Source organism: Gossypium raimondii, chromosome 13, assembly GCF_025698545.1.
Source record: "Gossypium raimondii isolate GPD5lz chromosome 13, ASM2569854v1, whole genome shotgun sequence".
Classification (NCBI taxonomy): domain Eukaryota; kingdom Viridiplantae; phylum Streptophyta; class Magnoliopsida; order Malvales; family Malvaceae; genus Gossypium; species Gossypium raimondii.
In genome coordinates this window covers 49996026-50067777 of record NC_068577.1, presented here as the reverse complement: position 1 = coordinate 50067777, position 71752 = coordinate 49996026, and the positions used below count along the sequence as shown (strand labels likewise).

Genomic DNA, 71752 nt, shown 5'->3' with positions numbered 1-71752 from the left:
TGACCTACCATAGGCATTCACATTATTCACTTCATTTTCTCTTTTCCTCGGGGCTGCCCTTCTATTATTCTCTCATCCATCTATTTTTCCACTTTTAATGGCATGCTCAATCATTTCACCATTCATGATTATATCCGAGAAATCTTTTGAAGCGCTTCCCAATATGTGAGTGATGAACGGAGCTTTCAATGTATTAATAAAAAGCGTCGTCATCTCTTTTTCCAAAAGCGGTGGTTACACCTGAACCGCCACCTCTCGCCACCTCTGCGCATACTGTCTAAAGCTTTCGTTCGATTTCTTCTCTAAATTCTGCAGAGTTATCCTGTCAGGCATCATTTCTGAGACGTGATTGTATTGTCTCAGGAAAGCCTGTGCTAAATCCTTCCAAGCAGCAATTTTGTCTCGGCTCAGCTGATTGTACCACTTTGACGCCGCTCCCGTAAGACTTTCCTGAAAGCAATGTATTAATAATGGATCATTATTAATATACCCCATCATTCTTCTGCAAAACATAGTAATATGGGATCCTGGGCAACTGGTCCCGTTGTATTTCTCGAATTCCGGCATCTTAAATTTGTAAGGGAGTACCAAGTCCTAACCAAGCTCAGATCTTTGCATCTATTCCATGATAGCTTTCAATGCTTTCTATTGCCCTAAACTTCTCTTCTATCCATTTCCATTTCTCCTCAAATTATTTTGGAAATTCCTCCTTCGCCTTGTCCTTTTCAACCACCTCATCAAGATCTGGGACAGCAATATTATTCGGGCTATCATCGGATTAGAACCCGCTCCGGTTGAAAATTCATTGGGATTGAAGCATCGCTTGGAACTGCTGGGGCCTAACCGACATTGAAGGTTTCATGGATGCGGCTCGTGGTGAACTTAACGTAAGTGAGGCGTGAAACCTGGAGGATAAAGTGGTTCACCATTGTTTTCTTCTTCATTAATAATCACAGGCCCTTTCCCCTTATCTACTCCCTTCAATAATTGTGTCATTTTAATTATCAGATCATTTTGAGAGTCCTCCATCTTTTGCACCATGTCACGCTGAATCTTTTCTATTTGCTCTTTCATTTTCGCCTGCAACTGGTCTTGCACTTCCTTTTGAAGTCGCTCTAGCTTCTCCAACTTTTGATCCATAATTTTTGATTGAGCACGGCTACCGTAACAATGTTCGTTGGTAAGTTTTGTTGATTCGGGATAACCGCCATAATTTTAATTAATTAGGGCTCTTTTTTCGAAACTTTAATGCATATGATGAAATGTAATGAGGATGAATGGATGCAAAAAAAAAAGCATTGATTCTAATTCAATTTCATTAGATAAAATCCAAATAGGAAACAAATTTCTTTTACATGAAGTGGATTACATATACGGCTTTGCCTTTATGCCCAAAGCCTTAACTCCCCTAAGGAGCCAAGCTAACTCTCGACCCCGACTTGATTCAGATTCATATTTCAAACTCAATATATCAGCCTGAACTGCTAAGGATTGCAAATGATCAGCTACTTCCCGAATTTGAGTTATGGCTTCACTCATAATGTGATCCCTATCTCTGATCTGATTTTGAGAATGATGGATTTGCTCCTGGCATTGTTCGTTACGCCTCTCCAGAAGTTCCACTCGTAGTTCAGAGTTTTGCAGTGTGTCTTCAAGCTCTTCTATCCTTTCCTTCATCTCTTCAATCTTACTTAAACTTGCTTTTAGCTCAATCACCGAGTTGCGACTACGGCATAAGTGAAGCGACCTTTCTAACTCCGCTACCCGATCTTTCAATCTTGCTTCCTCGTTTTGGCATTCTGATAGACTTTGCTCCAAGACGCTCTCTCGAGCTTGAGCATCTTGAAATTTCTTTTCCCACTGTTCAACTTTGGTCTTTTCTTCCTTGATCTCCTGTCTCCATTGTTTCGATGTTTTCCCCAAACATGCGGTTCGCATTGACAAGCGCAACTTCTTATAATCCGTTTTTAAACTATCTAAATCCTTTTCCGCCTTATTCTTCCCTTTTCTTAACTTTTCTGCTTCCAACCTGTGGATATCAACGTCTAGTCCCAAACGCATCTTTTCCTCTTCTAGCTGTTCTATCCTCTTTCCAAACTCTAAACTTCTTTTTTCAAAGTCTTGTTTGATGATCTCTAATTCTGAAGGGACTAATCGTAAATGCTCTTCTATAGAATAACCACATTTTTCTCTGGGCCTTGGGATGTTATCATTGATCCTATTACTCCGCCACCCGTGATACTCAGGAGTTGTTGTTGCTCCTACGGTAATTCTTCTCATCCGGTGAATTTGTTTCCAAGCGTTCCACATTTCTCGAATTTTCCCCCTGTAGTTGTTACCTTTATAAGAAAACTCACACTCGGCTAGTCTTGACATATATTGTCTTAACACGAGCAGAGGGGCATATCCGACAGCTCCCCAAATTCCAAGCAGAGGGACCCAGTCAAAGTCCCCACATCGGTACAAAATCTCATCGGGCACCATCCAAGAAGCTCTCCATTCGACATCTTCATCTCGTAGATTTTACAGGATCGTCATCCACTTTTCCTCTGTGATGTCATCGCGTCTTGGTGTCGCTGCTAATTCCTTCAAAGGCGAATAATTTTCTGAGAAAATTTCATAAGAAAATTTATCCACCTTCCAGAAATGGCTATGAAACCAAACTAACAGGAGTTGTGCACAACCAATGAATCTTCCCTCCCCCGTTCTTCGACAGGCACTCAAAGATCTGAACGTTTGGCTAAAATTGCTGGAACGGGTGTGACCCTCCTATCAAGTTGATCAAACAAATCAGTAACGGCTTCATCTATATGCCCCAATGCTTTAGGAAAAATAACCAGCCCGTACATACTCAAAGCAAAAACATCGATCTCGCAAACTTCTCCAAGTGATACATCTGTTTTCCCCCTTTTGCTTGATTCGTGCGGTGACCCATTGCTCACTCATTCCGGTAATTCTTGTTAACTTCTTTGTAAAAGTCAAAACATTAGCAGCTCTACAGTAAATTTTATCCACTTGGACTCTTGGACAATGAAGCAAAGTTGTATACTCCTCCACAGTGGGCACCAAGTCCACCTCCCCAAATGTGAAGCAGCTATAAGCGGAATTCCAAAATTGGGCCAGAGCTCGAAATAGATGCTCATCTACACTGATATCAAGCAAGAAGGGTAAATCACCATAATTACAGTAAAACAATTGTTTGACTTCATCATCCCACTGAGCCCAAATTTCTCTCAACTCCTGAAGGTTGTTCTGAGTCACATTGATGCTAGTGTAATGAAATGCCATGTAGACAAAAATGCCATGCAGTCAAAACAAAATAATAAGTCAGCACCAAAATTAAAATCTGATACAAGCAAGGAATAATAGAGCATATATTTGGATATCTACCAGGGGTTTGACGTAGTTCTATCTAGAGTGGGTTCCTAGGGTTCACTACATATGGTTTGGTTCTAAAGTAAAGGTACCCGAACCAGCAGATTCCTCGATCTTCACCCATTATAGGCTTATATAGATCGAGTTCGGTTCAGGGGAATACATTTCTCTATGGCTGCACGGAGATGAAAATCTCACGAAGACATAGGTACGGATGTATTCCGAAAGCGATCCACTATCCTGCACGGAGGTGAAAACCTCACGAAGGAGTAGCTTCTCACTCCCACTTAAAAGGTGTGACCAACAGTCATGCAATGTAATGCAGAAAGATGTATAAAAATTTAAAATACAAAACATGATAAAAACTATAACTCAAAACAAATGAAATGCAATGAGAGGATCGTATATTTAAATCAAATTTTCAATTTTCGACAAAAAGACAAAAAGTAATCAACTCGTGGCTCGACTCACTTATTTTGGTATCCCCAGCGGAGTCGCCAAGCTGTTGACACCATGTTTTTGAAAAAACGGGGTCGACTTGGGTTTTGACGAAAACAAAAAAAAAGGAGTCGCCACCAATCCTTTTTAATGAGGTGTGATTGGATCACCTCGAAAACTGGTTGTTTTTAATAAACGATTTGATTTTATTAAAACAAGAAGTTAGGTCTACGAAATTCAGAAAAACGGGTTCGGGAGTCAGTTATGCACGAGGAAGGATTAGCACCCTCGATACGCCCAAAATTGGTACCTAGTTGATTTCTTAATGTCTTAGTGTCGAAAAACTAAAAACTTTAAAGAGATTTAAAATATGATCCTTAAAAAAAACTCGAATGGCATGGATTAAAATTCAAGAGGATATTTGGCCATTTGGTTAAACGAGAAATCGATACCCAGCACCTTAGGGCATGTTCCTCGAATTTCCAAACGCAAAACATTGCCTTATTTTGTAATTTTTTGGAAAGGATATTAAGCCATTTGGTTGAACGAGAAAATCGACACTCAAAGACCTTAGGGCATGTTTTCTCAATTTCCAAACGCAAAACATTGCCTTATTTTAAAAATTTAAAAGGATATTAAGGTATTTGGTTAAACGAGAAAAATCGACACCCAAAGACCTTAGGGCACGTTTTCTCAATTTCCAAACGCAAAACATTGCCTCAATTAGAAACATTTTCCTTTTGAAATATGGTATTTATATGCATAATGGAATAATGAATAAAATGATGTGACTAAAATAATATGAGCAAAAACAAATAATAAATAAATAAATAAACCTAATTCATCATGTATATACAATAACAAATAAATAAATAAATAAACTAAAACATAAAATGGGCATATAAATAAATAAATAAGTGAACAATAAATAAAACAAACAATAATAATAAAGTACATATATATATTAGTTATAAAAATATGTACACGTATCTCCATAGATATATATATTATAAAATGTATATAACGTATATATATAAATTATAAAGTACATAAAGTATAGAAGTATGCATGTATATAAATCAAAAATATGTATGTATATATATAATTAAATCTAAATTAAAATGTATAAATGAGCAAATAATAAATACGTAAACAATAATAATACAATAATAATAGCAATATGAAAAATAATAATAATAGTGAAAGTAAAGGCAATATTATTAAAATTAATTAGTTTAATAGCAACAATAACAAAAAAGACTAATTTAAACTTAACACAGAAATCTGGTGGCAAATTCGCAAATAAATAAAAGAAAAGGACCCCATCGAGTACACGAATAACATGGAGGGACTAAACGAGGAAATATCCCCACCCTCTCCAAAACGCGCAGCTTCATTAAGGACCAAATCGTAAGAAAGGTAAAATCTTGTGGCAAAAATAAAGAAGAAAGACCCGATTGCAAAAAGCCTCAAACGCGGAAGGACTGAAGGCGTAAATAGCCCATTTTATCCAAAAACGCGCGGATCCTGGGCTTACAGGTTGGGTCGGACTCGGGTCATGCAGAACGGCGCCGTTTTGGCCTGAAAGGCTTGCCCCAAAACGACGCCGTTTTGAGGGCCTATAAAAGCCTAGTTTTCCAGAAAAAAAATCATTTGGCCCTCTTGTTTAAAAAAAAGGTTTGAGAATTCTCTTCCTCCCTCTTTAGCCCAGCTCGGCTAATCATCCGCCAATCATCGCTGCGTTTGCCGCCGCCATCGGCGTACGGTGCCGTAGCCAGCGTGATCGGCCGATCAAAGGAAAAGTCAGGGTTTTTCTATCCCGTTTCAAAGGCCATTCGAAGATCGGGCTTTCACGGCCCTAAGGCTGAGAGAAGAAGCCCCAAACGTCACCTTCCTCGTCCATTTTCGATGACTCGAAGGACTCCGGCGACGTTACAAACACGGCGACTCCGGTATGTTTTCTCCTCTTTATCTTATTTATTTATGTAAAAAGTAAAAGAAAAGAAAAATAAACAGAGAAGAAAAGAAAATCCTCTAAATGCTAAAAGAATCACCTTTAAACTGTTTTTTATTTCTTGAAACTGTTTTTTGTGTTCTTTTCAGTAAAAAACGTTACATTTTGCTTCGCTTTTATAGCCGAATGTATCACTATTCTCTACTACTGTTGTTGTTGTCCTTTTTTGATTGCTTGTAGGTGTTTGATGGCGGCTACAAAGGCGAGAGGCATGGGCGGATGGGACGCGATTTAATGATGGAGGCGTAAGGGTCTAGGATGTGGGGTACACCGGTGATGAAGGCCGAGGTCTAAAGACCATAGATGCGCGCTTAGGGCTTGATTTGAAACCCTAGGTCGCTTTTGGTTTCAATTGGGCCTCGTTTTGGGATTAGGCCGGTTGGGCCTCATTTTGGGCTCCGGGCTTGGGTTTAATAGGGTTTTGGGCTAATTTTTAGTTTGGGTTTGGGTTGTAATTGGGCCTGGGCAAAGTTTTTAGTTTGGGTTTGGGTTGTAATTGGGCCTGGGCAAAATGGCCTACAACAATGCGCATATAGTATCCCCGTTTTACTTGAAACCCATGAAACCTTCGTTCCCAAAATGGTATGATGCGAATGCTCACTGCGAGTACCATGATAGAATAACGGGACACTCAATTAAGAACTGCACTGCATTTAAAAACTTGATTGAAAGGTTCATCAAGATGGGGATTGTAAGGTTCGATGATCCATTGAGACCTAATGTGGCAAGAAATTTGTTACTCAGTTATTCAGACCAAGGGGTAAACGCGATAATTGAGAGTGGGGAAAAGAAGATCAAAACTGATGTTGTGGTAGTAGATCCCCCTTAAAATGGGTCTAGCAAGAAATGATAAACATGTGATTAATCGTTCAAGATTCAGAGGAGATACCCAAAGGAGTGAAGAGTTATTGTGAGTTCCACGCTGAAGAGGGTCATGGGATCCAAGAGTGCATTGAATTCAGAACTTTGGTGCAAAGTCTGATAGATAACAAGAAGTTGCAATTCTTTGAAAATGTTAAAGGCTCAGAAGGAGAAGACATCTGTGCATTATAGGAGGTCCACACGGTCAACCACCTAGTGTTGATTATTTCATGGCTGAAAAATAATGAAGCAAGAACACAAGTTGTACTGAGAGTCATAATTCAGACACCTGTGACTTTTCCTTATAAGGATAGGAAAAAGGTTCTATGGAATTATGATTGCAACATGATGATCCAAGAAGAGGAAAACTCGGTTGACACTTAAAAAGAGGGCCAAGATATTGATTTTTACACGCGCAATGGGAGGCGCTATGACCCTGCAAGTGCAAAAATCGAGCCCGCTAAACGAAAACCCAGACAGTTGAGCAAAAGAAAGAAAAACTGTTCTACTTGCATCACATGTTAACAAGCTAGTAATTGAGAACGAGGCTAAATAATTCTTGAAATTCTTGAAGTATAGCGAGTATAATGTTATGGAACAGCTACGCAAACAACCAGCTCACATATCAGTACTAGCTTTGCTCTTGAGCTAAGAGACACATCGCAGCGCGTTGATGAAAGTCTTGAATGAAACTTAAGTCGCTAATGATATCTTTGTGAACAAGCTAGACCGCCTGGTTAACAATATAAGTACCGACAATTTCATCTTTTTCAATGATGATGAAATACCTCCAAGGGGCATGTGATCTACGAAAGCCCTACATATCACTACCCGTTGCAAAGGTTATACATTGCCAGGGGTGTTAATTGACAATTGATCTGCTCTGAATGTCTTGCCTCTATCCACACTAAACATATTACCAGTAGATAGCTCTCACATGAAGACGTGTCAAAATATAGTGAGAGCATTTGATGGTACAGAAATGAGAGTGATGGGAAGGATTGAAATACCTCTCCTAATTGGTTCGAACACATATGAGATAGAATTTTTTGTGATGGATTCCAAGCCCTCTTATAATTGCTTGTTGGGTAGACCTTAGATTCATTTGGCTGGGGCAGTGTCATCATCACTACACCAAAAATTTAAGTTGGTAACGGAGGGTCAACTTGTGACAATAAACGCTAAAGAGGATATCATCGTATCCGTAACTAGTAACGCACCATACATATGAACGGATGAAGAGGCAATAGAATTTTTCTTTCGATCTTTGGAATTTGTTAATGCAACTTTCATTGTCGAAGGAAACAAGAATCTAGTACCAAAAATATCCAAAACCACGAAGATGGGCCTATAGTTAACGGTTGGAAAATGAGCCTTACCTAGAAAATGACTGGAAAAATACCTACAAGGAAGCGTTAAGGCACCAATGCTGATAGACAAATGAGAATATTTTGACTTAGGATACAAGCCAGATGCAAGGCAAAAGAAAAAGGAGATGGAGAAAAAAAAAATAAGAGAGCGACTGAGTGGGGGAGAGGTCAAATGGGAACCGATGACCTTTCCACATATATCCAAAACATTTATGTCAAGAGAAATCATTTATCCTGAACAAAGAATGGAAAAAAAAAGAGAGCCCAGAAGGAATGTTGGGAAACATGAGCATCAATGTTATATCCGAAGAAGAAATTGGGGAAAACCTATCAGACATTTGTCCTTATATCCTCGGAAGTGTTCTGAACAATTAGACTTCAGAAGAGATCCTTGTCATTTTTAGAACTAATTCAGAGTAATGTTCAAAACACACTTATTGCTCTAAGCCTAGGAGCAATAAGAATCATTTTGTGAAAAAGGCATATATTCATGATCTTTATTTAAATGAAATGCAACTTTGTGTCTCATTTTGGCAAATACTCTTCTATTCTTTCATTTCATTCAAACTTATACCACACAGATAATTATTCTTAGATTCATTTATTCTTTGGGTCTTCATTCGTTCCTATAACAGGTCTCTAGATACCAATGATATGAGCGACGCTGCTACTAACTCAGAATCTCTTTTTGAGCAAGATATGTGTTTAGAGAAACCTCAGGACTTTGAAGATGACCGAGATTGTAATCTATCTCCTGATTTGTTAAGGATTGTAGAACAAGAGGAGAAACAGATTCTATCTCAAAAACAGTCAGTAGAAATTGTGAACTTAGGAGACGGACAAAAAAAGAAAGAGGTGAGGATCGGAGCTTGCATCATCGCAAAAATAAAACGAGACCTCATTGATTTACTATAAGAATTCAAAGATGCCTTCGAATGATCATTTCAATTCATGCCTGGTCTAAGTATTGATATCGTGGTACATCGGCTTCCCATAAAAGAAGAATGCAAGCCGGTTCAACAAAAACTTCGAAGGATGAAGCTCGACGTCCTGTTAAAAATAAAAGAAGAGGTCAAGAAACAATTTGACGCTGATTTCCTACAAGTGGTTAAATACTCGGAGTGGGTAGCCAATCTAGTCCCCGTCCCTAAAAAAGATGAGAAAGTACGAATGTGTGTAGACTACAGGGATTTAAACAAGGCTAGCCCGAAAGATAATTTCCCGCTGCCTCACATTAACACCTTAGTGGAAAACACGGCATGTTATTCACTGTTTTCCTTCATGGATGGCTTCTCCGGATACAACAAGATTCAGATGCATCCTGACGATATGGAAAAGACCATATTCATAACTATGTGGGGAACATTATGATATAAAGTAATGCCATTCGGATTGAAAAATGCGAAAGCGACGTATTAAAGAGCCATGGTAACTTTTTTTCATGATATGATGCACAAATAAATTGAGGTTTATGTCGACGATATGATTGCAAAATCCCGAACAGAAAAGGAGCACGTATAAGTCCTGGAAATTGTTCTTGAGGTTGAGAAAATTTCACCTAAAGCTCAATCCAGCAAAATGTACCTTCAGGGATAAGTCGGGAAAATTGCTAAGTTTTGTAGTTAGCAAAAAGGGGATCGAAATTGACCTAGACAAAGTCAAGGCTATATAGGAGTTGCCTCCGTTGCGCACTTAAAATGAGGTTTGGGGTTTCTTAGGGAGATTAAATTACATCGCCCAGTTCATTTCACAATTAATTGAGAAATGTGACCCCATATTCCGTCTCCTTAAGAAACATAATCCAAGTGTATGGGATGAGGAATGCCAAAAGACTTTCGACAATGTCAAACATTATTTGTCCAATGCCCCAGTACTGATACCACCTAGTCCAATTAAGCCACTGATATTGTATTTGACAATATTTGAGAATTCTATGGGATGTGTGCTTAGCCAACACGATGGGTCAAGAAGGAAAGAAAGAGCGATATACTACCTTAGTAATAAGTTCACTGAATGTGAGACAAGATACTCGCTAATTGAGAAGTTGTGTTGCGCCTTAATCTGGACAACCTGAAGACTGAGACAATACATGTTTTACCACACCACTTGGCTCATCTAAAAAATGGACCCCCTAAAGTATATGATGGAGTCGACTGCTTTAAATAGAAGAATGGTCCGATGGCATATTCTGCTTTCTAACTTTGATATAATTTACGTGAACCGGAAGACATTAAAAAGGGAGTGCAATAGCAGATTTTTTAGCCAGTAGAGCTCTAGAAGATTACGAGCCTCTAAAATTTGATTTCCCAAACGAAGATCTGATTTATGTTGCGACTACTGAAGAAAGTGCTCAAGGAGAAAATTCTTGAAAACTAAATTTTGATGGGGCTTTAAACACTGTAGGTAACAAATTTGAGGTAGTTCTGGTATCCCCGAATGGAGATTATTATCTATTTACTAGTAAATTGGATTTTGATTGCACGAACAATATGGTAGAATACGAAGCATGTATCATGGGCATTCGTGCAGCCATAGAACGCAAGATCAAAGTACTAGAGGTATATAGGGATTTTGCACTAGTAATCTATCAACTCAAAGGTGAATGGGAGACAAGAGATCCTAAGTTGATTAGAAGGTTGGTCCTAGAGTTAATTAAAGAGTTTGATGACATCACCTTCACTACTTTTCGCGAGATAAAAATCAGATGGCTGATGCCCTAACTACTTTAGCCACCATAGTCAAAATGAACAAACAATAGGAGGTAAAACCTATCCAGATGAGTATTTATAAGGCTCCAACTCATTGTTACAACATCGAGGAAGAAAAGGATGATCACCCTTGGTACCATGATATACTGCGATACGTAAAGAATCGTGAATACCTTGATCAGGTGACCAAGAATGATAAAAAGATGGTGAAGAGACTGACCAGTGACTACGTCTTAGATGGGGAGATCCTATACAACATAAGAAAAGATCAGGTGCTACTAAGATATGTGGACGCTGTTGAGGCTAAAAAAATCTTAGAAGAAGTCCATTAGGGTGTCTACGAAACACATGCTAATGGTTTTACAATGGCCAGACAAATCATGAGATTAGGGTATTATTAGTCCATCATGGAAGGAGATTGTATCAGTTATGCCAAGAGACGCCATAAGTGCAAAATTTATGGAGACAAAACTCATGTGCCTCATTCACCTCTTCATGTTATGGCTTCTCCATGACCTTTTTCTATGTGGGACATGATGTCATTGGGCTAATCCCGCCAAAAACTTCCAATAGGCATCGATTCATCTTTATGGTTATTGATTACTTTACCAAGTGGGTAGAGGTCACTTCTTACACCAATTTCACGAAGTCGGCAGTTAACAAATTCTTAAAGAAAGAGATCATATATCAGTATGGGATGCCAAAAAGGATTATATCTGACAATGCACTGAATCTAAATAATAGTATGATAGCGGAAGCCTGTAGTCAATTCAAGATCAAACATCACAACTCATCACCATATCGCCCAAGAATGAATGGTGCGGTGGAGGCAGTCAATAAGAACATTTAGAATATTGTAGGGAAAATGATTAAGACTTATAAGGATTGGCATAAGAAGTTACCATTTGCCCTCTATGATTATCAAACGTCTGTCAGAACCTCTACCGGGGCAACGACTTTCTCATTGGTTTATGGAATAGAGGTGGTTTTGCCCATTGAAATCTTGATTTCTTCTCTCCGAGTTTTGTTAGAGTTGAATTTAGATGAAGCAAAATGGATCCAATCCCAATATGATCAGCTAATTTAATTGAAGATAAGAGGTTGAAAGCTATCCGTCATGGTCAGATGTACCAAAAACGAATGATACGAGCTTATGACAAAAAGGGTTCGCCCTAGAGAATTCCATGAGGGGGACCTGGTATTGAAAAAGATCTTTTCCATACAAAAGGACTTTAGAGGAAAATGGATGCCAAACTGGGAATGACCTTATGTGGTAAAGAATATCTTTTCTAGAGGAGCGCTGATTTTGACCAAGATGCATAGCAAAAACCTGTCTAATCTTGTGAATTAATATTTAGTTAAGAAATACTTCCCCTAAAAAAAGAAGAAGAAGGAAGAGGCCAATGTGAGAACTTGCAAAGAGCGCTTTGAGACCAAAAGGGTTTTTGAGTTGAAAACCCAAGAAAAGGGCAACTCAAATTTAGATTGAACATGTGATGGTCGGGTCTTCTTAGAAGTTGCATCTTAGGGCATCAACAAAGTACTCTAGATCTCTTAAACACATATCAAGCTTGAAAAAAAAGGGTCTTCAAGAAGTTAGTACGAAAAAGTTCATGCTGCGATAAATTTCAACCTTATCCATTGTTACAATCTTTTTTAATCATTTTTCATTGAAATAACGATTAATGGACTAATAATATTCAAATAAAAGGATTTATGTATATTGCTCTGAAATATTTTCTAAATAGTAAAAGGACGTAAAATAGGACCAATAGTCAGAACTTACCAAATCTAAGAGTTGGAAATGTTTGGGAACAAATAGTTTGAATTGTGATTATTTCTGTGGATTTTTGTTAAAGATACCAAATCAGAACAAAAAGGTATGGTAATACATCAGTGATAGAATCTTAACGAACGACGAGTAATGTCAACCTAAGCATTAAAAGGGGATCATTCTCGAAAAAAATGACATTCTGCATCCATGCAAATATCATTCATACACATCTAGTTAGGATCATTTGATCATAACATCTTAATCACTTGGCATAAATATAGGCTCATGAATAGATTCTACATGTCATGCTCTACGGAGAACAGTGTAACAAGATCAGTGAAGCCACAAAATCCTATACCCCTGAAGTTGCAGTGGGATGGATTAAAGTCAGCATGGCGAATCTTATCTTTCTGAAGTTGCAGTAGAGCAAGTTTAAGCCACAAATCTTATCTCCCTGAAGTTGCATTGAAGTAGTTTGAAGATAGCAAATCTTATCTCCCTGAAGTTGCAGCGGAGCAGACTGAAGATAGTAAATCTTATCTCCCTGAAGTTGTAGTGGAGCAGATTGAAGATAGCAAATCTTATTTCCCTGAAGTGGCAGTGGAGCAGATTGAAGATAATAAATCTTATCTCCCTGAAGTTGTAGTGGAGTGAATTGAAGATAGCAAATCTTATCTCCCTGAAGTAGCAGTGGAGCAGATTAAAGCTACAAGTCTAATCTCCCTAAAGTTAGAGTGAAGTAGATTGAAGCAATAAATCCTATACCTCTGAAGTTGTAGTGGGTTAGTATAAAGCTACTTGAAAAAGATGAGCACTAAAGAGATCAAGATTCGGTGAGACCAGACGAAATTTGTCTTCCTTAAAAGTCTTTGCTCCATTCTCATTACACGACAACGAGTAAAGAGGGGCAGCTATGAGAGCCGAATTTTGCCCAGGCCTAATAATAAAACAAAAAAAATAAAGTTCAATTACAAATAGCCCAAAATAAAATAAAAAAACCAAATGGCCCAGTGGCCCACAACCTAAACTAAGTTTTCAGAAAAGAAAAAAGACAAAAAAAACCCTAGCCGTCGTCGCTCCTAGCGCCTGCCACCAACTGCTCTGTCAACCACACCTACAAAAATCAGCAACACACGCAATAAACAGTGGCAAGAACAGTGAAAAAAAAATATAAAAATTGTATGAAAAACTATAAAAGCCATTTGGACAAATTTCTAATGGGTTTTTTTTTTTGAAAAAAGAAATTGAATACAGAAAAAATGCAAAAAAAAACCCATTAAAAGACAGAGATCAAATCCTAACTTTAATCAAGAAGGTGATTTTATTTCTTTTCTGTTTATTTTTTCCGAAAGTAAAAAAATAATAAACATATATATAAAAAAAGCAAACAAAAAAGAAAAAAGATCGAAGTTGTTTTTTTTTGTTTTGTTTTTTTTTTACCTCTCAAGGCTTTTAGCCTTTAGATCCGGACTTTAGGAGCCAAATGATTAAAAAAAGGGGGTCTTTTTATTTTTTAGGAGGCTGTCTCGGTGGAGCACGGCGGCTCCCTTAGCCGGACTTAGGGACACTTCAGAGAGAAAAAGAAAGGGCTGGGAATGTTTTTTTTCTTTGAAATGGATAAAATGAAAAAAAAATTTCTAAACTTTTTAACTTATATAGCCCTTCAAAACGACGTCGTTTTGAGCTTAAGTCACAGACGCCAAAACGGCGTTGTTTTGAAGACTGACCCGATTACTGACCCGACCGCCTCAGGATCCGCGTGTTTTCTTAAAGGGGGATATTTGCGCCTTTGGTCTTTCCGCTTTTTAAGCATTTTTCAAAATAGTTCTATTTCTGTTTTTTCTTTTTAAAAATTATCCCATTTAATTTTGATTTTTTTATTTTGGTCCTTTTAAACGATGAGCACAGGATGTTTGGGATATTTTCTTGCTCGGTCCCTGTCCTTTTTAGCGTGTTGTATTTTAGTCCTTATTAGTCTATTTATTTTTTTAATTTATACCCTTCATTTCATTTAAATTTCAGTTTAGTCCTTTATTTTTAAATCTTTATTAAACATTTTTCTTTTATATTTATCTACTATTTATTTATTATTTCTTTATTCTTTCTCATATATTTAAAAAATTATTGTTTATATTCCTTTTATTTGTGTATATTGTCATCATTATTTTTATTTTTATATTTCTCATATACTTAAATTTAATATTACTTATTTTATTTATTTATTTATTCTTTTACTTTTTAAATACTTAAATTTAATATTATTTGTTTAGCCTATTTATTTTTTTATTTTATTTAAATTGATATTACTTATACTTCCCTTTCATTTTATTTTTTATTTTTATTTCAAAGTTACTTTATTTATTTTGTTATTAATGCCATGAATTAATATTCTTATTATTGCTATATTTATATTATTATTACTATAGTATTTATCCATTTATTTGTTATTTATCATTCTAATATAAATATTCTACCCACATGGCCATATTATATTATTTTGCTATCACCATATCATACATTAAGGGTCTGTTTGATTGCCGTAAAATATTTTCCGTAAAATGATTTCGGAAAATGTTTTACTTTTTGTAAAATGATTTATTGGAAAATATTTTCTTGTGTTTGATTGAATCATGTAAAATATTTTCTGCTTTGCAGATTTTTGAAAATATTTTTCGAAAATTTGTTTTTACATATATTAATATATATTAATAAATTTTATATTTTAAATTATTTTTACATATATTGCAATGATTTATTTATAATAATACTCAATTATTAAGCTACAATATTAATCATTATAAATTGAAAAAAACTAATATCAAATAAATTATTTGTAATTGTGTTAAAAAAACAAGTATTGAATAATTAAAAAAACAAGTTACTGGAAAATCGATAAACAAAAGCAGTTTTCTACCGAAAATGAAGGAAGGAATGAAGGAGGCGATAGAGAGGAGAGCACGGAAAATGTCTTACGGAAATTGAAAGGGTAAGACATTTCCCCTAAAATGTAACCCATTTTCCCTTGTTTTGGAGTTCATTTTCCAAATGGAAAATGTTTTCGCCAATCAAACGCTGGAAAAGTTGGAAATGATTTTCCGGAAAATCAATTCCGTTAATCAAAGAGACCCTAAGTTTAGGCATTTATCCATGTGTATATTATGTTCGAATAAGTAAAATGCATATCGTTTTAAGTATTATGTTTGTTTTTTCACGATGCATAAAAAAGGTAAATTTTTTTAATCGTGGCAATGTTCATTATTTTTGGAATTAGAAAAGTCGCGTCCCTAACTTACGGAGTATGGCTTCATTCTAAAACCAAAATAGTCGAATATCCATTTCAAAATTATAAAAATGAGATTTAAGTAATAATTTAAACGACGATTATTCTGATTTTCGAAAACTAAAGGTGTCATGTCCTAACTCACGGGGCAAGATCCTTCTTCTCGACTAATTCGGAATAAAGTCTTTTCTATTAAAATATCTTAATACAAAGGGATCACATTTTAAATTCTCTCCAAATTTTCAATTTTCCACATTAAGACATCAAGTAATCAATTAGGTACCAATTTCGGGCGTAACGAGGGTACTAATCCTTCCTCGTGCGTAACCGATTCACGAGCCCATTTCTTGAATTTCGTAGACCAATAATAATAATAATAATAATAATAAAATTATTATTTTAGTAAATCAAATATTTTATTAAAGTGATCAAATTACGAGGTGATCCGATCACCCCTCATAAAAAAAATTGGTGGCGACTTCCATCGTCTTTTTTTCTTAAAATAAAAAGTCGATTTCGAAAAGGTTTCGACAGTGTATTTATCTTGAATGGATTACCTCAATGCTATCTTGTTTGCTTGGATGCTTATGAATTCATCAATGCCGATGGTTGTCTCCCTGAACTAGGTAGGTTTATATAGGCAATGGAAAGTGGTACTTTTTCTTCTTGCATTTAAAGACCCCATTATCATGATGCCTTAAGCATGAATTAAAAGCATTCGTCTTTCCTGAGAACAGTAGTTTACTTCAAGTAATATTCTCAAAATTGATTGGTTGAAGTTTTTTAATGGTATTACTTTTTTAAAAGATAATAAAACATTAATTATTATCATATTTAATTATAAATATTTAAAATTTAAATTAAATTTTAATTTAATATTAACTTTCACGTGAAAATATTTATTGAAAATAATTAGTCTGGAGATACAAGAAAATAACTTTGCTAAGCGTTTGTTGTAACGGTAGTTAGAATGAAAATAAACGGCGGCAGAAAAAATAAGAATAGAAGAAAAGCAACACAATTAATTTTTGTTTACGTAGTTCAAACACAACGATCCTACGTTTGTGGAGCCTTGCTTACAATAAGTCTTTATTCAATCGCCAAATACTTCAAGAATATATTTCTTTTCCCTATCAGCTAAAGCTCACAACTCCTACTCAAGCAAGTATATGTAGCCCCAATAAAAGAACAAATGATCTCACACCACATGTTAATCAATGAAATGATTAAACATTCTAAGATGTCATTATTGGAATTTACATACAATTGTATTATTTGGAGACTATGGGTTGAGCCTAATTAGGAATACCAAGGTAAGCGGGTCTTGAAAAACTAAGCTTTACACTTACACTTTTTATATTCTTTCTTATATATATTAAGGTTAGGATTTGGAATACCAATAGTATATTTTTTATTCCATAAACAATCTTAAAAGTTTGTGATTTATTTTTTAATATTTTATTATACCTTTATAGAATATTTGTCAACTCTTAATCCTATTTGTAAAGTCTAAAAACTTAACTAGTAATATACCAAATATTTTCCTATTTTTATAACCTCTTATTAGATTTTGATAAGTTACATATGATACTTTATAATTATCATATTAGATATGATTTTGCTAATATATAATATAACATAGTAATTTTATTATTTTGCTGTAAGTCGAGCCATCAAGAATCTACTCCTACTTCCTTGGATGGCTAGGATTGAACATATCTTTAGAGAGAGTAATAAGGTTATTGATGGTTTGACTTCAATAACGTTCTCAAATCGTTGGGTAGATATATTTTCATGCAATCGCCGAATGAAATGTTCAAATTAATACATGATAATTATTCTGAAATGGCTTAACCCTCGCTTAATGTAGTTGTGATTTATTCCTTCTTCTAATAAAAAAATCATATTAATTAATGAAATGATTAAACATTTAAAGGTGTTATCGATGGAAGTTACATGTATTATTTGGAGAGTATATTAATTGAGCTTCATTTATCCGCTATAATTAAGAAGGCTAAGGTAAGCCTATTAAAGAATGGGTCTTGAAAATTATGCTCATCCTTTAAACATAGGTTTAATAATAAATTTGGCTACTAATGTTTGTATATTTTGTTAATTTGAGTTTTTTTTTGTTATAAACCTTTGTTCCTTTTTTCAATCTGCTTTTCTAATGATTTAAAGAAAGTATCGTTACAAAAGTTAGCGGATTGTGGAATTTCATATGTGAAATATTTTTAATGAGGTGTATAATTTATTATTTAGATAACCCAATAAAATAATTACATTTGGAAAATAATAAAATGAATAATACTAAATTAAAAAATAAATCTTAATTTAAAGAAAATAAACGTAATTATCTAAAAAAATTAACTCAAGAGAAAACTTCCTAGTAAACAAACATATGAAAGATTGAAACCTTTTGAAAGAAAATAAAATTTGAAACTTTGAATATATTCATTAAATCTATTAGAAAAAAGCACGTTGAAAAAAAGAACAAAGGTTGATGGCTAAAACCGTCTAAAAAATACAATTAAAGTCATTTTGACAAAACATGCAAACATTAGTGGCCAAATTTATTATTAAGCCTTTAAACAAACTGAATAACTTCACTTAGAGAAAACCAAAATTTTTATTCTTTTATATTTTTATAACCTTTTATTAGATTTTGATATGTTACATATATTTTTTATCATATTAAATATGGTTTGATTAATGTTTAATATAACTTTAGTAATTTCAATATAGTTTCAATAAATATATAATATAATATTTGAGAATTTCTCATATAGTTTTTAATAGCCTTTAATATATTTTTATTAAGCTTTTCTTATAAGTTTGGTAAATCTTTGATAGAGATGATAAAATCTGAAATTCTTCATACATTTCGATTTGATCCGCTTTGAATGAAATGAATTTTTTTTTTTGAAAAGTGAATGTAAGGCGGAGCACGATAGAATTTTTTTGGATAGTGGGTGTGGAACAATTATGGTAATTGATTGTCTTGCCCAGCTTCATTCTATGAAATTACCATTTTATATTTAAAATTATTAAAAAGGTAAAAATGTAATATTATGTTATAGAAATATTCATATGTTTTATATTTAAATATGTTAAATAATTTTGTTTAAATATTTATTTACCTTTAAAAAGATTGAAAATATTAAAAATAAGTGGGGAAAATTAAATTGAAGTAGAGTAGGGTGAGGCAAGGATGAATGCATCCAACATCTATAAAGGTAATAGTGATTTTCAAAATTATACATCCATAGTGGAGCAAGACTGGTAGTGAAGTAGAGCATGCCAACTATGAATCGGTGGTGGATTTAGCAATGTTTAGGAACGAAGCTAGAAATTTTTTTTAGGGGGGCGAAATTAAATTGTAATGTTTATGATAGTAAAAATGTAATTTTTTTTAAAAGAATAAATCAAAATTTTATCCTTTTTAGGGGACCAAAGTACAATTTTATCTTTATTAAATTAAAATTTTAAAAATTTTAAGAGCTTTGCCATCCCCTTAGATTCATTCCTGACAACGTTGGTTTCCGCTCTACTCCATTGCCATTTCTAACCTTTAGTATTCTTTTTATGAACCTTTGGAATAATTTTAATGACCTTCGCTATATTTTTGGTAGCCTTTTACATTATTTTGATAATATTTGATATTTTAGAAATTTCGAAAATCAACATGAATAAATTAACCCAACCACAACAACATGATAGATTAACAATCAAATGTATGACAATAACAACAAGAGCTTAGGTTGTCGTGGTACAAATGCAGCGAAACTAAGTCTTGGTTTTGGTGTCACAAATGCAGCTAAACTAAGTCTTGGTTTTGGTGTCTAAAGCCAAGAAGGCGTTGAGATTCATGGGATTCATGTAATTTGTTGAACCATTTAAGATCATGTCAACGATAATTCCATTTGCTCTTTCGGATGGGTGGAACGAATCCCAAAACACATACTCGTTTCGGTTTGAACACAAATTTGATAATTGATTGCATAATCCCAAACCATTATAAGGTCCTTGGCCGCAACAAGCTATCTTTGATGTAGTAAACCCTGAAAAAATACAACATTTAAACATTTAGACCTTACAAGCAAAATCAAGAAATAAAATCTGAAAAAGAAAATTTATAATAAAATTCAATTGCACGGAATTCAATTCAATTAATTTATACAAATATTCTTTAGAAGTGGTATCCGACAATTGAAATAAGGATTTACTTACCATAGGCTCCAGGATTACTGATGAAATCACTGGTTTGTTGCTGTGTGTTAGCAGCAATGAAAATATTTGCACCCAGTTGGCTATTCAGTCCATTGACCATTTCCACCAGTTGTGGGTTATATAATGCGGCCGCTTGTTGCAGCTCCGTTGCACATTGACCACTTGGGCTTCTCATTGCTAGTTCAGCCGGAACACACCCTAACGGTCCAGTCCCCGTCACAAGAACCTTTCGGGCTCCTAGATCATACAGTCTCTGCAACATAGTTTGTTTCATCAGGTTATGACAAACACGATGTGATCGAAATTTAAATAATTGAATGTGACAAATTTAAAACAAAGGGAATAAATGTTACCATTAGAAGTTTTCTGTACTCGGAGATGAGATATCTAACATAATCTGGAAGGTTGAATTGGCGAGATCTTGCTGAAAAAGGCACTAAGAAGTAGTTGTTGACGAAATCATTGCCGCCGACAGTGATGAGGACAAGTGCTTCGCTTACAATCCTTTGTGCTTCATCTTTTCCCACAAGGTCAGCCAACTTGTTTTGGTATTCTTCAAAGTATAGGAATTGTTTGAACATTCTTATAATGTTCATCTGCCATTGTTATCATTTATTTCAAGACAGAATTAGTCAAGGTGAATCTCTGTTGCTCAACTCTATTTATTTATTTTATAAATATATATACATACATGGATATGACACGGACATGTCGGATACATACCGACACTCAGAAAGTAGTATAGACATAAACTGTAAAAGGATTAGAGAATGAGAGGATTAAGGAGAAAGAAATTTGAGGACATACAAATTGGATTCCAGTGTCATCGAGGATTCCAATACCAGCAGAAGCAAAGTTGGCACCAACAAGTAGCTTATCTCCCTTGAGTTCTGGACTCAAATATGGTAATGTTGGCTCTGATCCAAGTGCATCACCTGATATACACACACACACATTAACTCATTTCACTTGACATGATACCACAATATGCTATCCAGATTCGGATAGGATATGAATGAATATAAATACTTTCAAGAAGAATGAAAAACCCAAGTAGCATAAAACTAGAACAAGGGAGTGCAGAAAAAGAAGAGAAGGGTTAAGTACTGATGAAATCAGGAATGTTTTTGCCATTGGAGAAACGGCCTGTGGGATGACGACTAGGAGTGTCAATGCCATAAGGAGGTGAGTCAGCTCGAGCAGTGGTGGCAAGGTAATTGTTATTGCCATTATCAACCAGTGAATCACCAAATACGAAAAAAGCCCTGGCGGCTGCTTCAACTTGAGTGCTTGAAATTGCCATCAAAACCCCTAAAACCAACCATGGAACAACAACTGAACTTTCCATTGAATTGGAAAACCAGAAGCAGAATAAAACTCACTAAGATAGTTGTTTATTGGAGACTTTGTCTTAGTATGTGAATTTCAAAGAATAGGCATTGCTTATTTATAGGTAGGTCTTAGCATGTACATTACAAGTTGTGTTTGCATTTCAAACACACCTTCCATTATTTTTATTTTTTAAAAATAAAATAAAATAAAATTTTTGGTTTTCATGTCGATTTGTATACAGCAATGGTTAAACTTTATAATTAAATCTTTTGAGTCTTACAAATGGTCTATGAATTAGGTTTATCACAATAACATTTTTGATTTTCATGCCGATTTGTATAGAATAACGGTTAAACTTTTATCGAACACTTGTTTAATACTGATATAATCCAGATTACCTTTATCTACTATTGGTACTTTAAACTTTTGCTTTTCCAAACATTGATTGGCCACTTTTTGAACTACTTTATATGTATAATCATATGGCATAATAAAATAGTTTTCAATGAGATATTCATTATTCAAGATATAAAAATTTGAAGCGGACCCAAGAAGGAAAATAGAAAACTTGGCATACGCATGTGATTTATATAAATTTAATACTATTAATTGAAATTCCAATCAATCCACTTCTTGGTGCTTATGGCAATTTTCTAGCCGCATATGAGACAATTGAGAAAGAGTTTCTAACCCATTCAACTAATTAATATTATTTCATACTTTCCTTTATTCATTTTAAGATAGTTTTTTGGATTAATCAAAATATTATTTATATAATCATAACAGTGTATTAAATATAAAATGTAAGTGAAAATGTGAACTCAGTGTATTATTTTGATGGTCAGATTGTTCATCGCTCCAGGTATAATTTGGGTCCAAGTCGTGTTGTTGTTAAGGTTTAGTCCTACTTTTGTAATTCACTAAAAGATATGTAAGTGAAAATGTGAACGTTAAGATATGCTTTTTAGTTGTAAAATGAGTCTTTTGTTTATTTTTAGTGTTTTTAAGTTATTTTTTTGTATTTTTATATGCTTTTTATTTAATAATTTTTCACAATGTATTATGTAGGTATTGGAGTGAATTCGAGTAAAACAAAACAGATACCAAAATAGTGGAGCAAGGGAAAAGCTGAAAAATAGAAGAGTGGAAATGCCCTCTCGAAGCGGCGGCGTGGGATATTGGCGCCGCAGCCTGGCCCCAAAATTCTGCTTTTATTTTATGTTTTGTTTTAAGGGGGTAGAGGGGTCTTTTCAGTTTGCTCGTGAAATTGCCTAAAAAGGCATTGTATAAAGCAATACTTTTGGAGAATTATTTAACTATCAATTTGCTTGTGGATTGGAGTAACTCATTGGGGATTTATTTAATATTTAATTTTCATATTTTTATGTTGCTGGCAAATCAAAATGAGTTAAATTATTTATGTGGTTGGAGATCTATAATCGAATTAGGATTAAAATATAATTTTTAAAAAGATGGCTACAATTTAATTCTTTTGATTGTGTGTGTTGTTAATTCTGGGTAATAGATAGGTTAGCGAAAATTCTATAGGAAAATGGGTTGAGAGTCAACCACCTGCGCTACACTAATGATTTAGTAGGAGGTTACGAAAGATTGGTTCAAGTAACAACCTCCAATTGACGACCATGATAGCCAATTGCGACCACTTGGAGGCTTCAGGGAAGGTGCAATAGTGACACTTGTGCTTTTCAAGCACTTTGCCTAAATTTGAAGGTACATATGTGTCATTGATTCTAAATTAGGATTAATTCGACATAAATTATTAATTGCCATTAGTCGAAGGTGATCCTTAAACACTATATCTGTGAATTGAGGTTGAATAAGTAAAATAACATTTTTTTTATTTCATTTACTGCCCTTACATTTATTGTACAGGCTCTTCGTATTTACTTGTTTTATTGTCTTTTAACTTATATTAGTAAAGTAGTTAATTAGTGAGTCGAGTCAATTATGTGAAGCCATTCACACACTTTATTTTTTTTGTGGATTTGTTCTTTGAAATACTTCCTAAAAATATATTTCATTGTAATTATTTTTTGACAACGATACTACATTTGTAGTTATCGGGCGTATAATAAGCACTACTTTGAGGCTTTAATTGAATTATTTTTAATTGAATTTTTATATTCTATTCATCACCAATCAATCAACAACGGGATCTTTATCAAATTCGTCTTGTGTCAATCGTAAATGTTGAGTTGTTGGTTCTATTGTTATTATTGAAATCTGGAAATATAAAGCAAAGAACATAACCAAGCGTTTATACGGTTCAAATCCAATCTTATGTCTGCAAGGCGTTAATAGAAAATTTCATTATAATCTCAACTGTACAAGAAATGATTTAAGCTTAACATATTTCTCACACTCATTGCAGCCTCACCCCATATAATTACAAAGATTCAACCTCCCTATTAAAATTTTTCCAGCTTAGCTGCAAATTGATAGAAAACAGTCTCATGAATGTTTCCAACAATGAACAGATTTGAGTTGTCTAATTCGAAAACAATTTTTTTATTATATAGGTTTTTGTGAACTTGTGAACCAGAGTTGTCCATTGAAATTTTGCTCGCAGTTGCACTCCGAGATCTTTTACCATTGAACTTTTTCAATCACATCTCTCTTTGAACAAAGCAAGTAAAGTTGTCATTGTTTGACAAAATATTTTCCTTAAAAAGCACAAAATAAGCATAATCATCGAATCAAAATAAGCCAACTGCACTGACTTAATTGCAAAGTTGTTGCAACTAGCAGCATTAACATAAACAAAAACTGACAATTTTATTTATCACTCTTGATGCATTAAACAAAAAAAGTAACTTAATATTAGTCCTTAATCTAAAGGATTTTTATCCAAAAACCCTTACAGACATAAGAGTAATTTTTTGGTGATATTTAGATCTCCGCTGATATTCATTTAATTTCTTAATTTTTATATCATGGTATCATATTGATACAACTTAATTATTTATATTTTATAAATTTTTAATATGTTGAATTCTTTTGATTCTCTTAGTAATTAAGGGTTGTTTACTCATACAACTCATTCGAGTTTGAATCTTCGGAGTGTAATGGTAGACTTTTATTTGGGTAACTCCCTTTAAATATAGTGTGTGGCGTGGACATATCCCTACTATGAGTGTGCAAATACATTACCAAATGAATAAATAAGATTTTAATATGTTTTAATTATTTTCTAACTAAGCCATTCAAATTATCAGGTTTATGTTTTATCGAGGGTTGAAAATGGTGACTTTCTTTCTTTTTTTTAATGACTTTCTTCTCCTTCTCCTCATTATTATTATAAAAAATTATTTCATACATCGAAACTTTTTCAATTTTACAAGTGGGCTGAGAGTTTGACAAGTGTGCTATAGGATGTAGTAAAAAATTTTAAAAAAAATTACATAAATAAATGTAACACTTGTCACACTCTCAACCCACTTATGTAGTCAAAAAAACTCCACGAACCATGTATCAAATAATTACCCTATTATTATATTATATATGTTATATTGTTGATGTAAAATTTATGTGTTTATAATGAACCATATAATAATACTAGGGTGATATTGGTTCGATTCGATCGATTTTTAGAATTTTTGAATGGTTCATAATAATTGATTTGGATCAAATTTTTTCTCAATTTTGAAGTTTAAAATTTATTTTGACAAAATAAACTTTATTTTATGGCTTTTGAATATTGTTGAACAAAATTTTAAAATATTTTCATAAATATTTTAAAAACAGTAATTTTGAAGAAATTTTATATTATTTTAAATTTTTAAATATAAAATATTTATTTTATATAATAATAAAAATAAATTATATATGAAGTAAAATAGAATTGTTTTGATTTCGGTAGCCACGATTTTAAAACTTGCATTCTATAAACCGTCAAAATATTTTAATTTGAGTCGATTCCGCCTTAAATAACTTCATTAATAAACCTTAAAAGATAAATATTTTAATCATACCTTTTATATGACACTTTCTATACATAAACATTGATGTGTTACTCTTTTTACTTAGTGGTCCAAAATCTTTATTAGAAGTAAATTTTTAATAGGATGCTCCATTTTGAGCATTGCACGTTATGTTAAGATGTTCTATTTATAATAGTGGACCTATCATTTCATACTCAATGAAAATATGCAAGCATTACTTAGCTGGAAATATAGATCAAACTAACCACTTCTACCAAAGTTTTCATCCTAATAATTTAAACTATTATTATTACTCCTCAAACCTGTCTTTTAGGCTCTTAAATTCCTGCAAATAAAAAATAAAACATGGGTATGTGGAAAATTTGTCCCCACTCTTCAATTCAACTATATTCACATCCCTACCAACGTAACTATTAAATTGTCTTGGTTTATATTACAACTTCCCACGTTAAAAATATATATAAGTACTTTTAAGTCACACCACATGTGTAGATAGAACACATTCTGTTTTAAGGTGAATAAAAGTCAATTCGATTCGATTCAAAAAATTCGATAAAAGATTCAAATTTTGAATTAAATAGTTCGAGTTATTCAGATCAACTTGAATAAAAAACCAAAATTGTCGGTTTAACTCGAACATGAATTACACAATTCAAGTTATCTGAAAATCTGAATAATAAAAGGTAAAATTATGTTGTTTTAATAAATGTTTACCAATTAAGTTAAAAGGCAAAATCATTATATTGTTTATGTAGTTAAATAATCTTGTACTTATGTAAATGTAATATTGAGTATAAATAATAAGATTTGTTAATTTGACTTGATTCGATTCGAAAAAAATTCAAATTGAGTTCAATTGTTAAAATAAGATTCGTCAACTCAATTAAGTTGAAATATTTTTACTCGATTCGACTCAACTTGATCAAATGCTCACCATTGTAGTTCTCAATAGGGATGCTCGAAGGGTGAATTCTATTCCGCTTAAAATTTAGATCTGTTTCGGTGGTTTCGAATAACGCATTTTCACTTGTTTCAACAAAATTGAAGGTGCAGACAATACCAAAACTTTAGAACTTTAGAAGAAACCCAGTTTGTAAGAGTGAAGACTGAAGAAACGTTTTTAAAAAAATATACAGTAGAAAGAGAGTCCATTTTAAAGTTAAGAAGTAGCGGTGAAAGAAAACTTAGAACAAAAAAAATATTGGTGTGTTTCTATTTTGGTCATCGAATTATAAAAATTTTCAATTTAATCGTGAACGTTATCATTTGTATTATTTTGGTCACTCCTCATTAAATTGTTTATAGAAGTGGTGACTTTTTTTTACTTGGTATAATAATATATTTAATCTTCAACACTTACATATTCTATTAAGTTAACCCTAATTTTAAATAATTCAACAAATTTAACTCTTTACATTTATAGATTCAATCAATTTAGTCCTCAAACACATTATTGCATGCATCTAACCCCCACTCCCATTTTGCATTCATTCTTCTTCTCTTTTCTCTAAATTGGGAAAAAAAAAACCTAAATGAATCTGCTTTTCTCAAAGTAGTTTTTAAAAACTCAAAGCATGTTCAGTTTCATCTTAAAAAAACATGGCTGTCACTTCTTCTTCCTCTATCTTCTTCAATTTATTGACTTCTTGGCTTTGCAACTCCAAGAAGAAGCCATGCTCTGATCGTTCTGCCAACACTCTCGAACTGGGCCATTTTGTACCTACCACCAACACTGTCGCTGCATCTTTGGGTTTTAATTTTGGTGCTACTATATGTTTTTTTTTTTTTTTTTTAATTTTGAGAATTTGGTTAGATTTGTTGAGAATTAAAATAACAATTTCTTTGGGGTGTAATTTATATGGAGGATGGTATGATTTTTACTTATAAATCTTAATGCACAGAGAAGCTTGTTAAGTTCTCTATAGTGGAATTGTGGGATTTGTTGCATTGGTCTTTAGCTTTAGAGGAATGGTAAAGAAAATGGTTTTAATAGTCACCAAGTAATCCAAAGTTGTCAAATTCATGCTAGAGCTAGGCTTATCCACGTATGAGAACTAAATTGAAAGAAATTGTAAATGTCAGTGATTAAATTTGTTAAATTATTTAAATTTAGAGTTGATTTAATAAAATATACAAGTGTTGATAACTAAATATCTTATCATATGAAGTAAACCATTTTCACTAACAATTGAACGGAATGACCAAAACAAAAATAAATAATAATATTAGTGATGAAATTGAATTTTTTATAGTTTAGTGACCAAAATAATAAAATAGGTGGGGCAACCATTTTACTCTTACAACTACAAGACTTTCAATGATTTGTCGGGTTTGAAAATTATAGGACCTAACGAACAACATTAACTTAATAAATTCTGCCTAAACCAAAAATAAATAAATTGATAATAAATCAAATATATTATAAAATTATTTATATAAAACATCAATTAGTTTTCTACTTTTAATATGATGCAATGACGTATCAAACCAATAATTCGTGATATTATATATGATTAACGAGTATTTCATATTAAATTTTGATTTAATATCTGTAAATATTTTTCTTATATTATATATTTTTAAACTATTGAAAAAATGAAAATGATACATCAAATTATAGCAATATCAATATACATCGATATCAATAGAAAAACAGTACATTCGCTGATATGGTATTAACTACCTTAATTAAAATGTGCTAAAATCTTGAAATAAATCTTGATATCAATATACCCACACCACACACGCACTCACTATATCCAATTGGAGCTTCCCAAATAAAGGCTTTATCATTTCTTCCCCGATGATTAGAAATCGGGTGAGTTTTATAATTAACAACCCTTAGTCACCAAGTCAATTAAGGGAATTCCTTATTTAGATTTTTTTTATTTATTTAAACAAAATAAAGTAAATTATATTCAATTCTCTTTGTAATGCCCAAATTTTACCCGGCCCGAGCCCAAAATTAAAACCCAAATATAAAAAATAATAATAAATAATAATAAAATGTCTAGTATTTTTCTTTACAACAAGCAAACCCAAAATACAATTCTAAACCCGTTTACAACCCAAACCCATTGACCCAAACCTAAATTGGACTAGGCCTAACAACTATACGGCCCAAATTCCAACCTAATGACAGAAACCCTAACAGCTAGGGTGAGCCTCCAGCGCCGCAGCAGAAGCCCGACCCCTCCTCCCAAGCGCACCTTCACACACCTCAGCCGCCGCTCCAGCAAGCCATCAAGCCGCAATCAACCTCTGGCCTCGCATGCGCGCCACTGTCACTCGCGCGAGCCTCCGTACGCACACGTTCACTGTTTCGTACGACACCTGCACACAACGAATGCAACAAAGCAGAAAAGGCAGAAACAATAGCAAACAACGAGGCGGCACCAAAAAGAAAACAAAAATAGCAGATGTAAAAGAATTTTGGGGGGTTTTGATTTTCTTTTTCATTTTTTTCTTTTCGGCTATATAAGCCATTAAACAAAATATGAAATAGGGGGAAGCATACTGTAACAAAAAAACGAAATCAATACGAAAGGTTTCTTTCCTCTTTCCCATTCTGTTTTTCGATTCCTTTTTTTTTATTTCTTTTTGTTTACCATTAAAATATATGAGCATACATAAAATAAAAGAAAAGAGGGGAGAGGGGGACTAACCTGGCATCCGCATCCTCGTTCTCTCCGTCTTCATCGGAGTTGAGAGGGGATCAGAGTTCAGGAAGCAGAGGCGTCGAGCGGCACAAGGTTTTAACTTAGGTTTTAGGTTAATGAAAATGATAGGTTTTTGGTTCATTTTAGTCTTAAGCAGAATCTAAAACGTCGCCGTTTGTTGCTAACACAATAGCTTCAAAACGGCGTAGTTTTGAAGCCCTCGACCCGCGCGGTGACCCGACTCGGAGAGGATCCGCGTTTTTACTCGATGGTCTACTTGCGCAATCGGTCCTCTTTAATTTCGCATGATTTTAATTAACTTTTCTGCCCTTTTCGATTTATACTATACAGTTTATTCTGGTTTCAATTTGGTGCATGGCCAAACGGTGCTGTTTGATAACCCTTGACCCGCGCGGTGACCCGACCCGAGGGAAGGATCCGCGCGCTCTGGGTCTGCTGGGCTAATTGCGCACTGAACCCCTCCGTATTTCGTTTTTGTTTCAATTTAGTTTTTCCTCAATTTTTTAATTGTTACCTTATATTTGATTCTGATTTCAATTTAAGCCCCCTGTTAAGCGACGTCGTTTCCATTGTTTGGATTTGAATGCCAGAACCTTGTGTTTAATTTCTGTTTTGGTCCCTCTGGTGTGCAATGGTTTTCAATTTGATTGTCCCCATGTTTATTTCAAAGTAGACCCTGATATTTTGTTTTATTTTTGAAATTGTCCTTGTTTTTTTTATTCTTATTTTTAATTATAATACTATTATTATTATTACTATTATTACTACTATTATTATAGATGTTATTATCGTATTAGTTTGTATATTTATTTACTTTTATTTTATTTTATCTTATTATGTATTTTATTCCTTTATCATGTATTATTATTTATTCAATTACATAATATATTATTTTAAATATTCTTTATGACTAATTTGTACACATTTTATAATTTTATTTTTACAATATATTCATAAATTCCATTTTATATATTTGTAATTTTATTTATACAATAACATTTTCATAATTCCATTTCATGCATATATACAATTTATATTTAATTATTTTTATTATACACATGTATATACATAATATGCTATTAATTTCATTTTTACCTATTTTATATATATTTCATTTCTTTAAAAGTCTCAATTTTATTTTATTCATTCCAACCTTTTACATACTATTATATATTATTATGAAGTTTTTCACTCCCTATGTATTACTTACTTTAAATTAATATATGTATATGATTTAATACATTTTGATTTATTTTTTTAGTGTTTATTTTGAATGTTGATGTTGAAATTGGCATAATTGAGACTATTGTTATTATGTTTGTTTGTATTTATCTATGGATTGGTTGTATTCATTGGGGTACATTTTAATTTACGAATTATCAATTCGCATTGTACATTATTATTCTATTGCATTTTATTCGCTTAAAAGGTTATGTTTCATATCATTTAAGTATCAAAACCAATTTATTCAAAAATCTTCAAAATACTTGGTGTTCATGATCCTCGAGAGAATTGTGCACTAACTTACTGGGCTTCAATTTCTCCGATGAATTTAGATAACCGAGCATCCTTTTTAATCAAATTTCAAATAAAAACCCATTCTCAGGAATTCGACACGTTGTGTCCTAACGCATTGGATATGACATGTTGTTTTCTCGAGACGAGGATTTTAAAAATAAAAGCAATGTTCGTTATTTAGGAATTTTGTGAAGTCGAACCCTAACTCACTGGGTTTTGATTTTCTCATTCACTACACCAAAACAGACTTTTAGCGGCATATTTTGTGGCGTTTGGACGGAAAATGCCGCTAAAAATCGAGCATTAGAGGCGCAAAAAATAAAATGCCACTAAATATCTGGAATTAGCGGCGCTTCAAGAAAAACGCCGTAAAAGAACATAAGTAGCGGCGTTTTTGGTTATGCGCCGCAAAATCTCAAGACCAAAACGCATCGTTTTTGTATTGATGTATACAATAATTAGTGGCGATTATGATAAAACGCCACTAAAGCAAGTAATAGCGGCGCATTGTGGGAAGCGCCGCAAAAATCTTAACGAAAACGCATCGTTTTGGTATCGATGTATATTAGAATTAGTGGCGCTTACAAAAAAAGGCCAGTAAAACAAGTATTAGCGGTGTTTACTAAAAGCGCCGCAAAATATGATAACCAAAACGCAGAGTTTTGATCTTGATGTATATTAGAATTAGTGGCGCTTAATAGAAGTGCCGCAAAAAATGTTAACCAAAGCGTAGCGGTTTGGTCTCGATGTATAATACAATTAGTGGCGTTAGTTAAAAACGCCGCTAAAGTATAAAATTAGCGGCGATTTTTTAGAATCGCCGCAAGATATGCACACCAAAACGCAGAGTTTGGTCTTAAGGTATATTAGGATTAGTGGCGCTTACGGAAAAACGCCACTAAAGAGTACTATTAGCGGCGCGTTTGGAGAAGTGCCGCTATATTTCTTAACCAAAACTCAACGTTTTGGTCTTCATGTATAATATAATTAGTGGCGCTTACAATAAAACGTCGCTAAATATCAGTATTAGCAGCGCTTTCAGTTAAGCGCCGCAAGATATGCACACCAAAACGTAGAGTTTGGTATTGAGGTATATTAGAATTAGTGGCGCTTATTGGAAAACGCCGCTAAAGTATACTATTAGCGGCGCTTTCTTAGAAGTGCCGCAAGATATATTAACCGAATCGTTGCGTTTAAATCTTGATGTATACTGGAATTAGTGGCGTTCACGAGAAATCGCTGCTAAATCATATTATTAGCAGCGCTTTTTTATAAGCGCCGCAAAAGATCTTTACCAAAACGCACAGTTTTGGTCTTAACCATGCATTAATATATTATGTAGGCTATTATATATTTAGTTTATCGTATTTGGGTTACGTTTAGGGTATTAGGGATCATTATACAATGTTTATTATTTTGGATTATAGTTTAGGGTTTACTATGTAGGTATATTGTTTTTTATTTAGGGTTTGAGAGTTTAGGGATTAATGTTCAGTGATTATTATAAGTTAAAAAGTTTATCGTATATAGTTTAGGGTTTTAGGGTTAATCATTACATAATGTTTAATATTTTGTGAATATTAGAGTATTGAGTTTAGGGTTTATGATGTGGGTTATGGTGTTTTGGGTTTAAGGTTTAGGAGTTTGGGGTTTAAGATTTGGGGTTTGGGGTTTAGACTGCTTTAGTTATGTTAAGAGGTTAATTACTGCTTTAGGGGTTTATGCTTGTGGTTAACGGTTTGCAGTTTATAATTTAACGTTTACAATGCATGGTTTTGGGGTTTGGGCGATTTAGGGTCTAATGACTTTTTTGGTACCAATTTGAAAAAAATGACAAATACGTATTGTTTTTTTAATTATTATTATGATACTATAGTTCTAAGTGACACAAATGACTAGTTTACTAATTAATGACGAATGACATATTTATATGTTATATATGATGAAACAAATTATTTTAATATTGTGTTATTTACATATATATATATATATATTAATCATTGATATATTCACTTAAAAATAGAGTATATATAATTTTAAAATTATAATACATTAATTGAATAATATAAATAATTTATAATTTATAATTTTAAATATTGATAATATTTAAATTATACAGATTTATTTTTAAAATTTATAAAATTTTAACAATTGAAATTAATAAATCTGTATAAAATTTTTAAATAATATTATTAATAATATTAATAATGTCATAATTTTAATGTATGAATTAAAAATAATGTCTACAACAATGTAAATAATATATAAAAAGCTAAATATTAGCGGCGTTTGTTAATAAAACGCCGTAAAAATATATAAAAAATGAAGTAGTACGACACCGTTTCGTTGACAAATTGCAGGTTAGTGGCGTTTTTTTGTGAAACGCCGCAAAAGTTGTGAAAGTAGTGGCGTTTATGCGTAAGCGCCACAAACATTATAATATAAAACGCTGTCGTTTTCATAGCAATGATCGATTAAGTTTTCGGAATGCGGCGCCGTTTCAGTGTTGGCAAAAATTTTATAGTGCCGTTTTTGAAGGGAAACGCCGCAATAGTTAATTAAATTTCCGAATTCGGCGCTGTTTCTGTTCTGGAAAATAATTTAATAGTGGCGTTTTGTTATAAAGCGTCGCAATTATATATAAAATTCGCCAATGCGGCGCCGTTTGTGAGCTTCATAAAATCCAATAGTGGCGTTTATTATAAAAACGCCGGAAAATGCAACGCAAAACGTTGTTGTTTCGCTTACTGAAAACAATTTTGGGGTTACCCCCGAAGCAATCTTCCCCCAGCCCCAAATTCGTCGCCCCCAAATCCCTAAATCGCCTTCTCTCTGTGAAATTCTTGCGTCCTTCTTGCCCAATTTCTTGAATTCCCAAATCTGTAAATCGCCTCCTTCTTGCCGAATTTCTTGAAATTTGAAATCCTTAAATCGCCTCATTCCTCCTTCCAGAGAAGACGAACGTTGCACAATAAGCCTTCAAAGGTTCGATTTTGTTCCGATTCTGCGTATGTAATCTTTGGGTTTTGACTTGTTTATTAAATTTATTTTGTTTTTTATTCGTCAAATTTATTTTGATGTTCCTTACTTTAAAAAATTTCTCTTCTCTGATCTGCATAGGGTTTTCGCGAGAGGTTGAGGAGAACGCAAAATTGTGGAATAGTTGTTAATTCTGCAATTACAAGTTATGCTAGTGCTAGGGACAATAATCCTGTCGAGGGAAATGTGGAATATTTCGGACATCTTACTGACATAATTGAGTTGGATTACTACTGCAAATGGAAAGTTGTCTTATTTCGAGGTGATTGGGCCGATGTTAATACAACTCGTGGAATCAAGCAAGATCAATTTGGTTTTACAATGGTGAACTTCGACTGATTGATTCACACAGGACAACAACTGATAGATGAGTCGTATGTATTCTCAAGTCAAGTCAAACAAGTTTTTTACTCAAAAGATCCAACTGATGAGGGTTGGTACGTTGTACTCCGTAACATCCCTAGAGACTTGTTTGACATAGGCAGTGGAAGTAGAGATAACATCGACGACAGATCAGAAACTTTGTCATTTCCAGAACAAAACTTAAACGATAATATCCCTAGTACTAGTGCATAATTTCAATGGGTTCGTCAGGATACGGATGAAGATATTTAGGAATAATGATGTAGTAAGATTTTACGATTGTTTAATTATATGTAATATAATAATTTAAATCTTGGTCTTATTATATATTTCAACTATTTTATATGTGTTGTTATTGTTGTAATTAGTTATTAAGTTTACTTACATTTTATGTGTATTGCAGATAAAATGCCTAGAAGAAAAATTGTAAGGGAAAGCATTGTTCAAAATGATCCAAACTCGACAGAAACAAATAGTACTGAACAACAGACGGCAATTGGATCTTTGAATGTTCCGATTACACCTGAGGATCCTACGGAAGTTTAAAGTAATTTTACATTTAATTTACATGCGTGTTGACTTATAATTGATTTATTTTTCAAATTCTTATATTATAATATACCATTTGTAGCTGAAAATGGTGGGACGCGCAAAGGTCGAGGACGTACGCTACTTAGAGAGTTATACGAGTTAGATCCAGTCGAGCGTGTCAAGGTATGCAGAAACAATTTTGGTCAGCCTGTTGGATCAGAAGCTCGACTTTTAGCAGGATACATTGGCATTTTAGCACAAAATGCGAATATGTTGCCTATCAACTACGAGTCATGGCGTCAAATGCCCGATAGCAACAAAAACCAAGCCCTCGATAATATTAAGGTAACAAAATGTTAATACCATCTGTAATGCTTACGAAATAGTTTCATTTATATTTACTTTATTAACTTGTGTTTTTTGTAGGCGAGGTTTGCTTTAGAGGTCTCGGATGCTTATGTAAAGAAGGCATTGGGAAAAAGATGGAGAGACAATAAAAGTACTTTGAAGAAAAATTATTATAAGACAAAAACAACCCTCGATGAGAAATTGCAAAATGTCCCGCCGAGTATGTTGAGGTACCAATGGGAAGATGCAGTTAGATTTTGGCATTCTCAGAAAGGCGAGGTACGACGTACTTCCAAACTATTGTAATTATTTTGGTTTATAGTATTTACTATTTACGTACTAAAATTTTATAACGTAGGATCGTGAACGAGTTGGAAAAAGTAGCCGGCAGCAACAAAAATTCACTCACACAGCCGGGTCGAGAAGTTTTGCATGTGTAGCTGAGGCGGAGGTATTTTTAATTTTTTAATATTCTCAAATATGTATAACTTTCTATTAAATAATAATTTTACTACTATATTGTAGGAACGGTCGTCCGGTCAAAAAGTTGGATGCCTTCAACTTTTTGAAATTACACATAAGAAGAAAGATGGATCTGCTATGACTCCTGAAGCTAGTGAAATTATGGTACGTTTACTTAATACGATTTGACTTATTTTAGTTATTTATAGTGTTTATTTTCTAATGTTTTAATTCATTGCTTGTAATGCGACTATTGTTATATTGCATTTGTTTTTTTAATATATATTATGCTCCTAACTATGTGATTTATTTATTAGGAAAACTAAAGGAAAAAAATTTGAGTCTGAAGCGATTGCTTCTAGTGATAGTTCTGTTCATCTTGAAGACATTGATAACCGGATTATTGCTGAAGTTTTGGGTCCTGAAAAGTATGGTCGGGTTCGATTTCAAGGATCTTTTATCAGCCCAACCCAATGTTTTGGATCCAGCTCGCACCAATACATGGCTTCGGGGAGTCAATCTCAAGCTGCAGTTCAGAGGTTAAAAGACCAGATGGCTCAGATGCAAGCGACCACATTTGAGGTTCAAAGGAAATATGAAGAACTTCAGCAACAACTTAAAGTAGAGGCGGCAGCGAGGGAAGCGATGCTACAATGAGAGAAGCGAGAGGCCACAATGAGAGAAGCGAGAGGTTCAAAAGAAATATGAAGAACTACATTACGACTTCAAAAGATGCGGCATCGAGAGAAGCGAGCAGAGCAAAAAGTACGACGAACTTCAACAATGACTTCGACTATGATGAAGATGTTTCAAATGATGCAACTTCATTTGTCATAGTGTATATTGCATAAATATTTTTATTATTTTAACTTTAAACGTTTTTGTAAAGAAAAGTATGAATTCACTTTTATTTATATCAATTAATATTATTTTAGTCATTATATTATATAAATTTATTGTTTTTAGTTAGTTTAGATCTGGTTGCTTTTGATTTGTTGTTGCAGGAGGGCTGAAAAAACAGAAAATTTTATTTTAAAAAAATCCTAAAATTAGTGGCGTTTTTTAAAAAAGCGCCGCTAAAAGTCATATCAAATAGTGGCGTTTGTGAAATAAGCGCCGCTAAATAACACTACTATTAGCGGCGTTTTTTTCTGCAAGCGCCGCAAAAGTTAGCGACGTTGTCGTTAGCGGCATTTTTTGTGGCGCTTCTTCAAGCGCCGCAAATTGCTTTAGTGGCGTTAAAAAGCGCCGCTAAAGGCCTAAAAAAACGCCGCTAAAAACCTGTTTTGGTGTAGTGATTTGACGCAAATACTCGGATATCCTTCTCAAAATGCATAGGTTTTAAAAGTCAAGAGATAAATTTAATTTTGAGGATTTAAAATGTTGCACTCTAACTTACTAAGTGTGACGATTTATTTCTTTGAAATAGGTGAATCTCATTGTCCAATTCATTTTACTCAATTTTTCTTTTCAAAGGATCATATTTTAAAATCTTTTCAAAGTTTCGACACTAACATATTAAACGATCGATTCGGTACCAATTTTGGGCGTTACGAGGGTGCTAACCCTTCCTCGTATGTAACCGACTCCCGGACCTATTTTCTCAAATCTCGCAGATCTAAAATTTATTTTTCAAGGTGATCTGATCACACCTCAATAAAAGATCGGTGGCGACTCTCCATTTCTATTTTCAAAATCGATCCGTTTTTTAAATTTAAAAAAATGGTTTCGACACTCTTTACTTTCTCTTGAGTTACTAATATTTTAATTACCCCAATTTGGGGGAAAAGCTAGGGAAAGGAAAGTGAACTGGAAAAAAAATATTATAAACAATCATTTTCTTAACTTTCCACTGTTTAACCAAACAAAGATAATGAAAAATCTTTCACTTTCATTTCTTTTATTAATTTTAACTATTCAAACAGAATGCCAACAACCTAATGGCAAGAGTATTATGCTGTAGGCATGAGACCTTAGATTAAATCTTAAACAATTCCATTCCCCATCCCCGATTATATATTTTAAAAAAACTATTCAAACAAAATAAACATATATCACTTCTTCTTTTTAACCTTCTCTTATTTTCCTTAACCATTATTTACCCAAAAACAGTCTAAATATATAAGCAGCTACTTATCAATTATCACTTAATATTAAAAAAAAAGTATTTATTTTTGTTCTTTTAGCATATCCTTTGAACACTTTAATTTTAAATTTTTAAAAATTATTATTTATCAAAAAATCTAATTATATTCTACACCAAACAAATTTTATAACTTAAATTCAGTACTTATTTTTTTTAATATTTAATTTATGGTATTCAATGAAACCAAGCCCTAATTAAAGTTGGGCTTTGCCAAATGGGCAAATACCCAAAATATGCAAAAGGTTCACATAACCCAATTTCCTAAGACACCGAATTAGACTGGGGCCAAAATGGGGCTCCATGCCAAGTCTTAAACAAAATAGAAGTGGAGAAAAGGAAATATATTCCTAGTTGTAAGAATAGCTGATGAACATCTCCAAGCTAGTATCATTCAAGAATAACTTATGATGTTAAACTAATTATAAGATTACCCTAAACCCTTGAATCTAGTCACATAATGGTGCTAAGGTTCATTTGATTGGTGTACTTGCTTGAACCAATCATCTTCTGTTGAACAAGCAGCCTATTAGGCCTCCCTTAACGTTTGGGTTTAGGGTACAGGTCCGATTCTATTGTGCAGAGCCCCATTCCTTTGTAAGCTGCCTGTCCACAGCAATCTAAATTCCATGTAACAAAATTTACCCCAGACATCATGTTCCTGTGACCTTTCGCTCCAAAAGGAAAGATTTTTATTTCAAATCTCATGAGCTAGTCAGGCATGTGATTTCCACCGTGGATAAACTACGGTTATTGTTATATCCCTCCTACATCTAGATATGCAAAAACTTCAATTTTAAAAATAGTTTTTTTTTTTTTTGCTATGGTAGAAAAATTAAAATTTTAAAATTGAGTCAGTTTGTGATTTTTATAGTAATAATTTTTTCTCGAAAATTACACATGCTTTGTGTGAGACAATTCCTTGATGTTTCCAACTTTCAACCGAACATCCTTCTTCATTATTCTCATACCACGAATCGTTTTGAATGTGAGCTTGAACAATCACAAATCAAACACAAAATTAAAAAAAAAATTATTACTTTCAGTAATAAAGTAAATCTCTCTTTCTCTCTATAAAAATCGATAGAATTGTTATTCCAAAAAAAATTATTTTTAGAAAATAAATTCTCACTCTTTTCGAGCAAAATAATAATATCTAAAAGTTGTATATAACTTGTGTGTGTTTTGTTTTTTAGCCCTACTAATGTAATTTATTTATAGGGAGAGACAGAAAAATGTTGGTTGAATAGTATAATACAAATAATACTTATATAATAGAAAAATTAGTATCATAGTTCAACTAGGAGAGGGGGCGATACACCCTAGCTAAATATACTAGGGTTGCCACGCCTCATATGTATTATGAGAGATTTTGGATCTCTCTTTATTGGGTCCAATTATATGTGATTCCTAAACTTTTAACCCAACATTTTATAAATTAATTCAACTCCATACATGTTTTTCTATTTCTCAAATAAATATTATTTATTAATTTAATTTAATTTAATTTAATTTAATTTAATTAATAATCCAATTAAATAATTTTCTCAACTCATTTCTAATTCTTTAAAATTATGATAACTTTACCGTAAAAAATTTATGAGAAAATATATTTAATTCTCATATTCAATGGATTCACAATGACCAATTAATTTAATTTTATTCTTGAAGTTCAATTATTTAATTAAATAATAATTCAAAAACTTAAATTAATTCTCAGGCTATGTAAGAAACCAAATGTAACTCATTTCTTCAATGTTATCATTTCTATCTAATTTTACACATTTAATTCTATATGCAATTTATTTTTATTTTAACAAATTAACGAAAAATCGTATAAATATAAATAATTAAAATTTAAATAATTTATAATTAAGTTCAACATATATAATGGGCTTTTGGTGTCTCGAGCTTTCTCAAATTGCTTTTAACATTAAAAGCCTAGCGAGCATCTAGTACGGAAAGATAATTACATACATTGTTTAAGTTAATGCACCAGCCAACCATCTCTCATTTTCAAGTTGCAATCACTTAGCAATCTACACTTGATTTATAAGCATATATAGATTAGGCTGGTTCTCCAATTATTCAAAGATATCATCTACCATAAGTTTTCAGCGGTGAAATTAGGGGTTACCAGAGGCTCAGCCCTAAAATGGAAAATTTTTAAAATTTTAAATTAGTAAAAGTAGAATTGTATTTTGGTCCCTCTAAAAATATAAAAATTTGATTTAATCATTTAAAACTTATAAAAGTATAGATTATTAAAATGATAAATTTACATTTTTACTATCATAAAAATTATATTTTAATTTTGTCCCCGATAAGCTTCTGAATACAATGGGTGGATTAAGAGTAGAGGCAACGGAGTCCACAACTATTGAGCTAATTTGGTTGTGTTCTCAGCCTATAACTCTATTTAGTACGCGTTTCATGTTCAAACAAAACATATCCAAATTGATTACCATTACCACCTAGAAAGGATTGTTAGTCACGCCTTACCATTATATTACTTATTTTTTTAATAATAAAACTTGTAAAACTTTCTATTTGGTACATAGTGTACATCGGTTATACTTATCCAGCTCTCTAGACGAAGAATTATTCATTGATTGTGTTAGTATCATGAGATAATCGGTATCAATTTGTCAAATAAATTATAAGAACATCTTTTCAGATTTAAATTATATTATATTATTTGAGGATACTTTAATCTTTTATTTTAACAAAAACTATAATAATATGCATATGATGAAATTTAAACACACGTCAATTGGATTGGTAAAACTTTAAATTTACCCACTCAACCAAAACTTCATTTTAATATATTTTATACGTTTTATTCTAATATTACCAATAGAGTTGGTGTCACAAGTTAACTCAATATGAACTCAAGATTGATAACAACGCTATTATAAATAATTGTACTTATTTAGTATTCATAATCGATACATTTATGTGTTTAAATTTTATTTTACTCATAATTTAATGTTTTTTCCTTTCTAATATCATACATATTTTATGTGTTATTATTAATTAGTTCCAAAATATCGTTTGATTATTTATTATATGTAATTTTCAAACACACTTATATGTTCTAAATATGTGGTTTCCACGCATATGCGTGTGATAAAATTTATAGTGTATATTGTGGTAGCTTCTAATAGTTACTTTCCCATATGATTTTTTAAATCGTACCGACCTTTTTCTACTTGAATTACTATTTAATTAGTACAAAATAGTCATAATGTCAAATTTAACATTCAATATTTACATTTTTTCAATTGGCTTTTATTCCTTTTTTTATAGCTAAATTGACCTCGACCTTTTAAAAAGAGTCAAATTTAACCATCAACCTTTAAAAGATTTGAAATTTTTAATAGAAATACTAACTAAAACATTAAATTTTTAACATGGTAGCTCACATGACAATTCTCATGGACTTCATGCTACTTTTGTGTATTTTTATGAACTTTTATAATTTTTGGATTTTGGATTTTTTATTTTATTGAATATATTTACAATTTTTAAATTATTTGTTAGCATTGCATGACAAATAGTGTCATATCAGCATGAAGTACACGTGGACTACCACGTTAGCATCGTTAAAAATTAATGTTTTAGTCAATATTTCCATTTAAAAAAATGATTTAACTCTTTTTGAAAAGTTAATGGTCAAATTTAACTAAAAACACAAAGGTTGAATTGACAAAATATGTAAACATTGAGAGTTAAATTTGACTGTGCCTAAAATATATAAGTACAAAATCATTTTCAAATGTGTTTTAATATATTTTAAAGGCTTAATATAACATTTGGTACCTAAATTTGAAAATTTTCTAATTTGGTGCATAAACTTTTATTTTGGTCTGATTTGGTACCTGAATTTGTCAAACGCTTTACAAATTACTCCAATATGCTAACAATGTTATTTTTGTATGGGGTAGCAAAAATAATTAATGTATGAACAACATGTGACAGATGACATGGAATTTCTTTTTTATATTTTAAATGTTCAATCACTTTTATTTTATTAATTTAAAATAATGAAGTTATTTTATTTTGGGATTTTAAAGCTCTTGTTTTCTTATTCAATATTAATTCATTACGTATAGCTCAATACAAAATAAATTTAATACAAATTTCCTCTAATACTGATGATATTTTGGAGGAATTGAGAGCTTTGTGAAGACCAAACTATGCTTTAAGCATGCGGTCTCTCTTGAATCATTCTTGCCATTAACGGACAAAAATAATTTCAGCCTCAATGAAAAGTAAATTTTGAGCATAATATTTATTGAAATAAAAAAAAATCTAAATAAATGTATTCATTCCTACCATTAAATTCCATGTCATCTGTCACATATAAGTCATATATTAGCTATTTTTGTTCCATAAACATAACAGTACCGTTAGTGTTTTGGGGTAATTTGTAAACATTTGACAAGTTTAGGTACCAAATTAAACCCAAAAAAGCTCAAGTACTAAATTAAGAAAAAAATGTCAAGTTTATTTATCAAATTGAGTCAAAAATTCAAGTATCAAATTAAAAAAAAGTTGTCAAATTCGAGTATCAAATAATATATTAATCCTATTACAGATTGAGCAAATCGGACCTAGGCAAGCAATTTCTTTCTATTTGAGCTTAGTTGGATCCAATTCAATTTTTTTGTTTTTGTACAATAAAATTTTAAACTCACACTTAAACACGACTTGCAAATACATCCTACGATTTTAGAATATAATTAACACTTTTGACTTCTAATAAAAAGCTTTATAAAATTTAAATCTCAATTTTACAACCTTTCACGCTAAACATAAACATCTAATAAAAATTATTATAAACTTTATAAAACATGAATCTCAATTTTACAACAATTCACGCTAAACATAACCATTTTGGTGAATTAAAACACGGTCCGATATGTTTAGTTTACTTTTTGTCTCACATTACAATATTTAATTTCACCATTATCTCTATTTTTATACTAACCGTAAGTAAACACACTGCCCGTCAAAATCTAAAATCTGAGTTTAAACCTTTGCCATCTATAAAATTTTTTATTATACATCTGAACTTTTTAATTATCTAATTTGATGTTCTAATTTTATATGCTATGATACGTGACTCTAGAATTGAAACCCTGAAGTTAAGATGAATTAGTACTTAATCTAAAATGATGACAGGATCAAAAATAAATAAATTATAAATAGGGGCATATAGGTTCTTTCATGAAAACATTATTTAATTTCCTTTTGCATTTGTAATTTATTTCAGTCAAAACCATAGTTCCAGGTTGGTAGAGCTAAGGAGGCTGACAAAAAACAAAATATATTTATTTAATTATTTTATGTAGTTTGAATGAAAAGTGAAGAATTCGAGGTTCCAGAATAGAAGCATTGCAATCTTCATTTAATTTCATCTCACCCCATATTAAATACCTACATTCATTTTCTTCAATTGCATTCAATATTCGTTAAAATTATTAAAATTATTCTTTTTTATTTTTCTAAATAAAATATATAGTCAAAAAAAGAAGATATGCAAACCATAATATTTTTTAATTATTTTAAACTCAAATAATTCATTTTTATCAATTTACTCCCTCACATTCATTTAATGTCTTTCTAGATGGCATCTCCACATAGAGATGAGTGTTTTGCAGCACATTTCAAGGGGTTGGATTGCTTCCATTTTACATTACCCAAAAAAAGAATAGTTTAATCTAAACTTATTATAAAAGGAAAAAAGAAAGAAAATTACAAGCGTAGAAGCCTCCCCAATATGTTGAAATTTCAACAAACAACACTCCTTTTTATTTTCCTTGCCTTTCATTAATCTCAAATCCCAAACACATGTTTGTTTTACAATTTCGTGGCTATCTTTTTTAATAATGTTGTCTTCAAGAGATGAACTTACATTCCCCCCTTAAAAGTGTAACATGGCTTACCATTGCGCATAATTACTTGTTAGTGTTTAATATACTACTTTATAACAATAATATTATTATATTAAATATGATAATTGTAATTTTTTTATTTATTATCAATATATTAATGAAAATCAAACATGTCATGACAATTAATAATTGAAATTAACCAAAACTATATGTTTATATTATATAGTGAAAATTGAGGTATGGGGATGAAGAATATGGTAAGGTTTCATATTCAAAGAAAATGGGAAAAAAAATAATTTTACCTAGAAATTAGGTGTGAGGAAATGTTGATGAGAAGGCATGGACATGTGGTGGCCTTAAAGGATGGATAAAAAAGATAATACCAATTGAGTGCTACTTGGAGTTCAATAAAAGGTAAAAACCAAAAGAAATGGAGAGACTGTGAAGTAAAGAAAAGCTAAAGGTAGAACAACCTGAAAAGTTGTGTATATATTTTTTAAAAATTTTAATATGATATTTATAAATAAGAAAAAAAAATCAATGCATGAATAAAAATAATTAAATAATGTTTAATGGGTGCCCATGAGTAGAAAAGTGGGGAGGGGAAAGCTAGGGTTTCATTCTCCAATTTTTTTAAAATTGAATTGATGGTTAAATTGATTAATTCGTAGTTTTTCAGTACAATTGGTTAATTAGATTTAATTGAATATTATTTTAAAATAGAAAAAAATTAATTCAATCACCTGATCAGTCAGTTAATATAAATTTATAAGTTGATCAATTCCAACAATCTTGCTTTTAAGCTTGGTGCCAATAAGGGCCAGCTAGGGCCCTTAAAACGGGAGTATAATACTTTTGCCCTTTAAATTCTATAAAATTATAAGTTAATAAATGGTTAAATTGTACTTTATTTCCAAAATGATAAATTTTTAGTTTCGTCCTTTAAAAATTATAAAGATATAAAATAATGCAATGAAATAAATTGCATTTTAGCTTTCATAAAAATACACATTTTAAGTTATGTAAGTCACAAGGCTCAATTTCAGATTCATGGATGTGATTGGCTTACAAAGTCCAATAATAAAGTTAAAAGTCAAGCAAATCAAACTAATATTCGATCAAAGACAATATGTGAGGATGAATCTTTTCGAGGAAACGAGGAAAGATACATGCACGGAATGAATGAAATTTATTAAAGTCGATTCAACCAAACTGTCAATTTTCAAACTGAAAAGATTAGTCAACTTGCGATAAATTTTTGGATGAAATCCAGACATTTATGGGCTTAGATGTCTACATAGCATTTGAAGATATATCTCTTATTTTTGAAACACACTTTGAATCATTCGATTTCGAGGCCAGAAACTCAAGTTATGACTATTTTAGTGAAGATTACTCGAACATAATTTCTGGAAGAGATTATTACAGAAATTACGAGTTTTGGGCTTTTAATTTGAGTTTAAATCATATTGGGTTCGGTTTTTAGACTAATTTTTATTATATATTAGCCCAATATTGTATTTTTTAGATTTTATTATTTTATTATTTCAAATTTTGAATATTATTTAAGTATTTTAGGTTGTTTAGTAATTTTGTTTCAATAAAATTTAGTTTAAAACTAATTCTTATTTAGATTAATTAGAGTTTCAGATACCTTCATGTTTTAGTTAGTCTATATAAAAGTTTGAGATTATTGTTCGGATTTAAATTTTGAATACTTTTTATATTAAAAATAATTATTTTATCCTTAAAATTAATAATTTAATATAGTTTAGCTTGATGTTTCTAATATAAAAACTCTTAGCTGTAAGAGATAGAGAGAGAAAAGAAATATTAATGGCAAAGTATAAGGTGGCAGATATACACATTGAAGGAGAACTGCAATTGAAATAAAAGGGGGACCTGTTTAGTTGGGTAGGTCAGGGATTTTATTTATTGCCTTCAACTCTCTTCTTTCTTCTTCCTTCCTCATTTCTTTGCTTTTGGTGCAAATTTAACAACGCAAACGAATATTAAAAAAAAAAAATGGGGTTTCGATAAAAATATGAATATATTTAGTTCATTATATGAAACCAATGCAATTGCAGGCAATCATGATTTTGATAGTGAAATAGAAAGCTAGCCTTTCCCTTTGCCATTGCGTTTGCCTCTCTTGTGTTCACTGTTTCAGGGATAATTAAACCCTTTCAACCACCTCTCTTGTCTCCGCCATTAAAGCTTCTGAAAGAAAAAAGAGAGTCAATTTTCATTCATTTAATTCCTTTGTTTCTCTGGTACAAAAGATCCAAGGGGAGATAAAGTGTTGTTTGTTTTTAGCTATTGTTTTATTTTTATAGTAATGCATTGCTAGCTTCTCCAATTTCATCACTTTCCTTTGGCACTGAATGAGATAATAATGGCTTCTAACGCTTACATTATTGCTAATAAGAGAGCCGTTTCGTCTCATCCTCATCGTCAACCCCATCTTCCTCTTCTTCTTCTTCTGTTCTCTCTCCTTTTCATCGGGAAATTCGATCTTGTTTCGGCTCTAAATTACACCAAGTATACTAGGAAAGTGAGTAACTTGAGGCTTCAAAGAATTCAAAAACACTTGGAAAAGATCAACAAACCTGCTGTCATCACCATTGAGGTATATATATATTGCACCCTAAACTATATACATAATTATCTTTCATCTTTCTCATGGTATTTTTTTTCTTGTTTTTCAGAGCCCAGATGGAGATATCATAGATTGTGTTCATAAAAGAAAACAGCCAGCTTTGGATCACCCTCTTCTGAAAAAACATAAGATTCAGGTAAATACCCAAAAAAGGGGGTTTGATCATTTTCAATCAAAGGGATATATTTACCACGAAATTTGAGCCTAGTCTTTGAATTTTGAAAGCTTTGAATGATGAAATATGTAACAGAGAGTCGCACCGGAGATGCCAAAAGTGAAAACGTTGAAAAGAGATGAAGGAAGTGGAGATTCAAAGAGGAAAGAAGGAGAAGATTTAATATGGCAAATGTGGCATAGGAATGGGACAAGATGCCCCAAAGGAACTGTTCCAATACGGCGGAGCACAACTCGTGATGTTTTGAGAGCCAAGTCGTTGTTTCACTTCGGCAAGAAACAATCTACCACCATCAACCCTACTCGCCGTGCCGACGCTCCCGACGTCGTTAGCAGTAACGGACATGAGGTACAACATCAATTTATTTTAATTTATTCAATCAATAAAATTATTAGTTATAATCAATGAAAATGAGGAACATTAAAATTTGATAAACAACATGTAGTACACAAAAAGGGCATTGACTTACTAGGGTTTCACGCTTTTGGGTTATTGAAAAGTGTAATGACACCAAAATTAGTGGCTGAAATTTTTAATTACAAGAAAAACTGGAAAACATGTGATTGAACATCTTCTCGAAAATGGGCTATTGACCTTTCCGAATTAAATTGGAATTTTTAACCTTCTTTCAATTAATCATATACTTTATTCCTTAATCAACTCTAAAAGCATCAAGAAACAACTGTAAAATCTTCTTCTATTCTAAAATTGCATGACTAAAAATATATTAATATGTTTTTAAAAAGGTCCCAAAATATTAATTCACTGTTCTCAACTCAATTTCTTGAATAAAGTCAAGAAGTAATAAGAATTGGATGGTGATGGATGCATGTGCACGTTTGCAGCATGCGATTGCATATACGGGAACATCCCAAGAGGTATATGGGGCAAAGGCTACGATAAACGTGTGGGACCCATCCATCCAAGAGGTCAACGAATTCAGCCTATCACAGATTTGGATTCTTTCGGGATCATTCGACGGCTCTGATCTCAACAGCATCGAAGCTGGATGGCAGGTACTCCTTCCATTTCCTGTCCTTACATGCACATTATCATTATTCTTCACTTCAAGATTCTTCTTTGATATTTTATTTAAATAAACAAGTTGAAAAATAAAAAAAAATATAAATAATGGAAAATTTAGGTGGTAGAGTCTTCTGAAGTTTTGATAATTCTACTAGTCAGGTCAGTCCGGAGCTTTATGGTGACAGCAGGCCAAGACTCTTCACATATTGGACGGTGAGCTCTCCATATTTCTTTTTTATTATTATAAAATTCCACTGATCATAATCAATTAATATGTTCAAAACACTCATTACCAAAATGCAAAAGACATTGTGTTCAATAATTAAATTAAACCAACCAACAAAGTCCCCATTATTGTTGCGGATTCTTTAAATTAACTTTTCTGGGTTTCTTCCGAACCATTTTTTTTTACTTTACTATATGAATTTTCAATAATGAATGCTTCTAGGATTTGTCTAAATATTATTGATATACTATCATTAGTGGATTGATGGAATTTGGCATTTGTTTCTCAAGGAGAATATATTTATTTTCATATAATGAAGTCAACATTTATATAATAATATGCTAGCTAGGAAGATGGGGATATTTATTATTAGTGAATCTCATGTAAGTTGTCACTTTCATAACTGAGGTGAAAATTAATTAGTTTTCTTTTTAATTATACTAATGGTAGGTGGATTTTATTTATTTTTATTTAATAATAATTCGGGTTTAGTTACATCTTTTAGATTGTAAAAATTTATTTCGAACCAACATAATGGTAGCCTAAAAGCCTTTACTCCTTAAAACTTAATTTCAAGATCTACCACGAATAGAAATAAGCTTACCTAGCTGTATACGTACTTAAGCATCTCTAGTTATATAATATATGGTAGAAAAAATATTACAATGAATACAGTTATTAATTAACAAGATCTTTTTTACAGTCTGATTCCTATCAAGCAACTGGATGCTACAACCTTCTATGTGCAGGCTTTGTGCAAACAAATAGTAGAATTGCCATTGGCGCTGCCATTTCTCCTGTCTCACAATATGATGCTAATCAATATGATATTACCATCCTCATTTGGAAGGTAAATCACTTACTTTCAAATAAAAAATTGTAAATATTTAACTTAATATATGGTCGGTGTTTCAGTCTAAGATTTTTTTTCTCAATTTTAGGATCCTAAGCTAGGAAATTGGTGGATGGGGTTTGGTGATAATAACCTGGTAGGTTATTGGCCAGCAGAGCTATTTACTCACCTAGCAGACCATGCCACCATGGTGGAATGGGGTGGTGAAGTAGTGAACTCAAGGGCCAACGGCAAGCACACGTCTACGGAAATGGGCTCCGGTCACTTTGCTGAAGATGGGTTTGGAAAATCGAGCTATTTCCGGAACTTGGAGCTTGTTGATGCCGATAATAGCTTGAGTTCGGTCCATGACATATCAACCCTAGCTGAGAATACAAATTGTTACAATATCAAGAATTCTTACAACAATGAATGGGGAACATATTTCTACTACGGAGGGCCTGGGAACAATCCACAGTGCCCTTGAGCATCACCGTCCGGTCGACTTTACGGCAAGATATGATTTTAAAGATAACGTAAAAAAAAAATTATTGTCAAAATATTCTTTATTTGTGTAAGTATGAATTATGCTATTCCCAGTCTTGGAATTTTGCTAATTTTGGTTAGCCTTGATTTGGTGAGGAAGGAAATGTGTATTATTAGTGAAAGTAAGACTAAAGGCAAATTGCATAAACAGGCATGGGAGTAGCAATATTTTGGGAATAGGGCATGGTTTAATGTGAAATTTTCCTCGATTGTAACATTTATAGTACAGTTTCAACCCAAATGTTTATTGCTAAGCTATAAAGTCTAAGCTTTTCGATTAGAAAAATAAAAATATATATTAATGATTAAATTTAATATCTATAACTCTTTATTGGTTAAAATCTATTTATACTAAAAAAAGGAGGTTGATTGAGTTTTAGTTCAATTGGTATGGGCATTGTTGCCAATGCAGGAGGACTTGAGTTTGAGTGCGCTGAAACGTATTATCTTCCTATTTATGAGTTCGAGAGGAGTTATGAATAATTTTAAACATTGTGTCAAAATAATAGATATGATCAAATCATATAATAAAATTATTCAAAAACAAATATTTATTTTATATAGATAAGCTCCAATATTTTTATCACACATATAAACTCTTAAATTTTAATTTGTACCCCAACCCAAAGTCCCTAAACACTTGAAATAAATCAATCTCTCTCTTTTAATATTAAAAAATAAATAAATCTTTCATTCTAAAAGGTTAGGGCATTTAAAAAAATGGGCAAAGTGCAAGAAGGAAGGAGCATGTTATTCCCAAGAAATATAAAAATGGTAGGGCAGCATATTGAGTGGAGTCAAATGGATTTGAGGAAATGAAGGCAGGCAGTTGTGTGAAGTAGCATCCTATTCAATGTCATTCAATGTTTGATGTTGGGAATTGAGCCTTGTTATTTAGTTTATAGTTTTAATCTTAAAAATGAATAAATATTGCTTTTTTTAAATAAAAGAATTTCCTGGTTCCAATGAAACCTGTTAGTAACAAGTATTAGCACAAGATTATCCATTTTGTGTTTGCAATCAAATATTTAGTTCTGTTAAACATTCAGAAAATATTGTTCAAATTTTGTTTAGAATTTACATAATTACATGAATGGACTTAGTGATTCATCACATTCATTAATGCTTTTTCATAATGTTGTTAATGTAATCATGCTTCATCCTCTTGATAGTCATGTATAGATATGTAAGCATATGGTGATAATATACTTATTATTAATTGGTTAATATATATAGTTATGTATGCATATGAACTGATTTTAAGTTTTAAAGATAATTAATAGACATGTTATAAAATTTTATTTTAATCAAGTTTTGTACACTATATACATATGTTTTGTGGTAAATATTTTGTCATTCTCAACCGAAGCTACTCCGAGCTACCCATTGAGTAATAAAAAATGTGTGGTTGTTTTACGATCATCAACCGTTCCTGCTTCTTTGCATGCTCTGCTGACTCTGTGGAATCTTGTTTCTGTCAGAGGAAGAAGGAAGGAACCGAATGAAGCCGCAAGGCATGTTTCTTTGTTTGTAGTGGTAGCATTAGAGGGTTTTTCTCGTAACTAGAATTTATCATGTTCGCCACTGATTTGAAGAACCACATGAAAAAGTTAGAGGATTTGAATAAAAATATATGTCTGAAAAATACGACCCGTTTTTAAATGAATCAGGTCTTGGGTAAGGTTTTTTAACCTTGGTTCAACCCGACTCAAATTTGCAATAAAAAGAAAATGTTGTTGTTTTCACTGTTTTGGTCATACTTTGCTGTCATTTCACTTTTACATTACTATTATTTTGTTGTTATTATTTGAATTTTGTATAACTCTTGTTTTATTGTTAATTTTGCCATTATTTTATAGACATTTGCTTGCTAATTTGAACCTGTCTTAATATTATTTAAGCATAAATATTAATTTTTTAATTTATTTTCAATTTATTGAGAAATATTTATTTTAATGTTTTTAGTGTATTTGATATATTATAATTTTTAAATTTCTTCTTATATAAAATAATAATATATAAAAATTAATACGGACAGTTCGAACCAAACTCAAATTTTAACATTTTTATCCAAGCCAGGATTGAATAAAATTATAAACCCATTTTTTAGACCGAGCTGAAACCGAACTTAAAAACGGACGTAAAATTATGTTAAAATCCGGCCCATAATTACCTCTACTCATAACAAGTTTTTAGCCTTTAATTGAACTGGGGCTCTAAATGCAGTAAGCCATTACAGGGCTTTTATAGATTTGAATTTGATCCAGGAAATTTTTAAATCTATCTTCTATACTATATTTAAGCAAGTTAGTATCATCCTTAATTGAATTTATAAAATATTTTTTAAAAATTATAATTAATATTATTATAATATTATTATTTACTTTTCACGGTTTTATATAATCTTTAAATGAAAAATTTTTTAAAAAAAATTTTAAAGTATAAACATATGTTTAATAACATTAAAATACAAATTTACCACTACCTTACCTATATTTATTATTGAATAAATTAAAAAAAACATTTTCTTTTATCCACGTTATAATTGTATCTAATTAACACGAATAACAGAGTACAAGTAGATATAATCCAACCTTATTCATGGGTTATAGTTCAGTTCTCTGGCCCCTCACTTTCCTCCTGCTTTCTCAAACAAAATGTGGTCACTTCATAAAATGCAAATTCAGGGTTAGTAGAAGACAATATGTATACATGCATATATATATATATTATGTAAAAGATGTTTGATCATGCTCAAAGTACGTAAGACTGCTAATGTATTTCATTTGTTTGTTTGTATTTTTGGCAGTAAAATTAGACTAGTTTCACTCATCTCTCTTTCCGCGCCTCTTCTTGAACCCAAAATTATTAGTGGAATTGAGGTTGATTGTACGGTAATGGACATGTCTATACCTAACCCAAAATACAAATGGAAAAGCTAGAAGCTGCCGCCCAAACATTTCCAATCTTCTTTATCCACACATGTTTTAGACTAATACGAAAACGTTGGAAATAGTAATATAATAATTAAAATTAAAATAAAACAAAGTGTAAAATGGGGGGCATTGATTCGTATGGTGATAAAAATTTGCAGTAAATAACAAGTTTTCTCATCAAGGAAAGATTCCTCCATGTCCTGGCAGGCAGCTAAGCCAACCTTATTATATATACAAATATATAAAGGCAAAGCCAACGAGCATATTCGTTAATCTTGTTGTCTACTTAGCCAACTCTTTTAGTTATTCTATTCTATTCAATTCAGTTCAGTTCCGAGCCCTGTTCTGTGTGCGATGGCAACAACATCTACGCCACAACCAGATTCATCTTCAAATTTGAGTATAACAGTGGAAAGCAATCCTTCCGATTCAAGACTATCTGAACTGGGGATTCAGTCATGGCCTAAGTAAGTGTGTTTTTCATTCCTATATATGTGTTTTGTAAGTAATTGATGATGATGGGTGTTTGTGGTTGTGGTAGATGGGGATGTCCACCAGGGAAATATATGCTGAAATTTGAGGCAGAAGAGACATGTTATTTGGTGAAAGGGAAAGTGAAGGTGTACCCAAAAGGGTCGTCTGAATATGTAGAGTTTGGAGCAGGCGATCTTGTCACCATCCCTCAGGGTCTTAGTTGTACTTGGGATGTCTCCGTCTCTATTGATAAACACTATAAATTTGCTTCTTCTTCTTCTTCATAAATTCTACCGTCTTCTGTACCATCTCCAATCTCTCCTTTTCTAACCTTATCTATACACGAAAGAGATTATGTACAATTAGATTCAACTGTTTCCTTCAAGTATTAGGTCATATGAATGATTTTTTTTCTTAAATGATTAATCTAATGGTTCAAAGTTCAATTGGGAGTTAAACTCTGACCTCCTTTGATGGGATTAAATAATTTGTGGAATTTTTAAAGGTTTTTAGTTTATGACATGTGATGGCCAGCAACACTCTCTAGAAGCTCACAAACACTATACCGCTAATTGAGAATAAAATCTCCAAATAATATATTTTTAAATTTATTTTAAAACATTTATCAGTATTCTAAACATCGATAATTATTTTGTTCATTATTAAAAAACTCCACAAATAAATTTTAAATAGAAAATATCTTTTTTTAATTATTTATTATACAAATAATATCATTTTAAATCTACTTCTGAAGAGAAAATTTTATGATACACTAGTCGTGACCAATGAAGCCATGCTCTTCAGCAAAAAATGAAGGTTTTGTCAGACAAATGACTTGCAAACATTGCACAAGGCACCCGTAATTAGCACAACCTTGATTTCGTTTCAGTTCTTCTACCTTTACTTCTAAGCATTTCAAAATTCTCGGCTTTTTTATCTGGGTTTTTCAGAAAATAAGATAAAATGTCTTTTATTTTATGGGTTTTTAGACTTATTCCACAATTGGGATATGGGTGCTGAGAAACTTGAAGCTTTTCTCTTACAGTTTATTACAATGGTTAATATTTGTTGGCCATAAATCTTCACTTGTGATGCTTCCATGGGGGAAGTAGCCGTAGAAACACTTCATTCAATCATATATAACTCCCAAGTGTTTGAATCTTTGTTGAAAACGCACACTAGAACTTAGTTCTAATCACAAGTTTTGCTTTTCTTCAAATCACTCCAATGGTTGCCTGAGATGAGCAATCTTGAACTCCAAGGCAAAGCAGCCCTTCATTTTACAAGAAGACGTTGAATAAATGTTAATTATCAAAATTATTCCACGTGTTAATTTTAGATTGGTGGTGCACAGAGAGGGACACAAACTAAGCCAAATGAAACGACAAAACCAATTGCTAAATGACATAATTCAAAGAAAATATTAATATTAAATTTTATATCACGAATCTAGTCTAGTGACTCAATTCATTAGTTTAACATTATTATTAATTTTAAAATGTATCTCACCTTTTTGCATAATAAATATTAATTTTGAATAAAATGTTTTATTATATATTAACAAATATTAATTAATTTGAATGCCCTCAAACATGCCTGCCCATTTGCTTTTCAGAATAGTTTATAATGTCATTATTTTAATCTAAATATCGGATAGGTGATTTTAAGAAAAAATCGATACCAACGTTTGCAATGTCAATTTTTTATTATATACTTAAATTTAACATAAAGATTTTAATAGCGACAACAACTAAATTTAAATTTTTAAATTTGAAATTAAAATCCTAAAATAAAAGTGAAATATAAAATTTTGAAATATATTTTAACCTTCAAATATTTATTTTAAAATTGGGCCCAAATACATTAGAAACCATTTTATTTAAAATTAATTTTGATGCCATAAAAATAAAAATGCTTTAAATAGAATAATATCGACATATTATCATTAAATTAAATAAAAAAATATAAACAACTTATAAATAAATACTAATAATTTTATATAAATATAATCAAACATTAGTTGTAAATATTATAAATAACTCTCAAATTTAAAATTTTAAGTTTAAAAGTTTAGAGTCATAGATATCGAGGGTTTTTTACCTAATTAGGATAGAAAAAAAAATTACTGAAATAGTATGTCAGAAAAAAAAATTACCAAAATGGGTTACTTTTTCATTGGAGCCTATTTGGTAGGCGCCAATGAATAAAATAATAATAATTTTTTTGATTAAAATATAATTTTATATTTTTTTAATATTTTTTTGAAAAAAATACAGGTCAAAAATACGGGTCGGGTCGGGTGGCGCCTCTCAAGTAGGCGCCAATGAAGGAGCCTGATGGAGAGGCGCCAATGGGTGTCAGCCCCCCCTGCATGCTGCTGCTGCTAGTGAATTGTCCCTTCATAAGCTTTTATTTTTGCTATAAGTAATAGCAAATGGTCCCAAAATCAGTCCACACGATAGAGAAAAAAAAAAGTGAGAAAGGAGAAGAAGAGAAGGAGAAGAAGAAGAAGAAAGAAAGAAAAAAGGTAATGTATTTTTTTAATAAATAAATTTGTTTATAATTTAAAAGGTTTATAGTTTGTGAAATTTTTAGGATATATTTTAGAAAATATTGTGAATTTTTTATTAATTATTAATTATAAATTATCTATATTTAGTGTTTATAGTTTAGATTAGAATTTTGTATGAATATTTTAAATTTTTGTATGAATATTATAATTTTTTATGAATATTGTAATGTTGTATGAATATTGTAATTATTTTATAATTAAATTTGTATTTATAGTTTTGGATTAGTAATTTTTGTATGAATATTGTAATTTTGTATGAATATATAAATTTTTGTATGAATATTGTAATATTATAGTTTTGTATGAATATTGCAATTTTTTGTATGAATATTGTAATTTTGTAATTTTGTATGAATATTATATTTTTTTGTATGAATATTGTAATATTATAATTTTGTATGAATATTGCAATTTTTTGTATGAATATTGTAATATTGTAATTTTGTATGAATATTATAATTTTTTATGAATATTGTAATGTTGTATGAATATTGTAATATTATAATTTTGTATGAATATTGCAATTTTTTGTATGAATATTGTAATATTATAATTTTGTATGAATATTGTAATGTGGGGATATATTGTAATATTGTAATTTTTGTATGAATATTGTAATTATTTTATAATTAATTTGTTAGTAATTTGGGAAAAATTCACAATATTTTGTGTTTGTAATTATTTAAAATTTAATTTATTAGTAATTTAGGATTAAGCTATAAGTTGTTGTGTTTAGTTTAGTATTTGGTGAGTTTAACATATAAAGTTTATAAAAAAATTAAAAATCATTTCATTAAAAGTTTAATTATAAAAAAAATTAAAAATCATTTTATTAAAAGTTTCGAAGAGGGTATTTACTCCGATTATGACCGGGTAATCTGCATACGCCACACAAATTGCCGTCAGATTTCTCCCTAATGTCCATTTCGTTATGGATTCTGGATGATTGCGGACGACCTTTCAGGTTTCTACGCAACCTTATGTCTGGGACTAGCTCGAAGGTCGCCGGAGGTACCTCCCAAGTAGATAGGTCAGGAAGCACGGGGAACTCGTTTTCCCATACACGCAACGTGCGTTCGATGGTGTACATTTCATCGATAAATTGTTCTACATTGAGCCCAACTTTAGCACAAACTGCCACAACGTGTGCACATGGAAAATGAAGTGTTTGAAACCTTCTGCAATCGCACCGTCTATTTCGGAGATCAACTCCGTAGGACCTAGGTGGTATACTGGGTCGACGACCGATGGTCTCTGTAACTCAAAACGTTTCATTATGTCGTGAATATACTTCTACTGTTATCGACCTCGCCATTTGACGGTTTACAACCATTGCATCCCTAATGCCTTCGACAAAGACATGGCCTGCCTCCATCTGGTTCACTTGTTGCTGACCCATTCTTGGCATCAATGTAGCCAACCTGAAGAACGTTGCCGAGAAGACAGATGAAATTGGAAGATGCCGTGTTTTTAATAACACAGAGTTGATCCCCTCAATTAAGTTTGTAGTCATTTGACCATAACGAAAGCCCTCGTCAAAACTTGGAGCCCATTTCCACGGCTCCATGGTACCCAGCCACTGCCGAAAAGATGTGTTGGTTTGACCCTCCATGTCACTCTCAAGCCGGGCCATTTTTTGGCGAAAAATGTGTGGCTCTAGCTCAATCAGTGCATATGTATTAAAAAAATTAAGTTCTGATGTGCTCTAAAACATTAAAACTTATATTTAAAAGATAAGATAATTCTTTACCCATTCTCACAACTTGTCTCTTCCAGTCTGCATTCTTATAATCTCGCTGGAAGTTAGCCGCGATGTGCCGGATGCAGTAAACAGATCGCCATGGTACACCAGAACGCCTAATGGCTGCAATTAATCATTTTCCTCTATCGGAAATGATGCAAATATTATCATTGCTAATCACATACCTCCGCAGGTTGGTAAGAAAGAACTCCACGATTCCATGTTCTCCTTATCGGCGATGGCAAATGCTATCGGAGTGCGTTCTATTGCCGTCTTGAGCAACCGCAAGAAGTAAGATCGTGTGTATTTTCCATATAGTCGGTTCCATCTACTTGCACAAATGGTTTGCAGGGGAAATGCGCACACATTGATCAAAAGTCCGAACATCCGATGGAAAATTCTTTTTCTCGATTGTAGTTGGTCATTTGGACCGTCATAAGATTGTGTCGCAACTCAATTCTGATCCACGCACGTGTTCCTCATGGCGGCTATCCATCCTCGTAATTCATTGTACGATGCATCGAAATCTCCGTACAATTGCTCCATTGCCATCTGTTTAGCTATCCATGCCTTCCGGTATGATACTCGATACTGGAATCGTGCTTGTATTTCAAAGAATCGATCAAACTTTAATGGTCGGCATGTCTTTCACCATTGGCATGATGCATGTACGATAGTTTTGGAGTCAAGTTTTCGATAATCTTCTGTCATACGTGTTGAAGTGCATGTGTGGGGCTCCACAAATTTTCGTATTTCCCACATCTGCGACTTCTGCATAAATGCAGCTCGTACCCGCCAATTGCGGCCTTCTGCCGACCTCCAACACTCTCCAATATATAATGTTGGTTTAGACTCGATGACTTTGTAATCTACTGATATATTCATGCTATACCGCTTAATTGCAAACATACATTCTTCCTTACTTTCAAATCTCTGGCCCACGCGTAACTCATCTGGATCAGAATATATGCCCATTCGGTAACCATGTGGTATTTCAGGGTACTCCGAAACTCAATTGCCGTGCTTGCAGACGGGTCTATCCGAGACATGTGTGCCCCAGTGATTATTGTGTATCTGTCGATGAATCTGGTTTCCGATGAAGACGCATTAACATTTCCATCCTCATTCACCCCTTCGTCGTCAATATCATCCGGGACCTCGTCTGCGTCGGGATCACTCTCACTATCCACTTCGTAATCAACAGGATCACTACTATAGTATACATCATCACCAACCACATCAGTCTCAGCTGCAGCATTAAGATCAATATTTATCCCATGTATAGGTGATTAACTATCAACATACGATCTGGAACCACCATACACGCGCTTCAACTCCATCTTCTTCACCTAATGTAGTGAGATCTTGATTGCCTCCACACCGCTAACTCGAAGAAATAATCGAATCGGTGCATTTTGTTACTCAAGTCCCACAATAAAGAGCGACCGTTGTTTCCACGTCTTCATCGTCTACAAGTTCCATTTCAGTAAATTTTATTGGATCTGTTGATATTGGAAACTTGTAGAAAACTTTTGATATCCTTCTCCCACAACGTCTATAAATTTTTTCACTAATTTTTTCCTTCATATCATCAAACAAGATATTTCTATCAAATCTCATTGCTACTTGTTTGCGACATTCAAATATACATCCCACAGTTGTTGTTAAAATTTCTCCATCGAAATAAACGGATACAAAAAACTGATTCTCTATTTTCAATACTAGATCTGTAAAAAAAGAATTTCAAATTTCTTAAAACAGTTTCAAAATGTAAACAAAATACATAAAAATTTTAATGCAAATTTTTCATTCGAAACTAACAAAATTAATAACATGGCAAAATAACTTTCGAATAATAAAATTACTAACAAAACTTTACATTCTATTTAAAAAAAAACCAAAATACCTAATTTTTTTCTTCTTTTCCTTCCTTCTTTTCTTCTGCTTCCTTCCTTCTTCTTTCTTCCGTTTTTGTAGTCAAATTTATGTCTGTGTTGGGGGTATTTATAGAGAAAAATCACAGCATTGGCGCCTTCTAATATGGCACCACCATTGGCGCCTCCTAGATAGGCACCACCATTGGCGCCTCCCAAATAGGCACCACCATTGGCGCCTTCTAGATAGGCGCCAATACTATGTATTATACGGGTTATATACTAACCCGGAAAAGTATAATTTATATTTTAATCAAAAAAAAATTTATTATTATTTTATTCATTGGCGCCTACCAAATAGGCTCCAATGAAAAAGTAACCCATTTTGGTAATTTTTTTTCTGACATACTATTTCAGTAATTTTTTTCTATCCTAATTAGGTAAAAAACCCTAGATATCGAACATAGGATTTAAAATATAATATTTTAATGTTTACTTATAATTAATTATTATTTATGAAATATTCCCCCTTTTATTTATCAACAAGACTATAGGTAAGCGAAAGGCAGCCTCCGACCAAGAAGGAAGCAGCAAGCAAGGGCAGAGTTTGGGCTCAATTCATTGCAGAAATAAAAAATAAAAAATGGAAGAAGCAGATGAGATGGTAACGCCAGGAGAGGTATTAGGAAGAGCCACTGATCTGAAAGCAGGGAAAGGAGCGTACGCCGCCTCTCACAACAACACCATCTACGCTTCCCTTACCGGCTTCCGCCGCATCCAGGCCCCTCCTCCCGCTTCCCATGACAAGGTTTTGGGTCTTTTTTAGTTTTCTTGTTATTTTTATGTTCACCCATTAATAAAAATTCTGGGTTTTACATTTATTAGAGGGTTTTAGCTTAAATAAATATGACCCATTATTGTTTTTCCTTGTCTGGTCATATGTTGTTTCTCAAAGTAATTTTTGGGGTTTTAGTTTAGGCTACTTTGAACAATTTTTGCCCACTCTTTATTACGATATTCTTACAAATAATGTCAAAGGTTTTAGCTTTATTATTTAGGTTAGATAAATTATTCTCTCTTGCCCCCGCCCCCAACCCCACATTGGGATGGAATATATTCTTGTAAGTTTAGGTAGGTATAATTCATACTTTTAGACTTTTAATTGAATCAGTGCTTTGAGAATCAAAATTAATGTTATAGAATGTGTTACTATTCTGGACATTTGTACTGATAATAATTTTATCGTACTCATTTGCAGAGACCAACTGTGGAGGTAACTGGTCACAAAGCCCATGGTCCTGTTCCAGAACCCGGTTCGGTTGTCATTGCCCGAGTAAGTTCTAGATTCATGTTATCAAAGAAACATTTTGACATAGAATCACACTTAAGTTTTTGGTTGGAATGTATGATGTTGATTGCTTGTGCTTCTTTATATGTTGCAAGCATTTATTTACTTTGTGATATCAAAATGTTATTTTTATTTGAATAATAGGTTACTAAGGTGATGGCTAGGACAGCATCAGCTGATATAATGTGTGTTGGTCCGAAATCTGTGAGAGAAAAATTCACTGGTATAATTAGGTACATGATCTTCTTTTCTCTTTTTTTAGGACTAAGCTCGGAGTTTTCTTCTTTGAAAATAATGTAATCGTTTAACATTCAGATATTGGTTTCAATCACAATTACTCAGGAACCGGTTTGCCGATAAACATTGTTAAATGTTAAATATATCCTTGTTGTATTTGTTACCTGGAAACTTTATATATACCTTCTCCCTTCTTGTTCTAACATGAAAGAACTGCTTTCTTTCCTTTAGAACCACATGGTTTACTTTGGTTCTATAATCCAAAGGCTGTATACCCATTTGTTCTCGGGAAATTCGTTTTTCCTTGTAGCCCATGATTCATTTAATAAAAATCATGTTAGGCAGCTAGCCGTTCCATGCAACCAAGTATTCAAACCTTAAATTGGTTGATGAAATTCTCCTTGTTTAGCATATCCTCTCCCCATCTGTCTTTTTCTCGATATGGATATATCGGCCCATTGATAGTGTGTACTGTCTATTATAACTTTAAAAGATGCCATTTTCCCATCACCTTCGAGTTGTATAGAGTCCATGAGATTTTCTAATGTTTGATAAATTTATATACTTCTGGCTAGATGTTGCAAAAGGGTATGTATTCATTGAAAGGCTGTTTATTTTAACAGGCAACAGGATGTTAGAGCTACTGAAATTGACAAAGTGGATATGCATTTGTCATTTCGTCCTGGCGATATTGTCAGAGCAGTAGTGGTATCCTTCATGTTGTAGAATGTCTTATTCATAAATCGTAACATTTCATCCAGTCAGTTGTCATTTTAGCGAAATGTGTCGCCATGAATTTCGTTTTGTTTATGCAAATGGTTTTCCTTAACATTGTTCCTTTATTAAGCTGTCTCTTGGAGATGCACGGGCTTATTACCTATCCACGGCTAAGAACGAATTAGGCATCGTGTCTGCTGAAAGCTCAGCTGGTAAGATTGCTCTTCCTTTTCTTTTCTTTTTAACTTTGGCCTGAACCATAGATGTTTCTTATTAGTCCTATTGGCTTCCTACTGTATGCATCCAGTATTGTGTTCAACGACTACTCAACTTCTGTTTCCATTGTATACTATAGGTGCAACAATGGTTCCGATAAGTTGGACTGAGATGCAGTGCCCATTGACTGGCCAAATCGAGCTAAGGAAGGTGGCGAAGGTCGTTAACTAACCCAACTGATACCAAGCTAAGCTAGTAACAGCCTCAAATGTACTCAATTTCAAGTTTTGGCTATTTGAGAAACATGGTTTTAGGCAATTTTGTATCACAAAGCCCTTCCCTCCCTTATATGTACCCATATTTTCAGGTTTTAACTTTCTTGTTCCATTTTGTAAAACTATATATTGGTGGAGAATTTGAAACATGTTTTCTTTGTGTTTGACTTATTGAATGATACTCCTTTTATTTTTCGAAAAGGAAAATTCCTTTGGTTTTTACTTGTACTATGGTATCCAGGATATCTTCAATTTATATTTATATGTGGAAGATTATATTTATATGTGTAGGATATAAGTATTATAAGCATGGAATTTTGACAAATGAAAAGTTTGATATTTATAGACTACATAAATTTCATGTTGAACCAAAAGGAAAATTTTCATGGTGTGCATAAAGTTAGTATCCGGAAATGGATTGTAAAACGGAAATGAAATGGTACTAAAGGAGATAAAATAGATTTTAAGTATAAAAAAAGATTTATTTCATATAGAAATGAGTTAAAGATTATCCAAGATGAAAAAAATCAGATGTGGGTCTGCAATCCTAATAAAACCCCAACCCATTTCCACAAGAAAACTAATTTATTTTAAAAAGAAAGGTATAAAAATTAAGTGGAAGAAGCTAACTTCCAAAACGATCGAAAAATCCCAACAGTTTCTGGCTTTGAACAACTCAGAAACTTTGAAACATGTCTTCTTGTTCATCATCTTCTTTTTCTCTGCTTAAACCTCTAACCTTTCCTTCAACTCCATGCCCCTCTCCTGCCCTTCTATTTCACAATAATCCCAATAACATCCCCTTCAAAACCACTTCCAATCACTCCAAAACTCTCCACCTCTCAAAGCGTCTAACCATTCCATTTGCTCTTACTGAATCCGACTCTCCCAAGTCCCTTCAACCCGACCTTCAAACCCTTCTCCTGCAACTTGCTGTATGTGCTAAATTCATTGCCTTTTTTATCGAATTTTGTTCTTTGTATTTGTTTTCGTAATGCCATTTTGGATGGTTGCAGGATAGCTTTGATCTTCCAACGGATTACTTTTCCCAGTTACCGAACGATCTTCGTTTAGACGTAAGATGAATTTTGATGACCCTTTGGGATATAATTAACAATGTTTTTTTTGGTGGGGGGGTTATGGGTTTTTTAAAGCAGGTAAAAAATTTGATGATGTTTATGGGTATTGTAAATGTGTGTTTTAGTTGAATGATGCTGCTTTCGATCTTTCAAATGGACCTGTGATCGATGAGGTTAGTTATCTTTACTCTTTGTTTTGGTTGCTTAATTTCTTCAATTAAAGTTTCAGTCTTCAAAATTCTTTTGAGATTATTTGAAAAGGATGAATTGCAAGATTATATAGAAAGATTAAACCATATATGTTTTGCTGAAAAGGATTCTGGAATATGGTCTTGAGAAATGGGTGATGCTTTGTTTCCATATTGAGAGTCTCATTGTTAATGACTCCAATTGTGTAGCATATACATAGGATGCAAACAATGGCTTCTTATCTAGTTATCTTCTTGTTAATGGTGTTGTCCCACATCGATTAATTCTTAGATTTCTCAAGGTCTTGTATTCGAGTTCATGTGTGTTATGTTCTTCCTGTCTGAATTCATGTGCGGTTGTTCGTGTATAGGCCATCATCGCCCTTGTTAATTTACAAGAGAGAAATGTTATATCACATTATGTCCTAGGTTGCCTGTGATCTTGTATTCAGACTGTGCCTATCTACCTTTCTTGCCAATTGGTTTTAAATTGTAGACTAAAACACGGTTTTAGGTTGAATGCTTAACACTGACGTGTCGTTTCTAGTTCATGACAGCCCTCATTTGCAGATATCCACCATTACTAAGTCTAAGTTCGCATAATTTGATGCCTGAACCAATTTGGGGAACAATTCTCATTCTCTATCATGCTTTCAGGAATTTTACAAACTGTTCAATCAACGATAGGCATTTTGTTAGCAGCTTGTACAAGTTTCGATATCAACTATACAGTGTTGTTGATAACCTTTTTGGTACGAACCAGAATAAAACCGGTCATAAGGAACTTATCTCTTTGAATGATTTTTTCAGTGTGGTATGGAGTTGGGAGAAACATTATTAAATCTCTCAAGAGCTTGGGAGTCAGCTGATACATCAACTTCGTATGCATTAGCAAGCAAGCTCCCGTTGCTTGCCAACTCTTTGACTGACAGCGCAAAATTAGGCAAGAAAAAAGCATCTGCAAATGACATCTAAATATCAATCTTAGAGAAATTTATTTCTAAAATCTTGTTAGTTTCCAACTATTTGCTGCTTTTAGCATTTGGAAGGCGCTTGGTAGCTGCTGGAAGAAGGTTCCAGGCTATGGGACAGTATGGTCAAGGCGAACTTCAAAAGGTATTTCAAGTAACCCGGAAATAGATGCTTTTTCTTGTATCGTTGTCGATTTTATGAGCCCATATTACTCCAATTCTTCATTTTCCTTGAAACCTCCATTTCCAACGCATGTAGATTTGGAGGTATGGTCCTCTAAATGTAAGGAAAGCTTCGAAAAATTCAATATTACCCGTATCCAGTACCCTGAGTCTATGTAACATAGTCATGAACATTCTAACTTATTTTCATACTGATTGAAGAGATACTGAACTATGTATTGTAGCTTATGATCAAGAAACAAGGAAATTGCACAGAGGACCTCAACCTCAACTCAGATCACTAGTCCCATGTCCAAGTTTTCTTGATATTTTTAACCCCAACCCTAGAAAACTCTTATATTGTCTTAAAATTTGAAAAAGATTCACATTGAACCATTGTAGATAGCAAAAGCAGTGAATGCAGCTGGAAAACTTCTGTCTGCAAGTTCAATATCTGCAACAACTGAAGAACAACCAAAAACGGAAACTAGAATGTTTAAGGTAGATGGAATTTCTCCACCTGTTCTAGAACGTATATTCAATTGAATGCACCTAAAGTAATTATTGAGTAGAAGTTTTTTTCCACTTGCAGTTTGGAGAACTTCAGGTTGAGGTAACATCGGAGAAAGCTAACATTGGAGCTGCAATAGGTTTCGTTTTCGGGTAAACATCTCATTTATGCTGTAATTTCTGTTAAACATATCCTAAAACAATGTTAAATAACAGCTCTTACTAATTGAAAATTCCAGGATTCTTTCATGGCAAATAGCTCAGGGCATCCAAAGCATTCCGGAGAGTTCATTGGAATATGCAAATGACAATGCTCTGCTTCTAGCTAAGGTGCCTGAAAATTCTCTCATAACAGTTAAACTGTTGCTATTGATACTAAAACTTGAAACTCTATGATGCAGTCATTAAGAGGAGCACTACTTGCAGTTTTCTATTCATCCACAATCTTGTCCGTTTTCACCACCATTGGACTTCTCTTACTTGGAAGACAACTAAAGTCTGAGGGAAAGTAACCTTCTTCGAGCTTTCTTGCCCCGATTTTGCTTGTGAGTTGGCTAGACTTGACAATGAGCTTCCACCAGGAATAATGGCATCAAGGACCCGGAAGGCTGCTATTCGGCCTGTCCTTCAAAATTACCAGATTCCAACTTGTTGCTGATTTCTGGTTAGTTATCTGGGTTATACATTTCCACGTCAACAAAAGAGATTTTGGTATATAAGCTGCCAATGTTTCTCAAAGTTCGATTTTAAATTGTAGAATAACTCTATTAGCCTACTTCATTTGGATATTATTTGTAAGGGGCTTTGGTTTAATCTTGGGACTTGAGTGCAGATATTAACAAGCAGATAATGAATTGAGATATTCGATAAATTGAGTTCAAAAATTAGGATCTTTCAAACATTACTAATATCAACCCGACTATCATCCCCAAGAAAAGAGATTATAATAAGAGCAAGATGGCAATTAATACATCTAAGGTAAACAAACAATTTAAATTCACCTTAGGCCTATCTATCTAAATCATTGTACAATGATCTTCCCACTTCACTGGTGCTAAAACTATCAATGCATCCACCCTTTGTCTAGAAATCTTTACAAGTTATGTGGGCCACAAGGGGTGCTAAACAATCCTATCTAGTGACAAAATTTAAAGTTACAACAGTGCCATTCACCACCGGCTGTGATATCGATGGCTACTATACCGAGATGAATAATCCAAGTAGCTGTTGTCCCATCTTTCATCGGTCTCATATTCAAATCCATGAGCTCTTGGAGAATATCTTGAACCATAGGAGCCATGACTACCAAAATCTTCATATACCAAGGGGCTCCTTCTACCCCTCTCATAATACGACCTTCCTGAGGTGGGGCTTCGTGGCCTTGGAATAGGATGTCTTGGACTGTTAAAACCGTATGGTGAATCATAATTACCATACCTTGGGGGATGGGATGAGCTAACTCTGGAGTCAACTCCGGGAGGGCCTTCATCCTCATAATCACTAAAATACCTTCGTTCCAGCCCTCTGCTGCCAGATTCAGAAGAATGGTTTACTCTATGGTGCGATTGTGACCTACTCTTGAATGATTCAGAACTTGGACTAGGAGCCCAAAGTTTTTCATCTGCCTCAACAGGGATCGGTGCATTTATTCCTGGAAATTCAACTGTCATTTTCATCTGTGGTTCAGGCTGCTGCACCATCTCAGCAATTTCTCCATCTTCCTGTCCTTCATCTGTTTCCACATCAGCATATATTGTAATTCCAGATGGCTCATCCTCGTCAGGGGCTGAAAATTTTAGAGATGGTCAATTTAAAGTAGCATGAGAAAATAACAAGTCAATGTTAAAGCTGCTAACGCATAATTTAAATTGGCATACAATGGTACAATCTAGACACGGTGGTTAGAGATCAGAAGATGCGAATTTAAGAGCAAGCTATAAGGGGAAGCCATTTTTATTTGTGGCCCGGAATTCAATAAAATTTGTAGACTTCGCGTCTTTTCCTCTACCAAACACTTTGCATACTTATTTTACTTTCTTGATGCTTAAGATGTGGGGCCCTTAGGACATTGTCCCAATTATTTGCAGGTCAACCCCTCATCTTTATCTGTAAACCATGACACATTATGTATCTCATAACTATTTATCACACAAGACAACTGAAACAGTTGGGGCAAATGGCATGGCCCTTAAGAGAAAGCAGACTGCAATTTCTTCCAATCATGATTATTTATCAATAACGTTTCAAGGCAACAGCTTCAAATAAGGTTGAAAGTCTATAGATCAGATGTGTTAAGTTACCTAGATATCCCGGTGGGTACCCAATTTCTCGCATTCTATTAAGCCACGGTGGAGGGTCGAACTCCTGTGGAAGCAAATGAATAAGGAATTTTAATTCTCAAGGGAAAAAGGCAGTCCCAATTCCATCATTATCTATGGATGAATATATTAACAAAAATGAGAAACAACTTAAACTGTTATTACTATCGAATTAAACATAAAGGCATAACTAGAGATATGGCAATATTTCATGTTTAGCCAGAGTGACTGCTTTCCATCAAAGGAGAGAATGTTTTCTGTTAGCTATGTAGAAATAAGCCAATAGTCCATGCCCATTATGCACAACAAGAGAGAATGTGTTTGTTAGTGATGTAGAATAAGTCAATGGTCCACGGCCATTAAGAACAAAAGGAAAAGGCAGAATATGTTCGTTAGCTAATACTTGGCACAGGTTAATGGAGTGAACATGCTTGGTATTAATGCTAATCATGCAATGAGAAAATAAAACGAAAGCAAGAGAAAACTTTTGGAACTTCAGCACTGGACACAAAATCAAGTTGATTTCCAATATATTTGGGTCTATCATTAGGTACCACAAAAAGGGGGCAGTGGGAGTTATGGAATGGAAGGAGAGTATTACCCCAAGGCCTAATAGTTGTCGCGTTTCAGCACCAAGAACACCAGGCTTTAGATCATCATACTTTCCACCTTGAGAGTTCTGATAATAGCGAGTTGCATTGCGAGAAGCAGCACTCTGATTACGTTTGGACTTTTGGTGTTGCTTTCGAGCATTGTTGACAGCAACATTGTCGCGAGGCTTTGGGCATTGCTTTAGGGAATGACTATAAGAACCACAGTTGAAACAACGGGAAGCCTCATCTTGTATCTCCAGGCCTCTACAAGTTGCAACATTAATAGGTAAGAGAACATTGAACATTTAAGGTGGAAGGGAAAACATAGAAGTAGGAGAGCCACTCAGGCCACAAGCTGCACCATGCTTATAGTAACATCAACCAAACAGACAACTTTTTTTGGAAAATTTAATATAATTTATTGGCAAGAAAAGGTTTCCTTGCTATGATTTCTATTTTGTATTTAATAATTACAACTGGTGATCAGTATATTAACTGATTAAACTGTCAACATACCACTTCTATATTTATTTGTGCAATGAGGATTGCTGCATTTAGATTGCAATAACTGAACAAAACAAAATTTACTAACAAAAACAAGAGGAACTTGCTAAAGCAGTTAAAGTTGACTCTGATTTCCAAAACCCACATCCAATGTATCAATCTGACCAACCAACCAATCACATATTTTGGGATAAAAGATACAGCTGCTAAATGAGTCGGCATTGCACATGCAATAAAGCAACAATAAGAATGAGCAAGAGCATAGACAAGTCGAAACAATTGTTTTGGGGAGTATGTATGCATGCATCTATTCTAAGCACACAATTGTTTTGGATGCTATTAAGAACTATAAAAGAGCAGTCATGAAAGTGCAAGCGCATAAAATAGGCCCTTAAATCTTATAACAAACTAGCATGTCATTATCCATTTACATGGCGAACAATATTACAAAAAACACAAATGATACCTACCCTTCCAAATTACTTGAAGCATCTGCTGAAGTCAAACCCATTGCAAACCCACGATCATAAAGTGGCACAATATTACCATCCAGTGGGATGAACTCCATATCATGCAGATTCCTTCTTTGATCGTCAATCCAGAATGACTACAAATCCAATAAAAAACAAAACTAATATATTGAGAGAATACAATAAACTCTAGCGCAAGAATCAGACCTTTTAAAACAGAAATTTCAGATCTCGAGATGTGCATAACATTGATAATTAGTAGGGGAGGAATGGTAAGGATTGAAATGTCAGATCCCTTTTTCAAGAGAAAGGAATTTGCTCATGATTTAGAATTCAGATAATGAAGAATTAATTACACGATAACAGATTGCCAATGATATTAAAGAAAGAGAAGGCCAACAGGTACAAAACTGTACCTCTAATAACAACCATTCCAACAACAAAAATCTAAATACATACATCAGGCACAGAACATGGAAGTCTAGGGGATTAAAGACAAGCTTACCACGGCGGAGGGCTTATCTGCACCAACACGTAGAGCAGGAAAGTAGGTCTTTTCTCCTGATTCTGTAAGTTCATTTTCCTGACCAGATTGAATTACATTCAGTTTCATTTAATGTGAAGGATAAAAACACTGCACTGTGTAACAATATAAGGCGCAGATGCATACACATGCTTATGCACCCACATGCTCAGAAATTAATCCATCTGCATATGCATATTCACTTAAATGCATACCTATTGACACGCCATCCTTCCATCAGAACAGACACAATCAGACAAATATAAATGCACCCATCCATCTATCAACACAGACTTCAGTAGGAGACACCGGTTGAGATATAATATCTCTTTGAAAGTTACAGTTAATGATTAAATTCAAAATTCAAACAAATGAACGCACTTAGAAGTACTAGATGGTCCAAACGAACACCACAAGTTCATAAAATACCTAATTCAATCTAAAATGCAGGTACTGTAAAACAGTAATTGCCATTATATTCTCAAAAAAGGAAGAATATGATACCCTCAAGGAAAAAAACTAAAATATACAATCTGGAGATAGGGAACTATGAATGATAAATCCAAGCAATACCCTCAGTTCTAAATTAGAAAAAGGATTCAAATATGATGAATGGAGATAGAAAATTGAAAACCAAGAATTTAACCAGACATACTTGCAATGAAGAACCCTGTTCAGCTTGCCACTCTGACCACTTCTGCAAAAGCTCCTCAAGCTTCTGTTTACTAGCTCTGGAAAAAAGTAAGAGGGAGATAAGAATAAGGAATATAACCTAAAAGAATGTAAAATATAACCCAAACACACTCTATCTCAATTAATCATATTTCTGTCTATTAAACAGAACTTCAAGAAAAGGAATAAAAACATGAAACTTTTCATTCTTTGATTTTCAGAATTAATCTCCGGCCCTAACCTTGTTAAGAAATTATACACAATACGAATAGAAGGTTGCCGGTCATCAAATGTCATCCGAGGTCTCTTAACAACAGCTGACACAATGAATTATGGAAAACAAAAATCATCATGCCATAGGCTCTACGGAAATATTTACTAATGTAATATGCAATTGAGCTTATGAAACATACAAATACAGAAGCAAAGCTCTTATATGAGAGTCAGCGAATACACAAGAAAGAAAGCAACAATAACAACTGAGAAGCAGGATACAAATACCATCCATTGTGTGGTTCTGGATGGGACTTCCATTTTCAAGATCAAGACACCGCTTTTTGGTAGACATTGAAGAGCCATCCAATTTCTCTTCAACCTTAAATGATTCAGAATGAGCTCCAGAGCTAACCTCATCCAGTTTCTTTTCAACTCTAAGAGCTTCAGTTATTTCATCACTTATTTCCATGTCAGATGAATCGCCAGCAAGAGTGCTGTCTACCTTTGCTTCCACAATTAAATTGTTCTGAGGATTTCTAATATCTCCTTCATTCAGCTGCAGGATCTCAGCTTTCACTTCACCATCTTTAGCCTCAGCATTATTACGTTGAGAATCTACTTGATGAAGTCCATCATCCACATCCCGAAGTTCACCACTCTCACTTCCAGACATAGAATTACTAGACGCAGGAAGGGTGATGAAATCCTGACCTCCCACACTTGTATTACTGCATAACATGATCCCTTATTAGCAAATTACAATGTAATCGACACATAACCAGCTACTATCATGAATCAATAGACGAATTATTTTCAGTGCTTTGGACCCATATATGTATTTAGAGTTTTGTATTTGGAATAGTTTTTAGTAAGGAAGAGTTCAGGTCTTCTATTATTTTCTTCTTAAAATTCATAAGCAATCTGTTATCATGAAACATTGTTTTGTCATCAGTAAATTCAAAATCACGAGTGCAATTCTTTTTCTCTTCAAAAAAGCGGTTGTTCAATTATTTACTCCCTTAAATAAAACAACAAATAATGCAATAAAATTGGATATAAATGAAAAAGAAAACCTATAAAGGTTAAATAAAATGAAGGAATCTAGTTTTTGCACTACTAACCTTTCATTCATGATCTACTAATTTGGACTTGTAGAGGACTGAAGGATGCAAGTCACACTGCAAAAACAGATATCAAAACACCCATAAGAACTAAAATCCCATTCCAATCCCCTGAAATATAAAACAAGTCATATCCAAGTTTGATATCATAAACAAGGCATAGTGCAGCAGAAGAAGCAGAAGAAAAAATAAATAGGTAACTCAATCAAGCACTGACAGAGAAAATAAGTCACCTAGTGAGTCCATAAAACCAAGATAATATAACCCAATTTTCCCAAACATTGAGAAGCAGATCTCCACAAATGAAAGTAATAAAGGTAACCAACCGTAACGAATATCAAATAATAAAGAGACAACAAGAAGATCAATTTAATACCAAATAAAGCTGAAATCAAATTGTTTAAGTTCCCAGATCACTTCTCATCCTCGCAAAATATCTCTTTCTTTAATGCACTTCTGAATTTAACTAAACTAAAAAAAGTTAAAAACAAAAAGAAACTTCTTTCATTATTTCCTTTACATGCAAACTATAAACCATGTTTTGCTTTTCTTTTCAGATCTCAATGGCTCATTTATGAGAGAGAGAAAAAAAGGAAAAGGAAAAGAGAAACAAACCAGCAGTTTTAGGAATGAGCAACTAAAATTTTATGGGTCAACCGAAAGTTTTCAAGAAAATAAAATTGAGAAAGGAGGAAGTTGAAGAGAAAATTTTTAAAACCCTAGAAATTTCATAATTATCGAAAGAAATTACCAAAGTTGGGTGATGGAGTTATAGTGACGAGGCTGTGATTCGGGAGAAGATGACAAAGAAAAGGAAGTGCCGGCGGGGTAAGTAGGGAAATCCGGCGCGGCTGGTTGAGGTTGTGCAGAAGAAAAGATGTGAAGCAAATTGAGGTTTTTATAAATGCAAAGGCAAAAGAGAAGGAAGAAGAGGAAGGGATTGGAGGCTAAAGGGCCAAGCTCAAAAATTAGGTAAAATTACAAAAATAGTCACATATATGTTTTGAAATTTTATAAATATCCTTCACGAAAAGACATTTAAGTCCAACATGACACGAAAGGAATAAAAAACAGATTATATTTGTTTATATAATTTAAATGATTTTGTGAATGATAAGGAGGAGTATAGTGAGATAATAATATGTGGAGACATTCGTACTAGGGATATGTTTTTTTATATATAATTAATCATTCCAAATTTTTCAAACTTGACTGAGGAGGTGTCATAGATTTCAAACTTTTG

The 71752-nt window shown here is 32.9% G+C and overlaps 6 protein-coding genes across 8 annotated transcripts; 4 read left to right on the top strand and 2 right to left on the bottom strand.

Moving 5' to 3' along the window:
• Positions 1 to 19514: 19514 nt before the first annotated feature.
• Positions 19515 to 21464, bottom strand: LOC105784276 (GDSL esterase/lipase At5g18430). The gene is made up of 5 exons (XM_012610114.2): positions 21158 to 21464; positions 20858 to 20985; positions 20404 to 20646; positions 20051 to 20303; positions 19515 to 19881 (listed from the first exon to the last, which is right to left on the bottom strand). The coding sequence occupies exons 1-5, from the start codon at positions 21396 to 21398 to the stop codon at positions 19643 to 19645; spliced, it is 1104 nt and encodes a 367-aa protein (XP_012465568.1). The 5' UTR covers positions 21399 to 21464; the 3' UTR covers positions 19515 to 19642.
• Positions 21465 to 45293: 23829 nt separating this feature from the next.
• LOC105783472 (uncharacterized) lies at positions 45294 to 49102 on the top strand. Its single transcript, XM_012608956.2, has 7 exons — positions 45294 to 45957; positions 46037 to 46123; positions 46238 to 46510; positions 47008 to 47178; positions 47348 to 47401; positions 48118 to 48264; positions 48356 to 49102. Exons 1-7 carry the CDS (start codon positions 45724 to 45726, stop codon positions 48731 to 48733), a joined length of 1344 nt encoding a protein of 447 aa, XP_012464410.1. The 5' UTR covers positions 45294 to 45723; the 3' UTR covers positions 48734 to 49102.
• A 2809-nt stretch (positions 49103 to 51911) lies between these two features.
• On the top strand, positions 51912 to 52660 carry LOC105784600 (hypothetical protein). Its single transcript, XM_012610498.2, has 2 exons — positions 51912 to 52195; positions 52270 to 52660. Exons 1-2 carry the CDS (start codon positions 52083 to 52085, stop codon positions 52487 to 52489), a joined length of 333 nt encoding a protein of 110 aa, XP_012465952.1. The 5' UTR covers positions 51912 to 52082; the 3' UTR covers positions 52490 to 52660.
• Positions 52661 to 58920: 6260 nt separating this feature from the next.
• On the top strand, positions 58921 to 61353 carry LOC105782559 (uncharacterized). The gene is made up of 6 exons (XM_012607375.2): positions 58921 to 59197; positions 59648 to 59722; positions 59882 to 59970; positions 60598 to 60682; positions 60822 to 60903; positions 61047 to 61353. Exons 1-6 carry the CDS (start codon positions 59033 to 59035, stop codon positions 61136 to 61138), a joined length of 588 nt encoding a protein of 195 aa, XP_012462829.1. The 5' UTR covers positions 58921 to 59032; the 3' UTR covers positions 61139 to 61353.
• A 427-nt stretch (positions 61354 to 61780) lies between these two features.
• Positions 61781 to 64963, top strand: LOC105782558 (hypothetical protein). Its single transcript, XM_012607373.2, has 9 exons — positions 61781 to 62117; positions 62199 to 62258; positions 62387 to 62434; positions 63260 to 63392; positions 63489 to 63565; positions 63985 to 64083; positions 64175 to 64245; positions 64332 to 64422; positions 64494 to 64963. Exons 1-9 carry the CDS (start codon positions 61875 to 61877, stop codon positions 64602 to 64604), a joined length of 933 nt encoding a protein of 310 aa, XP_012462827.1. The 5' UTR covers positions 61781 to 61874; the 3' UTR covers positions 64605 to 64963.
• On the bottom strand, positions 64940 to 71468 carry LOC105782557 (uncharacterized). Of its 3 annotated transcripts, none has more exons than XM_012607372.2 (10): positions 71261 to 71468; positions 70510 to 70566; positions 69674 to 70116; positions 69414 to 69489; positions 69156 to 69231; positions 68483 to 68560; positions 67978 to 68114; positions 67012 to 67267; positions 66393 to 66456; positions 64940 to 65878 (listed from the first exon to the last, which is right to left on the bottom strand). In XM_012607372.2, the coding sequence occupies exons 2-10, from the start codon at positions 70518 to 70520 to the stop codon at positions 65262 to 65264; spliced, it is 1758 nt and encodes a 585-aa protein (XP_012462826.1). In that variant the 5' UTR covers positions 70521 to 70566; positions 71261 to 71468; the 3' UTR covers positions 64940 to 65261. The 3 variants fall into 3 exon arrangements, with proteins under 3 accessions (XP_012462826.1, XP_012462823.1, XP_012462824.1); XM_012607369.2 differs by having other exon boundaries at positions 69668 to 70116; positions 71261 to 71467; XM_012607370.2 differs by lacking the exon at positions 71261 to 71468 and adding an exon at positions 70886 to 70981 and having other exon boundaries at positions 69668 to 70116.
• Positions 71469 to 71752: the final 284 nt, after the last annotated feature.

What these genes read in the sequence shown, in the direction of transcription:
- LOC105784276 (XM_012610114.2), bottom strand. Translation starts at nt 21,398, where the DNA reads ATGGAAAGTTCAGTTGTTGTTCCATGGTTGGTTTTAGGGGTTTTGATG. An exon ending in AAACATTCCTGATTTCATCA is followed by an intron (nt 20,986 to 21,157) that starts GTACTTAACCCT and finishes TGTGTATATCAG; the next exon opens with GTGATGCACTTGGATCAGAG. An exon ending in ATGACACTGGAATCCAATTT is followed by an intron (nt 20,647 to 20,857) that starts GTATGTCCTCAA and finishes TAACAATGGCAG; the next exon opens with ATGAACATTATAAGAATGTT.
- LOC105783472 (XM_012608956.2), top strand. Translation starts at nt 45,724, where the DNA reads ATGGCTTCTAACGCTTACATTATTGCTAATAAGAGAGCCGTTTCGTCT. An exon ending in TGAAAAAACATAAGATTCAG is followed by an intron (nt 46,124 to 46,237) that starts GTAAATACCCAA and finishes AATATGTAACAG; the next exon opens with AGAGTCGCACCGGAGATGCC. An exon ending in GCATCGAAGCTGGATGGCAG is followed by an intron (nt 47,179 to 47,347) that starts GTACTCCTTCCA and finishes TCTACTAGTCAG; the next exon opens with GTCAGTCCGGAGCTTTATGG.
- LOC105784600 (XM_012610498.2), top strand. Translation starts at nt 52,083, where the DNA reads ATGGCAACAACATCTACGCCACAACCAGATTCATCTTCAAATTTGAGT. An exon ending in GGGATTCAGTCATGGCCTAA is followed by an intron (nt 52,196 to 52,269) that starts GTAAGTGTGTTT and finishes TGGTTGTGGTAG; the next exon opens with ATGGGGATGTCCACCAGGGA.
- LOC105782559 (XM_012607375.2), top strand. Translation starts at nt 59,033, where the DNA reads ATGGAAGAAGCAGATGAGATGGTAACGCCAGGAGAGGTATTAGGAAGA. An exon ending in AAATTCACTGGTATAATTAG is followed by an intron (nt 59,971 to 60,597) that starts GTACATGATCTT and finishes TTATTTTAACAG; the next exon opens with GCAACAGGATGTTAGAGCTA. An exon ending in ATATTGTCAGAGCAGTAGTG is followed by an intron (nt 60,683 to 60,821) that starts GTATCCTTCATG and finishes TCCTTTATTAAG; the next exon opens with CTGTCTCTTGGAGATGCACG.
- LOC105782558 (XM_012607373.2), top strand. Translation starts at nt 61,875, where the DNA reads ATGTCTTCTTGTTCATCATCTTCTTTTTCTCTGCTTAAACCTCTAACC. An exon ending in ATGGACCTGTGATCGATGAG is followed by an intron (nt 62,435 to 63,259) that starts GTTAGTTATCTT and finishes TGATTTTTTCAG; the next exon opens with TGTGGTATGGAGTTGGGAGA. An exon ending in GCAATAGGTTTCGTTTTCGG is followed by an intron (nt 64,246 to 64,331) that starts GTAAACATCTCA and finishes TGAAAATTCCAG; the next exon opens with GATTCTTTCATGGCAAATAG.
- LOC105782557 (XM_012607369.2), bottom strand. An exon ending in GTGTATAATTTCTTAACAAG is followed by an intron (nt 69,232 to 69,413) that starts GTTAGGGCCGGA and finishes ACTTTTTTCCAG; the next exon opens with AGCTAGTAAACAGAAGCTTG. An exon ending in GACAACTATTAGGCCTTGGG is followed by an intron (nt 66,457 to 67,011) that starts GTAATACTCTCC and finishes TTGCTTCCACAG; the next exon opens with GAGTTCGACCCTCCACCGTG.